The sequence below is a fragment of the Lagenorhynchus albirostris genome, chromosome 12 (genome assembly GCF_949774975.1).
Source record: "Lagenorhynchus albirostris chromosome 12, mLagAlb1.1, whole genome shotgun sequence".
Classification (NCBI taxonomy): domain Eukaryota; kingdom Metazoa; phylum Chordata; class Mammalia; order Artiodactyla; family Delphinidae; genus Lagenorhynchus; species Lagenorhynchus albirostris.
In genome coordinates, this window is record NC_083106.1 from 89,658,440 (window position 1) to 89,727,626 (window position 69,187).

Sequence of the window (69,187 nt, forward strand, 5' to 3'; positions counted from 1 at the left end):
AATGTCAGGGAGCGTCAAGGCAGGCATGAATGCCGCCCTCCAGATGGGAAAGCAGGGCTAGTTCCAGCAGGCCCCCGGCTTCATGGGCACACTCAGCGTACATCCCTGTGGTTTCTGACGAGTCCCAGGAGACACCGGTCACCCTGCATTTCCTTCCCCGAGTCAACTGATCGAAGGAGGGAGTCCCGCATCCAGCGAACTGTCTCAACCAAGGAAGGCCGTAGCTGCTCCTCTGGGCCTGGGGCGGCCTGCCGTGCCAAAGAAGGAACAGGACTTGAATTGCAGTAAGAACCCAAGCCGCCGTCCTCTAGGAGGCACGGTGCCTTCAGTCAGGGGGTCCTGGATGGAATGCGGAGACGAGGGTTACTCTGAGCGCAGCTCCGATTAGGGCAACGCGTAAGACCTCCGCGCCATGGGGGATGTGGCAGAACGGTGTTCGTGAACGTGTGCGAGTGCTGAGGAAACCAAGCTGCTCCAGAAGAGAGGGCAGTGCGTTTCCCTACGCTCGGCGTGCACAGAGGGGCTCTGAGGGGCTACGGGCCTGGATGGTGCGTAGCAGACCCAGGTGCGCCTGGGGTTACTCAGTGTTCCTGCCGGGAACAGGGCGCCCCGGCTAGCCTCCCAGGTGTCCAGAAAGCCGTGCTGCCGTTCAAGGTATGCAGCGCAGAGGCCACCGCCTCCTGGAAACTGCAGCACGCCTCCGCTTCTGCACGGCAAACCAGGGCCTTACTTCCAGGCGTGGCTTCATGCCGGGTGTGCCGGGAGCCACACAGCACGCTAAGGTGCTGACTTTCTCCTCGAGCAGGGTGACTTCAGGCACGAGGGCGGGCCTCGCAGTGTTGCAAGCACAGCGTTCTCTCATGGCAGCTCACACAAGGGCCATGACAGAGTCTTCCTGGGCACTTCGCACCCACCAGCCACGTTGTCCCGAAGGGCGTTCGAGGGCTCTGGAGATGTAGCGCTCCTCAAGGAACGCGCAGTGTGTGGTTGCCCAGCGCTCGGCACGCACGGGGGTCCTCCGAGGGAATCAACCAATGGACCTCGACGTTGCTCAGCCGGCCCACAGGTGTCTGGAGGCACTCAGGGACCTTGGCGGGAAAATGCTGCACGCCCGCGGGGCCTAGGAGTCCCCGGGCGTGTACTGCCTTGAGAGCAAAGCGACTAAGAACTCCCGGAAAGAGCTGCATGCCTCCCTTTCTGCGCGGCTACTCAGGGCCTAACCTGGAGGCCGGTTCTCACGTTGAGGTTCCCTTTGGCTCTAGAGCCTGCCGTGCGGACGGCCACCGCGGCCGCGGAAGCCCCTGGTTTAGAGAGAGCAAACTCATAATTTTCCCCGAAGCACTCTTCCAGGGCTCACTGGCCCGTCGGGAGCCGGGAATGTCAGGGAGCGTCAAGGCAGGCATGAATGCCGCCCTCCAGATGGGAAAGCAGGGCTAGTTCCAGCAGGCCCCCGGCTTCATGGGCACACTCAGCGTACATCCCTGTGGTTTCTGACGAGTCCCAGGAGACACCGGTCACCCTGCGTTTCCTTCCCCGAGTCAACTGATCGAAGGAGGGAGTCCCGCATCCAGCGAACTGTCTCAACCAAGGAAGGCCGTAGCTGCTCCTCTGGGCCTGGGGCGGCCTGCCGTGCCAAAGAAGGAACAGGACTTGAATTGCAGTAAGAACCCAAGCCGCCGTCCTCTAGGAGGCACGGTGCCTTCAGTCAGGGGGTCCTGGATGGAATGCGGAGACGAGGGTTACTCTGAGCGCAGCTCCGATTAGGGCAACGCGTAAGACCTCCGCGCCATGGGGGATGTGGCAGAACGGTGTTCGTGAACGTGTGCGAGTGCTGAGGAAACCAAGCTGCTCCAGAAGAGAGGGCAGTGCGTTTCCCTACGCTCGGCGTGCACAGAGGGGCTCTGAGGGGCTACGGGCCTGGATGGTGCGTAGCAGACCCAGGTGCGCCTGGGGTTACTCAGTGTTCCTGCCGGGAACAGGGCGCCCCGGCTAGCCTCCCAGGTGTCCAGAAAGCCGTGCTGCCGTTCAAGGTATGCAGCGCAGAGGCCACCGCCTCCTGGAAACTGCAGCACGCCTCCGCTTCTGCACGGCAAACCAGGGCCTTACTTCCAGGCGTGGCTTCATGCTGGGTGTGCCGGGAGCCACACAGCACGCTAAGGTGCTGACTTTCTCCTCGAGCAGGGTGACTTCAGGCACGAGGGCGGGCCTCGCAGTGTTGCAAGCACAGCGTTCTCTCATGGCAGCTCACACAAGGGCCATGACAGAGTCTTCCTGGGCACTTCGCACCCACCAGCCACGTTGTCCCGAAGGGCGTTCGAGGGCTCTGGAGATGTAGCGCTCCTCAAGGAACGCGCAGTGTGTGGTTGCCCAGCGCTCGGCACGCACGGGGGTCCTCCGAGGGAATCAACCAATGGACCTCGACGTTGCTCAGCCGGCCCACAGGTGTCTGGAGGCACTCAGGGACCTTGGCGGGAAAATGCTGCACGCCCGCGGGGCCTAGGAGTCCCCGGGCGTGTACTGCCTTGAGAGCAAAGCGACTAAGAACTCCCGGAAAGAGCTGCATGCCTCCCTTTCTGCGCGGCTACTCAGGGCCTAACCTGGAGGCCGGTTCTCACGTTGAGGTTCCCTTTGGCTCTAGAGCCTGCCGTGCGGACGGCCACCGCGGCCGCGGAAGCCCCTGGTTTAGAGAGAGCAAACTCATAATTTTCCCCGAAGCACTCTTCCAGGGCTCACTGGCCCGTCGGGAGCCGGGAATGTCAGGGAGCGTCAAGGCAGGCATGAATGCCGCCCTCCAGATGGGAAAGCAGGGCTAGTTCCAGCAGGCCCCCGGCTTCATGGGCACACTCAGCGTACATCCCTGTGGTTTCTGACGAGTCCCAGGAGACACCGGTCACCCTGCGTTTCCTTCCCCGAGTCAACTGATCGAAGGAGGGAGTCCCGCATCCAGCGAACTGTCTCAACCAAGGAAGGCCGTAGCTGCTCCTCTGGGCCTGGGGCGGCCTGCCGTGCCAAAGAAGGAACAGGACTTGAATTGCAGTAAGAACCCAAGCCGCCGTCCTCTAGGAGGCACGGTGCCTTCAGTCAGGGGGTCCTGGATGGAATGCGGAGACGAGGGTTACTCTGAGCGCAGCTCCGATTAGGGCAACGCGTAAGACCTCCGCGCCATGGGGGATGTGGCAGAACGGTGTTCGTGAACGTGTGCGAGTGCTGAGGAAACCAAGCTGCTCCAGAAGAGAGGGCAGTGCGTTTCCCTACGCTCGGCGTGCACAGAGGGGCTCTGAGGGGCTACGGGCCTGGATGGTGCGTAGCAGACCCAGGTGCGCCTGGGGTTACTCAGTGTTCCTGCCGGGAACAGGGCGCCCCGGCTAGCCTCCCAGGTGTCCAGAAAGCCGTGCTGCCGTTCAAGGTATGCAGCGCAGAGGCCACCGCCTCCTGGAAACTGCAGCACGCCTCCGCTTCTGCACGGCAAACCAGGGCCTTACTTCCAGGCGTGGCTTCATGCTGGGTGTGCCGGGAGCCACACAGCACGCTAAGGTGCTGACTTTCTCCTCGAGCAGGGTGACTTCAGGCACGAGGGCGGGCCTCGCAGTGTTGCAAGCACAGCGTTCTCTCATGGCAGCTCACACAAGGGCCATGACAGAGTCTTCCTGGGCACTTCGCACCCACCAGCCACGTTGTCCCGAAGGGCGTTCGAGGGCTCTGGAGATGTAGCGCTCCTCAAGGAACGCGCAGTGTGTGGTTGCCCAGCGCTCGGCACGCACGGGGGTCCTCCGAGGGAATCAACCAATGGACCTCGACGTTGCTCAGCCGGCCCACAGGTGTCTGGAGGCACTCAGGGACCTTGGCGGGAAAATGCTGCACGCCCGCGGGGCCTAGGAGTCCCCGGGCGTGTACTGCCTTGAGAGCAAAGCGACTAAGAACTCCCGGAAAGAGCTGCATGCCTCCCTTTCTGCGCGGCTACTCAGGGCCTAACCTGGAGGCCGGTTCTCACGTTGAGGTTCCCTTTGGCTCTAGAGCCTGCCGTGCGGACGGCCACCGCGGCCGCGGAAGCCCCTGGTTTAGAGAGAGCAAACTCATAATTTTCCCCGAAGCACTCTTCCAGGGCTCACTGGCCCGTCGGGAGCCGGGAATGTCAGGGAGCGTCAAGGCAGGCATGAATGCCGCCCTCCAGATGGGAAAGCAGGGCTAGTTCCAGCAGGCCCCCGGCTTCATGGGCACACTCAGCGTACATCCCTGTGGTTTCTGACGAGTCCCAGGAGACACCGGTCACCCTGCGTTTCCTTCCCCGAGTCAACTGATCGAAGGAGGGAGTCCCGCATCCAGCGAACTGTCTCAACCAAGGAAGGCCGTAGCTGCTCCTCTGGGCCTGGGGCGGCCTGCCGTGCCAAAGAAGGAACAGGACTTGAATTGCAGTAAGAACCCAAGCCGCCGTCCTCTAGGAGGCACGGTGCCTTCAGTCAGGGGGTCCTGGATGGAATGCGGAGACGAGGGTTACTCTGAGCGCAGCTCCGATTAGGGCAACGCGTAAGACCTCCGCGCCATGGGGGATGTGGCAGAACGGTGTTCGTGAACGTGTGCGAGTGCTGAGGAAACCAAGCTGCTCCAGAAGAGAGGGCAGTGCGTTTCCCTACGCTCGGCGTGCACAGAGGGGCTCTGAGGGGCTACGGGCCTGGATGGTGCGTAGCAGACCCAGGTGCGCCTGGGGTTACTCAGTGTTCCTGCCGGGAACAGGGCGCCCCGGCTAGCCTCCCAGGTGTCCAGAAAGCCGTGCTGCCGTTCAAGGTATGCAGCGCAGAGGCCACCGCCTCCTGGAAACTGCAGCACGCCTCCGCTTCTGCACGGCAAACCAGGGCCTTACTTCCAGGCGTGGCTTCATGCTGGGTGTGCCGGGAGCCACACAGCACGCTAAGGTGCTGACTTTCTCCTCGAGCAGGGTGACTTCAGGCACGAGGGCGGGCCTCGCAGTGTTGCAAGCACAGCGTTCTCTCATGGCAGCTCACACAAGGGCCATGACAGAGTCTTCCTGGGCACTTCGCACCCACCAGCCACGTTGTCCCGAAGGGCGTTCGAGGGCTCTGGAGATGTAGCGCTCCTCAAGGAACGCGCAGTGTGTGGTTGCCCAGCGCTCGGCACGCACGGGGGTCCTCCGAGGGAATCAACCAATGGACCTCGACGTTGCTCAGCCGGCCCACAGGTGTCTGGAGGCACTCAGGGACCTTGGCGGGAAAATGCTGCACGCCCGCGGGGCCTAGGAGTCCCCGGGCGTGTACTGCCTTGAGAGCAAAGCGACTAAGAACTCCCGGAAAGAGCTGCATGCCTCCCTTTCTGCGCGGCTACTCAGGGCCTAACCTGGAGGCCGGTTCTCACGTTGAGGTTCCCTTTGGCTCTAGAGCCTGCCGTGCGGACGGCCACCGCGGCCGCGGAAGCCCCTGGTTTAGAGAGAGCAAACTCATAATTTTCCCCGAAGCACTCTTCCAGGGCTCACTGGCCCGTCGGGAGCCGGAAATGTCAGGGAGCGTCAAGGCAGGCATGAATGCCGCCCTCCAGATGGGAAAGCAGGGCTAGTTCCAGCAGGCCCCCGGCTTCATGGGCACACTCAGCGTACATCCCTGTGGTTTCTGACGAGTCCCAGGAGACACCGGTCACCCTGCGTTTCCTTCCCCGAGTCAACTGATCGAAGGAGGGAGTCCCGCATCCAGCGAACTGTCTCAACCAAGGAAGGCCGTAGCTGCTCCTCTGGGCCTGGGGCGGCCTGCCGTGCCAAAGAAGGAACAGGACTTGAATTGCAGTAAGAACCCAAGCCGCCGTCCTCTAGGAGGCACGGTGCCTTCAGTCAGGGGGTCCTGGATGGAATGCGGAGACGAGGGTTACTCTGAGCGCAGCTCCGATTAGGGCAACGCGTAAGACCTCCGCGCCATGGGGGATGTGGCAGAACGGTGTTCGTGAACGTGTGCGAGTGCTGAGGAAACCAAGCTGCTCCAGAAGAGAGGGCAGTGCGTTTCCCTACGCTCGGCGTGCACAGAGGGGCTCTGAGGGGCTACGGGCCTGGATGGTGCGTAGCAGACCCAGGTGCGCCTGGGGTTACTCAGTGTTCCTGCCGGGAACAGGGCGCCCCGGCTAGCCTCCCAGGTGTCCAGAAAGCCGTGCTGCCGTTCAAGGTATGCAGCGCAGAGGCCACCGCCTCCTGGAAACTGCAGCACGCCTCCGCTTCTGCACGGCAAACCAGGGCCTTACTTCCAGGCGTGGCTTCATGCTGGGTGTGCCGGGAGCCACACAGCACGCTAAGGTGCTGACTTTCTCCTCGAGCAGGGTGACTTCAGGCACGAGGGCGGGCCTCGCAGTGTTGCAAGCACAGCGTTCTCTCATGGCAGCTCACACAAGGGCCATGACAGAGTCTTCCTGGGCACTTCGCACCCACCAGCCACGTTGTCCCGAAGGGCGTTCGAGGGCTCTGGAGATGTAGCGCTCCTCAAGGAACGCGCAGTGTGTGGTTGCCCAGCGCTCGGCACGCACGGGGGTCCTCCGAGGGAATCAACCAATGGACCTCGACGTTGCTCAGCCGGCCCACAGGTGTCTGGAGGCACTCAGGGACCTTGGCGGGAAAATGCTGCACGCCCGCGGGGCCTAGGAGTCCCCGGGCGTGTACTGCCTTGAGAGCAAAGCGACTAAGAACTCCCGGAAAGAGCTGCATGCCTCCCTTTCTGCGCGGCTACTCAGGGCCTAACCTGGAGGCCGGTTCTCACGTTGAGGTTCCCTTTGGCTCTAGAGCCTGCCGTGCGGACGGCCACCGCGGCCGCGGAAGCCCCTGGTTTAGAGAGAGCAAACTCATAATTTTCCCCGAAGCACTCTTCCAGGGCTCACTGGCCCGTCGGGAGCCGGGAATGTCAGGGAGCGTCAAGGCAGGCATGAATGCCGCCCTCCAGATGGGAAAGCAGGGCTAGTTCCAGCAGGCCCCCGGCTTCATGGGCACACTCAGCGTACATCCCTGTGGTTTCTGACGAGTCCCAGGAGACACCGGTCACCCTGCGTTTCCTTCCCCGAGTCAACTGATCGAAGGAGGGAGTCCCGCATCCAGCGAACTGTCTCAACCAAGGAAGGCCGTAGCTGCTCCTCTGGGCCTGGGGCGGCCTGCCGTGCCAAAGAAGGAACAGGACTTGAATTGCAGTAAGAACCCAAGCCGCCGTCCTCTAGGAGGCACGGTGCCTTCAGTCAGGGGGTCCTGGATGGAATGCGGAGACGAGGGTTACTCTGAGCGCAGCTCCGATTAGGGCAACGCGTAAGACCTCCGCGCCATGGGGGATGTGGCAGAACGGTGTTCGTGAACGTGTGCGAGTGCTGAGGAAACCAAGCTGCTCCAGAAGAGAGGGCAGTGCGTTTCCCTACGCTCGGCGTGCACAGAGGGGCTCTGAGGGGCTACGGGCCTGGATGGTGCGTAGCAGACCCAGGTGCGCCTGGGGTTACTCAGTGTTCCTGCCGGGAACAGGGCGCCCCGGCTAGCCTCCCAGGTGTCCAGAAAGCCGTGCTGCCGTTCAAGGTATGCAGCGCAGAGGCCACCGCCTCCTGGAAACTGCAGCACGCCTCCGCTTCTGCACGGCAAACCAGGGCCTTACTTCCAGGCGTGGCTTCATGCTGGGTGTGCCGGGAGCCACACAGCACGCTAAGGTGCTGACTTTCTCCTCGAGCAGGGTGACTTCAGGCACGAGGGCGGGCCTCGCAGTGTTGCAAGCACAGCGTTCTCTCATGGCAGCTCACACAAGGGCCATGACAGAGTCTTCCTGGGCACTTCGCACCCACCAGCCACGTTGTCCCGAAGGGCGTTCGAGGGCTCTGGAGATGTAGCGCTCCTCAAGGAACGCGCAGTGTGTGGTTGCCCAGCGCTCGGCACGCACGGGGGTCCTCCGAGGGAATCAACCAATGGACCTCGACGTTGCTCAGCCGGCCCACAGGTGTCTGGAGGCACTCAGGGACCTTGGCGGGAAAATGCTGCACGCCCGCGGGGCCTAGGAGTCCCCGGGCGTGTACTGCCTTGAGAGCAAAGCGACTAAGAACTCCCGGAAAGAGCTGCATGCCTCCCTTTCTGCGCGGCTACTCAGGGCCTAACCTGGAGGCCGGTTCTCACGTTGAGGTTCCCTTTGGCTCTAGAGCCTGCCGTGCGGACGGCCACCGCGGCCGCGGAAGCCCCTGGTTTAGAGAGAGCAAACTCATAATTTTCCCCGAAGCACTCTTCCAGGGCTCACTGGCCCGTCGGGAGCCGGGAATGTCAGGGAGCGTCAAGGCAGGCATGAATGCCGCCCTCCAGATGGGAAAGCAGGGCTAGTTCCAGCAGGCCCCCGGCTTCATGGGCACACTCAGCGTACATCCCTGTGGTTTCTGACGAGTCCCAGGAGACACCGGTCACCCTGCGTTTCCTTCCCCGAGTCAACTGATCGAAGGAGGGAGTCCCGCATCCAGCGAACTGTCTCAACCAAGGAAGGCCGTAGCTGCTCCTCTGGGCCTGGGGCGGCCTGCCGTGCCAAAGAAGGAACAGGACTTGAATTGCAGTAAGAACCCAAGCCGCCGTCCTCTAGGAGGCACGGTGCCTTCAGTCAGGGGGTCCTGGATGGAATGCGGAGACGAGGGTTACTCTGAGCGCAGCTCCGATTAGGGCAACGCGTAAGACCTCCGCGCCATGGGGGATGTGGCAGAACGGTGTTCGTGAACGTGTGCGAGTGCTGAGGAAACCAAGCTGCTCCAGAAGAGAGGGCAGTGCGTTTCCCTACGCTCGGCGTGCACAGAGGGGCTCTGAGGGGCTACGGGCCTGGATGGTGCGTAGCAGACCCAGGTGCGCCTGGGGTTACTCAGTGTTCCTGCCGGGAACAGGGCGCCCCGGCTAGCCTCCCAGGTGTCCAGAAAGCCGTGCTGCCGTTCAAGGTATGCAGCGCAGAGGCCACCGCCTCCTGGAAACTGCAGCACGCCTCCGCTTCTGCACGGCAAACCAGGGCCTTACTTCCAGGCGTGGCTTCATGCCGGGTGTGCCGGGAGCCACACAGCACGCTAAGGTGCTGACTTTCTCCTCGAGCAGGGTGACTTCAGGCACGAGGGCGGGCCTCGCAGTGTTGCAAGCACAGCGTTCTCTCATGGCAGCTCACACAAGGGCCATGACAGAGTCTTCCTGGGCACTTCGCACCCACCAGCCACGTTGTCCCGAAGGGCGTTCGAGGGCTCTGGAGATGTAGCGCTCCTCAAGGAACGCGCAGTGTGTGGTTGCCCAGCGCTCGGCACGCACGGGGGTCCTCCGAGGGAATCAACCAATGGACCTCGACGTTGCTCAGCCGGCCCACAGGTGTCTGGAGGCACTCAGGGACCTTGGCGGGAAAATGCTGCACGCCCGCGGGGCCTAGGAGTCCCCGGGCGTGTACTGCCTTGAGAGCAAAGCGACTAAGAACTCCCGGAAAGAGCTGCATGCCTCCCTTTCTGCGCGGCTACTCAGGGCCTAACCTGGAGGCCGGTTCTCACGTTGAGGTTCCCTTTGGCTCTAGAGCCTGCCGTGCGGACGGCCACCGCGGCCGCGGAAGCCCCTGGTTTAGAGAGAGCAAACTCATAATTTTCCCCGAAGCACTCTTCCAGGGCTCACTGGCCCGTCGGGAGCCGGGAATGTCAGGGAGCGTCAAGGCAGGCATGAATGCCGCCCTCCAGATGGGAAAGCAGGGCTAGTTCCAGCAGGCCCCCGGCTTCATGGGCACACTCAGCGTACATCCCTGTGGTTTCTGACGAGTCCCAGGAGACACCGGTCACCCTGCGTTTCCTTCCCCGAGTCAACTGATCGAAGGAGGGAGTCCCGCATCCAGCGAACTGTCTCAACCAAGGAAGGCCGTAGCTGCTCCTCTGGGCCTGGGGCGGCCTGCCGTGCCAAAGAAGGAACAGGACTTGAATTGCAGTAAGAACCCAAGCCGCCGTCCTCTAGGAGGCACGGTGCCTTCAGTCAGGGGGTCCTGGATGGAATGCGGAGACGAGGGTTACTCTGAGCGCAGCTCCGATTAGGGCAACGCGTAAGACCTCCGCGCCATGGGGGATGTGGCAGAACGGTGTTCGTGAACGTGTGCGAGTGCTGAGGAAACCAAGCTGCTCCAGAAGAGAGGGCAGTGCGTTTCCCTACGCTCGGCGTGCACAGAGGGGCTCTAAGGGGCTACGGGCCTGGATGGTGCGTAGCAGACCCAGGTGCGCCTGGGGTTACTCAGTGTTCCTGCCGGGAACAGGGCGCCCCGGCTAGCCTCCCAGGTGTCCAGAAAGCCGTGCTGCCGTTCAAGGTATGCAGCGCAGAGGCCACCGCCTCCTGGAAACTGCAGCACGCCTCCGCTTCTGCACGGCAAACCAGGGCCTTACTTCCAGGCGTGGCTTCATGCCGGGTGTGCCGGGAGCCACACAGCACGCTAAGGTGCTGACTTTCTCCTCGAGCAGGGTGACTTCAGGCACGAGGGCGGGCCTCGCAGTGTTGCAAGCACAGCGTTCTCTCATGGCAGCTCACACAAGGGCCATGACAGAGTCTTCCTGGGCACTTCGCACCCACCAGCCACGTTGTCCCGAAGGGCGTTCGAGGGCTCTGGAGATGTAGCGCTCCTCAAGGAACGCGCAGTGTGTGGTTGCCCAGCGCTCGGCACGCACGGGGGTCCTCCGAGGGAATCAACCAATGGACCTCGACGTTGCTCAGCCGGCCCACAGGTGTCTGGAGGCACTCAGGGACCTTGGCGGGAAAATGCTGCACGCCCGCGGGGCCTAGGAGTCCCCGGGCGTGTACTGCCTTGAGAGCAAAGCGACTAAGAACTCCCGGAAAGAGCTGCATGCCTCCCTTTCTGCGCGGCTACTCAGGGCCTAACCTGGAGGCCGGTTCTCACGTTGAGGTTCCCTTTGGCTCTAGAGCCTGCCGTGCGGACGGCCACCGCGGCCGCGGAAGCCCCTGGTTTAGAGAGAGCAAACTCATAATTTTCCCCGAAGCACTCTTCCAGGGCTCACTGGCCCGTCGGGAGCCGGGAATGTCAGGGAGCGTCAAGGCAGGCATGAATGCCGCCCTCCAGATGGGAAAGCAGGGCTAGTTCCAGCAGGCCCCCGGCTTCATGGGCACACTCAGCGTACATCCCTGTGGTTTCTGACGAGTCCCAGGAGACACCGGTCACCCTGCGTTTCCTTCCCCGAGTCAACTGATCGAAGGAGGGAGTCCCGCATCCAGCGAACTGTCTCAACCAAGGAAGGCCGTAGCTGCTCCTCTGGGCCTGGGGCGGCCTGCCGTGCCAAAGAAGGAACAGGACTTGAATTGCAGTAAGAACCCAAGCCGCCGTCCTCTAGGAGGCACGGTGCCTTCAGTCAGGGGGTCCTGGATGGAATGCGGAGACGAGGGTTACTCTGAGCGCAGCTCCGATTAGGGCAACGCGTAAGACCTCCGCGCCATGGGGGATGTGGCAGAACGGTGTTCGTGAACGTGTGCGAGTGCTGAGGAAACCAAGCTGCTCCAGAAGAGAGGGCAGTGCGTTTCCCTACGCTCGGCGTGCACAGAGGGGCTCTAAGGGGCTACGGGCCTGGATGGTGCGTAGCAGACCCAGGTGCGCCTGGGGTTACTCAGTGTTCCTGCCGGGAACAGGGCGCCCCGGCTAGCCTCCCAGGTGTCCAGAAAGCCATGCTGCCGTTCAAGGTATGCAGCGCAGAGGCCACCGCCTCCTGGAAACTGCAGCACGCCTCCGCTTCTGCACGGCAAACCAGGGCCTTACTTCCAGGCGTGGCTTCATGCTGGGTGTGCCGGGAGCCACACAGCACGCTAAGGTGCTGACTTTCTCCTCGAGCAGGGTGACTTCAGGCACGAGGGCGGGCCTCGCAGTGTTGCAAGCACAGCGTTCTCTCATGGCAGCTCACACAAGGGCCATGACAGAGTCTTCCTGGGCACTTCGCACCCACCAGCCACGTTGTCCCGAAGGGCGTTCGAGGGCTCTGGAGATGTAGCGCTCCTCAAGGAACGCGCAGTGTGTGGTTGCCCAGCGCTCGGCACGCACGGGGGTCCTCCGAGGGAATCAACCAATGGACCTCGACGTTGCTCAGCCGGCCCACAGGTGTCTGGAGGCACTCAGGGACCTTGGCGGGAAAATGCTGCACGCCCGCGGGGCCTAGGAGTCCCCGGGCGTGTACTGCCTTGAGAGCAAAGCGACTAAGAACTCCCGGAAAGAGCTGCATGCCTCCCTTTCTGCGCGGCTACTCAGGGCCTAACCTGGAGGCCGGTTCTCACGTTGAGGTTCCCTTTGGCTCTAGAGCCTGCCGTGCGGACGGCCACCGCGGCCGCGGAAGCCCCTGGTTTAGAGAGAGCAAACTCATAATTTTCCCCGAAGCACTCTTCCAGGGCTCACTGGCCCGTCGGGAGCCGGGAATGTCAGGGAGCGTCAAGGCAGGCATGAATGCCGCCCTCCAGATGGGAAAGCAGGGCTAGTTCCAGCAGGCCCCCGGCTTCATGGGCACACTCAGCGTACATCCCTGTGGTTTCTGACGAGTCCCAGGAGACACCGGTCACCCTGCGTTTCCTTCCCCGAGTCAACTGATCGAAGGAGGGAGTCCCGCATCCAGCGAACTGTCTCAACCAAGGAAGGCCGTAGCTGCTCCTCTGGGCCTGGGGCGGCCTGCCGTGCCAAAGAAGGAACAGGACTTGAATTGCAGTAAGAACCCAAGCCGCCGTCCTCTAGGAGGCACGGTGCCTTCAGTCAGGGGGTCCTGGATGGAATGCGGAGACGAGGGTTACTCTGAGCGCAGCTCCGATTAGGGCAACGCGTAAGACCTCCGCGCCATGGGGGATGTGGCAGAACGGTGTTCGTGAACGTGTGCGAGTGCTGAGGAAACCAAGCTGCTCCAGAAGAGAGGGCAGTGCGTTTCCCTACGCTCGGCGTGCACAGAGGGGCTCTAAGGGGCTACGGGCCTGGATGGTGCGTAGCAGACCCAGGTGCGCCTGGGGTTACTCAGTGTTCCTGCCGGGAACAGGGCGCCCCGGCTAGCCTCCCAGGTGTCCAGAAAGCCGTGCTGCCGTTCAAGGTATGCAGCGCAGAGGCCACCGCCTCCTGGAAACTGCAGCACGCCTCCGCTTCTGCACGGCAAACCAGGGCCTTACTTCCAGGCGTGGCTTCATGCCGGGTGTGCCGGGAGCCACACAGCACGCTAAGGTGCTGACTTTCTCCTCGAGCAGGGTGACTTCAGGCACGAGGGCGGGCCTCGCAGTGTTGCAAGCACAGCGTTCTCTCATGGCAGCTCACACAAGGGCCATGACAGAGTCTTCCTGGGCACTTCGCACCCACCAGCCACGTTGTCCCGAAGGGCGTTCGAGGGCTCTGGAGATGTAGCGCTCCTCAAGGAACGCGCAGTGTGTGGTTGCCCAGCGCTCGGCACGCACGGGGGTCCTCCGAGGGAATCAACCAATGGACCTCGACGTTGCTCAGCCGGCCCACAGGTGTCTGGAGGCACTCAGGGACCTTGGCGGGAAAATGCTGCACGCCCGCGGGGCCTAGGAGTCCCCGGGCGTGTACTGCCTTGAGAGCAAAGCGACTAAGAACTCCCGGAAAGAGCTGCATGCCTCCCTTTCTGCGCGGCTACTCAGGGCCTAACCTGGAGGCCGGTTCTCACGTTGAGGTTCCCTTTGGCTCTAGAGCCTGCCGTGCGGACGGCCACCGCGGCCGCGGAAGCCCCTGGTTTAGAGAGAGCAAACTCATAATTTTCCCCGAAGCACTCTTCCAGGGCTCACTGGCCCGTCGGGAGCCGGGAATGTCAGGGAGCGTCAAGGCAGGCATGAATGCCGCCCTCCAGATGGGAAAGCAGGGCTAGTTCCAGCAGGCCCCCGGCTTCATGGGCACACTCAGCGTACATCCCTGTGGTTTCTGACGAGTCCCAGGAGACACCGGTCACCCTGCGTTTCCTTCCCCGAGTCAACTGATCGAAGGAGGGAGTCCCGCATCCAGCGAACTGTCTCAACCAAGGAAGGCCGTAGCTGCTCCTCTGGGCCTGGGGCGGCCTGCCGTGCCAAAGAAGGAACAGGACTTGAATTGCAGTAAGAACCCAAGCCGCCGTCCTCTAGGAGGCACGGTGCCTTCAGTCAGGGGGTCCTGGATGGAATGCGGAGACGAGGGTTACTCTGAGCGCAGCTCCGATTAGGGCAACGCGTAAGACCTCCGCGCCATGGGGGATGTGGCAGAACGGTGTTCGTGAACGTGTGCGAGTGCTGAGGAAACCAAGCTGCTCCAGAAGAGAGGGCAGTGCGTTTCCCTACGCTCGGCGTGCACAGAGGGGCTCTAAGGGGCTACGGGCCTGGATGGTGCGTAGCAGACCCAGGTGCGCCTGGGGTTACTCAGTGTTCCTGCCGGGAACAGGGCGCCCCGGCTAGCCTCCCAGGTGTCCAGAAAGCCGTGCTGCCGTTCAAGGTATGCAGCGCAGAGGCCACCGCCTCCTGGAAACTGCAGCACGCCTCCGCTTCTGCACGGCAAACCAGGGCCTTACTTCCAGGCGTGGCTTCATGCCGGGTGTGCCGGGAGCCACACAGCACGCTAAGGTGCTGACTTTCTCCTCGAGCAGGGTGACTTCAGGCACGAGGGCGGGCCTCGCAGTGTTGCAAGCACAGCGTTCTCTCATGGCAGCTCACACAAGGGCCATGACAGAGTCTTCCTGGGCACTTCGCACCCACCAGCCACGTTGTCCCGAAGGGCGTTCGAGGGCTCTGGAGATGTAGCGCTCCTCAAGGAACGCGCAGTGTGTGGTTGCCCAGCGCTCGGCACGCACGGGGGTCCTCCGAGGGAATCAACCAATGGACCTCGACGTTGCTCAGCCGGCCCACAGGTGTCTGGAGGCACTCAGGGACCTTGGCGGGAAAATGCTGCACGCCCGCGGGGCCTAGGAGTCCCCGGGCGTGTACTGCCTTGAGAGCAAAGCGACTAAGAACTCCCGGAAAGAGCTGCATGCCTCCCTTTCTGCGCGGCTACTCAGGGCCTAACCTGGAGGCCGGTTCTCACGTTGAGGTTCCCTTTGGCTCTAGAGCCTGCCGTGCGGACGGCCACCGCGGCCGCGGAAGCCCCTGGTTTAGAGAGAGCAAACTCATAATTTTCCCCGAAGCACTCTTCCAGGGCTCACTGGCCCGTCGGGAGCCGGGAATGTCAGGGAGCGTCAAGGCAGGCATGAATGCCGCCCTCCAGATGGGAAAGCAGGGCTAGTTCCAGCAGGCCCCCGGCTTCATGGGCACACTCAGCGTACATCCCTGTGGTTTCTGACGAGTCCCAGGAGACACCGGTCACCCTGCGTTTCCTTCCCCGAGTCAACTGATCGAAGGAGGGAGTCCCGCATCCAGCGAACTGTCTCAACCAAGGAAGGCCGTAGCTGCTCCTCTGGGCCTGGGGCGGCCTGCCGTGCCAAAGAAGGAACAGGACTTGAATTGCAGTAAGAACCCAAGCCGCCGTCCTCTAGGAGGCACGGTGCCTTCAGTCAGGGGGTCCTGGATGGAATGCGGAGACGAGGGTTACTCTGAGCGCAGCTCCGATTAGGGCAACGCGTAAGACCTCCGCGCCATGGGGGATGTGGCAGAACGGTGTTCGTGAACGTGTGCGAGTGCTGAGGAAACCAAGCTGCTCCAGAAGAGAGGGCAGTGCGTTTCCCTACGCTCGGCGTGCACAGAGGGGCTCTAAGGGGCTACGGGCCTGGATGGTGCGTAGCAGACCCAGGTGCGCCTGGGGTTACTCAGTGTTCCTGCCGGGAACAGGGCGCCCCGGCTAGCCTCCCAGGTGTCCAGAAAGCCGTGCTGCCGTTCAAGGTATGCAGCGCAGAGGCCACCGCCTCCTGGAAACTGCAGCACGCCTCCGCTTCTGCACGGCAAACCAGGGCCTTACTTCCAGGCGTGGCTTCATGCTGGGTGTGCCGGGAGCCACACAGCACGCTAAGGTGCTGACTTTCTCCTCGAGCAGGGTGACTTCAGGCACGAGGGCGGGCCTCGCAGTGTTGCAAGCACAGCGTTCTCTCATGGCAGCTCACACAAGGGCCATGACAGAGTCTTCCTGGGCACTTCGCACCCACCAGCCACGTTGTCCCGAAGGGCGTTCGAGGGCTCTGGAGATGTAGCGCTCCTCAAGGAACGCGCAGTGTGTGGTTGCCCAGCGCTCGGCACGCACGGGGGTCCTCCGAGGGAATCAACCAATGGACCTCGACGTTGCTCAGCCGGCCCACAGGTGTCTGGAGGCACTCAGGGACCTTGGCGGGAAAATGCTGCACGCCCGCGGGGCCTAGGAGTCCCCGGGCGTGTACTGCCTTGAGAGCAAAGCGACTAAGAACTCCCGGAAAGAGCTGCATGCCTCCCTTTCTGCGCGGCTACTCAGGGCCTAACCTGGAGGCCGGTTCTCACGTTGAGGTTCCCTTTGGCTCTAGAGCCTGCCGTGCGGACGGCCACCGCGGCCGCGGAAGCCCCTGGTTTAGAGAGAGCAAACTCATAATTTTCCCCGAAGCACTCTTCCAGGGCTCACTGGCCCGTCGGGAGCCGGGAATGTCAGGGAGCGTCAAGGCAGGCATGAATGCCGCCCTCCAGATGGGAAAGCAGGGCTAGTTCCAGCAGGCCCCCGGCTTCATGGGCACACTCAGCGTACATCCCTGTGGTTTCTGACGAGTCCCAGGAGACACCGGTCACCCTGCGTTTCCTTCCCCGAGTCAACTGATCGAAGGAGGGAGTCCCGCATCCAGCGAACTGTCTCAACCAAGGAAGGCCGTAGCTGCTCCTCTGGGCCTGGGGCGGCCTGCCGTGCCAAAGAAGGAACAGGACTTGAATTGCAGTAAGAACCCAAGCCGCCGTCCTCTAGGAGGCACGGTGCCTTCAGTCAGGGGGTCCTGGATGGAATGCGGAGACGAGGGTTACTCTGAGCGCAGCTCCGATTAGGGCAACGCGTAAGACCTCCGCGCCATGGGGGATGTGGCAGAACGGTGTTCGTGAACGTGTGCGAGTGCTGAGGAAACCAAGCTGCTCCAGAAGAGAGGGCAGTGCGTTTCCCTACGCTCGGCGTGCACAGAGGGGCTCTAAGGGGCTACGGGCCTGGATGGTGCGTAGCAGACCCAGGTGCGCCTGGGGTTACTCAGTGTTCCTGCCGGGAACAGGGCGCCCCGGCTAGCCTCCCAGGTGTCCAGAAAGCCGTGCTGCCGTTCAAGGTATGCAGCGCAGAGGCCACCGCCTCCTGGAAACTGCAGCACGCCTCCGCTTCTGCACGGCAAACCAGGGCCTTACTTCCAGGCGTGGCTTCATGCCGGGTGTGCCGGGAGCCACACAGCACGCTAAGGTGCTGACTTTCTCCTCGAGCAGGGTGACTTCAGGCACGAGGGCGGGCCTCGCAGTGTTGCAAGCACAGCGTTCTCTCATGGCAGCTCACACAAGGGCCATGACAGAGTCTTCCTGGGCACTTCGCACCCACCAGCCACGTTGTCCCGAAGGGCGTTCGAGGGCTCTGGAGATGTAGCGCTCCTCAAGGAACGCGCAGTGTGTGGTTGCCCAGCGCTCGGCACGCACGGGGGTCCTCCGAGGGAATCAACCAATGGACCTCGACGTTGCTCAGCCGGCCCACAGGTGTCTGGAGGCACTCAGGGACCTTGGCGGGAAAATGCTGCACGCCCGCGGGGCCTAGGAGTCCCCGGGCGTGTACTGCCTTGAGAGCAAAGCGACTAAGAACTCCCGGAAAGAGCTGCATGCCTCCCTTTCTGCGCGGCTACTCAGGGCCTAACCTGGAGGCCGGTTCTCACGTTGAGGTTCCCTTTGGCTCTAGAGCCTGCCGTGCGGACGGCCACCGCGGCCGCGGAAGCCCCTGGTTTAGAGAGAGCAAACTCATAATTTTCCCCGAAGCACTCTTCCAGGGCTCACTGGCCCGTCGGGAGCCGGGAATGTCAGGGAGCGTCAAGGCAGGCATGAATGCCGCCCTCCAGATGGGAAAGCAGGGCTAGTTCCAGCAGGCCCCCGGCTTCATGGGCACACTCAGCGTACATCCCTGTGGTTTCTGACGAGTCCCAGGAGACACCGGTCACCCTGCGTTTCCTTCCCCGAGTCAACTGATCGAAGGAGGGAGTCCCGCATCCAGCGAACTGTCTCAACCAAGGAAGGCCGTAGCTGCTCCTCTGGGCCTGGGGCGGCCTGCCGTGCCAAAGAAGGAACAGGACTTGAATTGCAGTAAGAACCCAAGCCGCCGTCCTCTAGGAGGCACGGTGCCTTCAGTCAGGGGGTCCTGGATGGAATGCGGAGACGAGGGTTACTCTGAGCGCAGCTCCGATTAGGGCAACGCGTAAGACCTCCGCGCCATGGGGGATGTGGCAGAACGGTGTTCGTGAACGTGTGCGAGTGCTGAGGAAACCAAGCTGCTCCAGAAGAGAGGGCAGTGCGTTTCCCTACGCTCGGCGTGCACAGAGGGGCTCTAAGGGGCTACGGGCCTGGATGGTGCGTAGCAGACCCAGGTGCGCCTGGGGTTACTCAGTGTTCCTGCCGGGAACAGGGCGCCCCGGCTAGCCTCCCAGGTGTCCAGAAAGCCGTGCTGCCGTTCAAGGTATGCAGCGCAGAGGCCACCGCCTCCTGGAAACTGCAGCACGCCTCCGCTTCTGCACGGCAAACCAGGGCCTTACTTCCAGGCGTGGCTTCATGCCGGGTGTGCCGGGAGCCACACAGCACGCTAAGGTGCTGACTTTCTCCTCGAGCAGGGTGACTTCAGGCACGAGGGCGGGCCTCGCAGTGTTGCAAGCACAGCGTTCTCTCATGGCAGCTCACACAAGGGCCATGACAGAGTCTTCCTGGGCACTTCGCACCCACCAGCCACGTTGTCCCGAAGGGCGTTCGAGGGCTCTGGAGATGTAGCGCTCCTCAAGGAACGCGCAGTGTGTGGTTGCCCAGCGCTCGGCACGCACGGGGGTCCTCCGAGGGAATCAACCAATGGACCTCGACGTTGCTCAGCCGGCCCACAGGTGTCTGGAGGCACTCAGGGACCTTGGCGGGAAAATGCTGCACGCCCGCGGGGCCTAGGAGTCCCCGGGCGTGTACTGCCTTGAGAGCAAAGCGACTAAGAACTCCCGGAAAGAGCTGCATGCCTCCCTTTCTGCGCGGCTACTCAGGGCCTAACCTGGAGGCCGGTTCTCACGTTGAGGTTCCCTTTGGCTCTAGAGCCTGCCGTGCGGACGGCCACCGCGGCCGCGGAAGCCCCTGGTTTAGAGAGAGCAAACTCATAATTTTCCCCGAAGCACTCTTCCAGGGCTCACTGGCCCGTCGGGAGCCGGGAATGTCAGGGAGCGTCAAGGCAGGCATGAATGCCGCCCTCCAGATGGGAAAGCAGGGCTAGTTCCAGCAGGCCCCCGGCTTCATGGGCACACTCAGCGTACATCCCTGTGGTTTCTGACGAGTCCCAGGAGACACCGGTCACCCTGCGTTTCCTTCCCCGAGTCAACTGATCGAAGGAGGGAGTCCCGCATCCAGCGAACTGTCTCAACCAAGGAAGGCCGTAGCTGCTCCTCTGGGCCTGGGGCGGCCTGCCGTGCCAAAGAAGGAACAGGACTTGAATTGCAGTAAGAACCCAAGCCGCCGTCCTCTAGGAGGCACGGTGCCTTCAGTCAGGGGGTCCTGGATGGAATGCGGAGACGAGGGTTACTCTGAGCGCAGCTCCGATTAGGGCAACGCGTAAGACCTCCGCGCCATGGGGGATGTGGCAGAACGGTGTTCGTGAACGTGTGCGAGTGCTGAGGAAACCAAGCTGCTCCAGAAGAGAGGGCAGTGCGTTTCCCTACGCTCGGCGTGCACAGAGGGGCTCTAAGGGGCTACGGGCCTGGATGGTGCGTAGCAGACCCAGGTGCGCCTGGGGTTACTCAGTGTTCCTGCCGGGAACAGGGCGCCCCGGCTAGCCTCCCAGGTGTCCAGAAAGCCGTGCTGCCGTTCAAGGTATGCAGCGCAGAGGCCACCGCCTCCTGGAAACTGCAGCACGCCTCCGCTTCTGCACGGCAAACCAGGGCCTTACTTCCAGGCGTGGCTTCATGCTGGGTGTGCCGGGAGCCACACAGCACGCTAAGGTGCTGACTTTCTCCTCGAGCAGGGTGACTTCAGGCACGAGGGCGGGCCTCGCAGTGTTGCAAGCACAGCGTTCTCTCATGGCAGCTCACACAAGGGCCATGACAGAGTCTTCCTGGGCACTTCGCACCCACCAGCCACGTTGTCCCGAAGGGCGTTCGAGGGCTCTGGAGATGTAGCGCTCCTCAAGGAACGCGCAGTGTGTGGTTGCCCAGCGCTCGGCACGCACGGGGGTCCTCCGAGGGAATCAACCAATGGACCTCGACGTTGCTCAGCCGGCCCACAGGTGTCTGGAGGCACTCAGGGACCTTGGCGGGAAAATGCTGCACGCCCGCGGGGCCTAGGAGTCCCCGGGCGTGTACTGCCTTGAGAGCAAAGCGACTAAGAACTCCCGGAAAGAGCTGCATGCCTCCCTTTCTGCGCGGCTACTCAGGGCCTAACCTGGAGGCCGGTTCTCACGTTGAGGTTCCCTTTGGCTCTAGAGCCTGCCGTGCGGACGGCCACCGCGGCCGCGGAAGCCCCTGGTTTAGAGAGAGCAAACTCATAATTTTCCCCGAAGCACTCTTCCAGGGCTCACTGGCCCGTCGGGAGCCGGGAATGTCAGGGAGCGTCAAGGCAGGCATGAATGCCGCCCTCCAGATGGGAAAGCAGGGCTAGTTCCAGCAGGCCCCCGGCTTCATGGGCACACTCAGCGTACATCCCTGTGGTTTCTGACGAGTCCCAGGAGACACCGGTCACCCTGCGTTTCCTTCCCCGAGTCAACTGATCGAAGGAGGGAGTCCCGCATCCAGCGAACTGTCTCAACCAAGGAAGGCCGTAGCTGCTCCTCTGGGCCTGGGGCGGCCTGCCGTGCCAAAGAAGGAACAGGACTTGAATTGCAGTAAGAACCCAAGCCGCCGTCCTCTAGGAGGCACGGTGCCTTCAGTCAGGGGGTCCTGGATGGAATGCGGAGACGAGGGTTACTCTGAGCGCAGCTCCGATTAGGGCAACGCGTAAGACCTCCGCGCCATGGGGGATGTGGCAGAACGGTGTTCGTGAACGTGTGCGAGTGCTGAGGAAACCAAGCTGCTCCAGAAGAGAGGGCAGTGCGTTTCCCTACGCTCGGCGTGCACAGAGGGGCTCTAAGGGGCTACGGGCCTGGATGGTGCGTAGCAGACCCAGGTGCGCCTGGGGTTACTCAGTGTTCCTGCCGGGAACAGGGCGCCCCGGCTAGCCTCCCAGGTGTCCAGAAAGCCGTGCTGCCGTTCAAGGTATGCAGCGCAGAGGCCACCGCCTCCTGGAAACTGCAGCACGCCTCCGCTTCTGCACGGCAAACCAGGGCCTTACTTCCAGGCGTGGCTTCATGCCGGGTGTGCCGGGAGCCACACAGCACGCTAAGGTGCTGACTTTCTCCTCGAGCAGGGTGACTTCAGGCACGAGGGCGGGCCTCGCAGTGTTGCAAGCACAGCGTTCTCTCATGGCAGCTCACACAAGGGCCATGACAGAGTCTTCCTGGGCACTTCGCACCCACCAGCCACGTTGTCCCGAAGGGCGTTCGAGGGCTCTGGAGATGTAGCGCTCCTCAAGGAACGCGCAGTGTGTGGTTGCCCAGCGCTCGGCACGCACGGGGGTCCTCCGAGGGAATCAACCAATGGACCTCGACGTTGCTCAGCCGGCCCACAGGTGTCTGGAGGCACTCAGGGACCTTGGCGGGAAAATGCTGCACGCCCGCGGGGCCTAGGAGTCCCCGGGCGTGTACTGCCTTGAGAGCAAAGCGACTAAGAACTCCCGGAAAGAGCTGCATGCCTCCCTTTCTGCGCGGCTACTCAGGGCCTAACCTGGAGGCCGGTTCTCACGTTGAGGTTCCCTTTGGCTCTAGAGCCTGCCGTGCGGACGGCCACCGCGGCCGCGGAAGCCCCTGGTTTAGAGAGAGCAAACTCATAATTTTCCCCGAAGCACTCTTCCAGGGCTCACTGGCCCGTCGGGAGCCGGGAATGTCAGGGAGCGTCAAGGCAGGCATGAATGCCGCCCTCCAGATGGGAAAGCAGGGCTAGTTCCAGCAGGCCCCCGGCTTCATGGGCACACTCAGCGTACATCCCTGTGGTTTCTGACGAGTCCCAGGAGACACCGGTCACCCTGCGTTTCCTTCCCCGAGTCAACTGATCGAAGGAGGGAGTCCCGCATCCAGCGAACTGTCTCAACCAAGGAAGGCCGTAGCTGCTCCTCTGGGCCTGGGGCGGCCTGCCGTGCCAAAGAAGGAACAGGACTTGAATTGCAGTAAGAACCCAAGCCGCCGTCCTCTAGGAGGCACGGTGCCTTCAGTCAGGGGGTCCTGGATGGAATGCGGAGACGAGGGTTACTCTGAGCGCAGCTCCGATTAGGGCAACGCGTAAGACCTCCGCGCCATGGGGGATGTGGCAGAACGGTGTTCGTGAACGTGTGCGAGTGCTGAGGAAACCAAGCTGCTCCAGAAGAGAGGGCAGTGCGTTTCCCTACGCTCGGCGTGCACAGAGGGGCTCTAAGGGGCTACGGGCCTGGATGGTGCGTAGCAGACCCAGGTGCGCCTGGGGTTACTCAGTGTTCCTGCCGGGAACAGGGCGCCCCGGCTAGCCTCCCAGGTGTCCAGAAAGCCGTGCTGCCGTTCAAGGTATGCAGCGCAGAGGCCACCGCCTCCTGGAAACTGCAGCACGCCTCCGCTTCTGCACGGCAAACCAGGGCCTTACTTCCAGGCGTGGCTTCATGCTGGGTGTGCCGGGAGCCACACAGCACGCTAAGGTGCTGACTTTCTCCTCGAGCAGGGTGACTTCAGGCACGAGGGCGGGCCTCGCAGTGTTGCAAGCACAGCGTTCTCTCATGGCAGCTCACACAAGGGCCATGACAGAGTCTTCCTGGGCACTTCGCACCCACCAGCCACGTTGTCCCGAAGGGCGTTCGAGGGCTCTGGAGATGTAGCGCTCCTCAAGGAACGCGCAGTGTGTGGTTGCCCAGCGCTCGGCACGCACGGGGGTCCTCCGAGGGAATCAACCAATGGACCTCGACGTTGCTCAGCCGGCCCACAGGTGTCTGGAGGCACTCAGGGACCTTGGCGGGAAAATGCTGCACGCCCGCGGGGCCTAGGAGTCCCCGGGCGTGTACTGCCTTGAGAGCAAAGCGACTAAGAACTCCCGGAAAGAGCTGCATGCCTCCCTTTCTGCGCGGCTACTCAGGGCCTAACCTGGAGGCCGGTTCTCACGTTGAGGTTCCCTTTGGCTCTAGAGCCTGCCGTGCGGACGGCCACCGCGGCCGCGGAAGCCCCTGGTTTAGAGAGAGCAAACTCATAATTTTCCCCGAAGCACTCTTCCAGGGCTCACTGGCCCGTCGGGAGCCGGGAATGTCAGGGAGCGTCAAGGCAGGCATGAATGCCGCCCTCCAGATGGGAAAGCAGGGCTAGTTCCAGCAGGCCCCCGGCTTCATGGGCACACTCAGCGTACATCCCTGTGGTTTCTGACGAGTCCCAGGAGACACCGGTCACCCTGCGTTTCCTTCCCCGAGTCAACTGATCGAAGGAGGGAGTCCCGCATCCAGCGAACTGTCTCAACCAAGGAACGCCGTAGCTGCTCCTCTGGGCCTGGGGCGGCCTGCCGTGCCAAAGAAGGAACAGGACTTGAATTGCAGTAAGAACCCAAGCCGCCGTCCTCTAGGAGGCACGGTGCCTTCAGTCAGGGGGTCCTGGATGGAATGCGGAGACGAGGGTTACTCTGAGCGCAGCTCCGATTAGGGCAACGCGTAAGACCTCCGCGCCATGGGGGATGTGGCAGAACGGTGTTCGTGAACGTGTGCGAGTGCTGAGGAAACCAAGCTGCTCCAGAAGAGAGGGCAGTGCGTTTCCCTACGCTCGGCGTGCACAGAGGGGCTCTAAGGGGCTACGGGCCTGGATGGTGCGTAGCAGACCCAGGTGCGCCTGGGGTTACTCAGTGTTCCTGCCGGGAACAGGGCGCCCCGGCTAGCCTCCCAGGTGTCCAGAAAGCCGTGCTGCCGTTCAAGGTATGCAGCGCAGAGGCCACCGCCTCCTGGAAACTGCAGCACGCCTCCGCTTCTGCACGGCAAACCAGGGCCTTACTTCCAGGCGTGGCTTCATGCCGGGTGTGCCGGGAGCCACACAGCACGCTAAGGTGCTGACTTTCTCCTCGAGCAGGGTGACTTCAGGCACGAGGGCGGGCCTCGCAGTGTTGCAAGCACAGCGTTCTCTCATGGCAGCTCACACAAGGGCCATGACAGAGTCTTCCTGGGCACTTCGCACCCACCAGCCACGTTGTCCCGAAGGGCGTTCGAGGGCTCTGGAGATGTAGCGCTCCTCAAGGAACGCGCAGTGTGTGGTTGCCCAGCGCTCGGCACGCACGGGGGTCCTCCGAGGGAATCAACCAATGGACCTCGACGTTGCTCAGCCGGCCCACAGGTGTCTGGAGGCACTCAGGGACCTTGGCGGGAAAATGCTGCACGCCCGCGGGGCCTAGGAGTCCCCGGGCGTGTACTGCCTTGAGAGCAAAGCGACTAAGAACTCCCGGAAAGAGCTGCATGCCTCCCTTTCTGCGCGGCTACTCAGGGCCTAACCTGGAGGCCGGTTCTCACGTTGAGGTTCCCTTTGGCTCTAGAGCCTGCCGTGCGGACGGCCACCGCGGCCGCGGAAGCCCCTGGTTTAGAGAGAGCAAACTCATAATTTTCCCCGAAGCACTCTTCCAGGGCTCACTGGCCCGTCGGGAGCCGGGAATGTCAGGGAGCGTCAAGGCAGGCATGAATGCCGCCCTCCAGATGGGAAAGCAGGGCTAGTTCCAGCAGGCCCCCGGCTTCATGGGCACACTCAGCGTACATCCCTGTGGTTTCTGACGAGTCCCAGGAGACACCGGTCACCCTGCGTTTCCTTCCCCGAGTCAACTGATCGAAGGAGGGAGTCCCGCATCCAGCGAACTGTCTCAACCAAGGAAGGCCGTAGCTGCTCCTCTGGGCCTGGGGCGGCCTGCCGTGCCAAAGAAGGAACAGGACTTGAATTGCAGTAAGAACCCAAGCCGCCGTCCTCTAGGAGGCACGGTGCCTTCAGTCAGGGGGTCCTGGATGGAATGCGGAGACGAGGGTTACTCTGAGCGCAGCTCCGATTAGGGCAACGCGTAAGACCTCCGCGCCATGGGGGATGTGGCAGAACGGTGTTCGTGAACGTGTGCGAGTGCTGAGGAAACCAAGCTGCTCCAGAAGAGAGGGCAGTGCGTTTCCCTACGCTCGGCGTGCACAGAGGGGCTCTAAGGGGCTACGGGCCTGGATGGTGCGTAGCAGACCCAGGTGCGCCTGGGGTTACTCAGTGTTCCTGCCGGGAACAGGGCGCCCCGGCTAGCCTCCCAGGTGTCCAGAAAGCCGTGCTGCCGTTCAAGGTATGCAGCGCAGAGGCCACCGCCTCCTGGAAACTGCAGCACGCCTCCGCTTCTGCACGGCAAACCAGGGCCTTACTTCCAGGCGTGGCTTCATGCCGGGTGTGCCGGGAGCCACACAGCACGCTAAGGTGCTGACTTTCTCCTCGAGCAGGGTGACTTCAGGCACGAGGGCGGGCCTCGCAGTGTTGCAAGCACAGCGTTCTCTCATGGCAGCTCACACAAGGGCCATGACAGAGTCTTCCTGGGCACTTCGCACCCACCAGCCACGTTGTCCCGAAGGGCGTTCGAGGGCTCTGGAGATGTAGCGCTCCTCAAGGAACGCGCAGTGTGTGGTTGCCCAGCGCTCGGCACGCACGGGGGTCCTCCGAGGGAATCAACCAATGGACCTCGACGTTGCTCAGCCGGCCCACAGGTGTCTGGAGGCACTCAGGGACCTTGGCGGGAAAATGCTGCACGCCCGCGGGGCCTAGGAGTCCCCGGGCGTGTACTGCCTTGAGAGCAAAGCGACTAAGAACTCCCGGAAAGAGCTGCATGCCTCCCTTTCTGCGCGGCTACTCAGGGCCTAACCTGGAGGCCGGTTCTCACGTTGAGGTTCCCTTTGGCTCTAGAGCCTGCCGTGCGGACGGCCACCGCGGCCGCGGAAGCCCCTGGTTTAGAGAGAGCAAACTCATAATTTTCCCCGAAGCACTCTTCCAGGGCTCACTGGCCCGTCGGGAGCCGGGAATGTCAGGGAGCGTCAAGGCAGGCATGAATGCCGCCCTCCAGATGGGAAAGCAGGGCTAGTTCCAGCAGGCCCCCGGCTTCATGGGCACACTCAGCGTACATCCCTGTGGTTTCTGACGAGTCCCAGGAGACACCGGTCACCCTGCGTTTCCTTCCCCGAGTCAACTGATCGAAGGAGGGAGTCCCGCATCCAGCGAACTGTCTCAACCAAGGAAGGCCGTAGCTGCTCCTCTGGGCCTGGGGCGGCCTGCCGTGCCAAAGAAGGAACAGGACTTGAATTGCAGTAAGAACCCAAGCCGCCGTCCTCTAGGAGGCACGGTGCCTTCAGTCAGGGGGTCCTGGATGGAATGCGGAGACGAGGGTTACTCTGAGCGCAGCTCCGATTAGGGCAACGCGTAAGACCTCCGCGCCATGGGGGATGTGGCAGAACGGTGTTCGTGAACGTGTGCGAGTGCTGAGGAAACCAAGCTGCTCCAGAAGAGAGGGCAGTGCGTTTCCCTACGCTCGGCGTGCACAGAGGGGCTCTAAGGGGCTACGGGCCTGGATGGTGCGTAGCAGACCCAGGTGCGCCTGGGGTTACTCAGTGTTCCTGCCGGGAACAGGGCGCCCCGGCTAGCCTCCCAGGTGTCCAGAAAGCCGTGCTGCCGTTCAAGGTATGCAGCGCAGAGGCCACCGCCTCCTGGAAACTGCAGCACGCCTCCGCTTCTGCACGGCAAACCAGGGCCTTACTTCCAGGCGTGGCTTCATGCCGGGTGTGCCGGGAGCCACACAGCACGCTAAGGTGCTGACTTTCTCCTCGAGCAGGGTGACTTCAGGCACGAGGGCGGGCCTCGCAGTGTTGCAAGCACAGCGTTCTCTCATGGCAGCTCACACAAGGGCCATGACAGAGTCTTCCTGGGCACTTCGCACCCACCAGCCACGTTGTCCCGAAGGGCGTTCGAGGGCTCTGGAGATGTAGCGCTCCTCAAGGAACGCGCAGTGTGTGGTTGCCCAGCGCTCGGCACGCACGGGGGTCCTCCGAGGGAATCAACCAATGGACCTCGACGTTGCTCAGCCGGCCCACAGGTGTCTGGAGGCACTCAGGGACCTTGGCGGGAAAATGCTGCACGCCCGCGGGGCCTAGGAGTCCCCGGGCGTGTACTGCCTTGAGAGCAAAGCGACTAAGAACTCCCGGAAAGAGCTGCATGCCTCCCTTTCTGCGCGGCTACTCAGGGCCTAACCTGGAGGCCGGTTCTCACGTTGAGGTTCCCTTTGGCTCTAGAGCCTGCCGTGCGGACGGCCACCGCGGCCGCGGAAGCCCCTGGTTTAGAGAGAGCAAACTCATAATTTTCCCCGAAGCACTCTTCCAGGGCTCACTGGCCCGTCGGGAGCCGGGAATGTCAGGGAGCGTCAAGGCAGGCATGAATGCCGCCCTCCAGATGGGAAAGCAGGGCTAGTTCCAGCAGGCCCCCGGCTTCATGGGCACACTCAGCGTACATCCCTGTGGTTTCTGACGAGTCCCAGGAGACACCGGTCACCCTGCGTTTCCTTCCCCGAGTCAACTGATCGAAGGAGGGAGTCCCGCATCCAGCGAACTGTCTCAACCAAGGAAGGCCGTAGCTGCTCCTCTGGGCCTGGGGCGGCCTGCCGTGCCAAAGAAGGAACAGGACTTGAATTGCAGTAAGAACCCAAGCCGCCGTCCTCTAGGAGGCACGGTGCCTTCAGTCAGGGGGTCCTGGATGGAATGCGGAGACGAGGGTTACTCTGAGCGCAGCTCCGATTAGGGCAACGCGTAAGACCTCCGCGCCATGGGGGATGTGGCAGAACGGTGTTCGTGAACGTGTGCGAGTGCTGAGGAAACCAAGCTGCTCCAGAAGAGAGGGCAGTGCGTTTCCCTACGCTCGGCGTGCACAGAGGGGCTCTAAGGGGCTACGGGCCTGGATGGTGCGTAGCAGACCCAGGTGCGCCTGGGGTTACTCAGTGTTCCTGCCGGGAACAGGGCGCCCCGGCTAGCCTCCCAGGTGTCCAGAAAGCCGTGCTGCCGTTCAAGGTATGCAGCGCAGAGGCCACCGCCTCCTGGAAACTGCAGCACGCCTCCGCTTCTGCACGGCAAACCAGGGCCTTACTTCCAGGCGTGGCTTCATGCTGGGTGTGCCGGGAGCCACACAGCACGCTAAGGTGCTGACTTTCTCCTCGAGCAGGGTGACTTCAGGCACGAGGGCGGGCCTCGCAGTGTTGCAAGCACAGCGTTCTCTCATGGCAGCTCACACAAGGGCCATGACAGAGTCTTCCTGGGCACTTCGCACCCACCAGCCACGTTGTCCCGAAGGGCGTTCGAGGGCTCTGGAGATGTAGCGCTCCTCAAGGAACGCGCAGTGTGTGGTTGCCCAGCGCTCGGCACGCACGGGGGTCCTCCGAGGGAATCAACCAATGGACCTCGACGTTGCTCAGCCGGCCCACAGGTGTCTGGAGGCACTCAGGGACCTTGGCGGGAAAATGCTGCACGCCCGTGGGGCCTAGGAGTCCCCGGGCGTGTACTGCCTTGAGAGCAAAGCGACTAAGAACTCCCGGAAAGAGCTGCATGCCTCCCTTTCTGCGCGGCTACTCAGGGCCTAACCTGGAGGCCGGTTCTCACGTTGAGGTTCCCTTTGGCTCTAGAGCCTGCCGTGCGGACGGCCACCGCGGCCGCGGAAGCCCCTGGTTTAGAGAGAGCAAACTCATAATTTTCCCCGAAGCACTCTTCCAGGGCTCACTGGCCCGTCGGGAGCCGGGAATGTCAGGGAGCGTCAAGGCAGGCATGAATGCCGCCCTCCAGATGGGAAAGCAGGGCTAGTTCCAGCAGGCCCCCGGGTTCATGGGCACACTCAGCGTACATCCCTGTGGTTTCTGACGAGTCCCAGGAGACACCGGTCACCCTGCGTTTCCTTCCCCGAGTCAACTGATCGAAGGAGGGAGTCCCGCATCCAGCGAACTGTCTCAACCAAGGAAGGCCGTAGCTGCTCCTCTGGGCCTGGGGCGGCCTGCCGTGCCAAAGAAGGAACAGGACTTGAATTGCAGTAAGAACCCAAGCCGCCGTCCTCTAGGAGGCACGGTGCCTTCAGTCAGGGGGTCCTGGATGGAATGCGGAGACGAGGGTTACTCTGAGCGCAGCTCCGATTAGGGCAACGCGTAAGACCTCCGCGCCATGGGGGATGTGGCAGAACGGTGTTCGTGAACGTGTGCGAGTGCTGAGGAAACCAAGCTGCTCCAGAAGAGAGGGCAGTGCGTTTCCCTACGCTCGGCGTGCACAGAGGGGCTCTAAGGGGCTACGGGCCTGGATGGTGCGTAGCAGACCCAGGTGCGCCTGGGGTTACTCAGTGTTCCTGCCGGGAACAGGGCGCCCCGGCTAGCCTCCCAGGTGTCCAGAAAGCCGTGCTGCCGTTCAAGGTATGCAGCGCAGAGGCCACCGCCTCCTGGAAACTGCAGCACGCCTCCGCTTCTGCACGGCAAACCAGGGCCTTACTTCCAGGCGTGGCTTCATGCTGGGTGTGCCGGGAGCCACACAGCACGCTAAGGTGCTGACTTTCTCCTCGAGCAGGGTGACTTCAGGCACGAGGGCGGGCCTCGCAGTGTTGCAAGCACAGCGTTCTCTCATGGCAGCTCACACAAGGGCCATGACAGAGTCTTCCTGGGCACTTCGCACCCACCAGCCACGTTGTCCCGAAGGGCGTTCGAGGGCTCTGGAGATGTAGCGCTCCTCAAGGAACGCGCAGTGTGTGGTTGCCCAGCGCTCGGCACGCACGGGGGTCCTCCGAGGGAATCAACCAATGGACCTCGACGTTGCTCAGCCGGCCCACAGGTGTCTGGAGGCACTCAGGGACCTTGGCGGGAAAATGCTGCACGCCCGCGGGGCCTAGGAGTCCCCGGGCGTGTACTGCCTTGAGAGCAAAGCGACTAAGAACTCCCGGAAAGAGCTGCATGCCTCCCTTTCTGCGCGGCTACTCAGGGCCTAACCTGGAGGCCAGTTCTCACGTTGAGGTTCCCTTTGGCTCTAGAGCCTGCCGTGCGGACGGCCACCGCGGCCGCGGAAGCCCCTGGTTTAGAGAGAGCAAACTCATAATTTTCCCCGAAGCACTCTTCCAGGGCTCACTGGCCCGTCGGGAGCCGGGAATGTCAGGGAGCGTCAAGGCAGGCATGAATGCCGCCCTCCAGATGGGAAAGCAGGGCTAGTTCCAGCAGGCCCCCGGCTTCATGGGCACACTCAGCGTACATCCCTGTGGTTTCTGACGAGTCCCAGGAGACACCGGTCACCCTGCGTTTCCTTCCCCGAGTCAACTGATCGAAGGAGGGAGTCCCGCATCCAGCGAACTGTCTCAACCAAGGAAGGCCGTAGCTGCTCCTCTGGGCCTGGGGCGGCCTGCCGTGCCAAAGAAGGAACAGGACTTGAATTGCAGTAAGAACCCAAGCCGCCGTCCTCTAGGAGGCACGGTGCCTTCAGTCAGGGGGTCCTGGATGGAATGCGGAGACGAGGGTTACTCTGAGCGCAGCTCCGATTAGGGCAACGCGTAAGACCTCCGCGCCATGGGGGATGTGGCAGAACGGTGTTCGTGAACGTGTGCGAGTGCTGAGGAAACCAAGCTGCTCCAGAAGAGAGGGCAGTGCGTTTCCCTACGCTCGGCGTGCACAGAGGGGCTCTAAGGGGCTACGGGCCTGGATGGTGCGTAGCAGACCCAGGTGCGCCTGGGGTTACTCAGTGTTCCTGCCGGGAACAGGGCGCCCCGGCTAGCCTCCCAGGTGTCCAGAAAGCCGTGCTGCCGTTCAAGGTATGCAGCGCAGAGGCCACCGCCTCCTGGAAACTGCAGCACGCCTCCGCTTCTGCACGGCAAACCAGGGCCTTACTTCCAGGCGTGGCTTCATGCTGGGTGTGCCGGGAGCCACACAGCACGCTAAGGTGCTGACTTTCTCCTCGAGCAGGGTGACTTCAGGCACGAGGGCGGGCCTCGCAGTGTTGCAAGCACAGCGTTCTCTCATGGCAGCTCACACAAGGGCCATGACAGAGTCTTCCTGGGCACTTCGCACCCACCAGCCACGTTGTCCCGAAGGGCGTTCGAGGGCTCTGGAGATGTAGCGCTCCTCAAGGAACGCGCAGTGTGTGGTTGCCCAGCGCTCGGCACGCACGGGGGTCCTCCGAGGGAATCAACCAATGGACCTCGACGTTGCTCAGCCGGCCCACAGGTGTCTGGAGGCACTCAGGGACCTTGGCGGGAAAATGCTGCACGCCCGTGGGGCCTAGGAGTCCCCGGGCGTGTACTGCCTTGAGAGCAAAGCGACTAAGAACTCCCGGAAAGAGCTGCATGCCTCCCTTTCTGCGCGGCTACTCAGGGCCTAACCTGGAGGCCAGTTCTCACGTTGAGGTTCCCTTTGGCTCTAGAGCCTGCCGTGCGGACGGCCACCGCAGCCGCGGAAGCCCCTGGTTTAGAGAGAGCAAACTCATAATTTTCCCCGAAGCACTCTTCCAGGGCTCACTGGCCCGTCGGGAGCCGGGAATGTCAGGGAGCGTCAAGGCAGGCATGAATGCCGCCCTCCAGATGGGAAAGCAGGGCTAGTTCCAGCAGGCCCCCGGCTTCATGGGCACACTCAGCGTACATCCCTGTGGTTTCTGACGAGTCCCAGGAGACACCGGTCACCCTGCGTTTCCTTCCCCGAGTCAACTGATCGAAGGAGGGAGTCCCGCATCCAGCGAACTGTCTCAACCAAGGAAGGCCGTAGCTGCTCCTCTGGGCCTGGGGCGGCCTGCAGTGCCAAAGAAGGAACAGGACTTGAATTGCAGTAAGAACCCAAGCCGCCGTCCTCTAGGAGGCACGGTGCCTTCAGTCAGGGGGTCCTGGATGGAATGCGGAGACGAGGGTTACTCTGAGCGCAGCTCCGATTAGGGCAACGCGTAAGACCTCCGCGCCATGGGGGATGTGGCAGAACGGTGTTCGTGAACGTGTGCGAGTGCTGAGGAAACCAAGCTGCTCCAGAAGAGAGGGCAGTGCGTTTCCCTACGCTCGGCGTGCACAGAGGGGCTCTAAGGGGCTACGGGCCTGGATGGTGCGTAGCAGACCCAGGTGCGCCTGGGGTTACTCAGTGTTCCTGCCGGGAACAGGGCGCCCCGGCTAGCCTCCCAGGTGTCCAGAAAGCCGTGCTGCCGTTCAAGGTATGCAGCGCAGAGGCCACCGCCTCCTGGAAACTGCAGCACGCCTCCGCTTCTGCACGGCAAACCAGGGCCTTACTTCCAGGCGTGGCTTCATGCTGGGTGTGCCGGGAGCCACACAGCACGCTAAGGTGCTGACTTTCTCCTCGAGCAGGGTGACTTCAGGCACGAGGGCGGGCCTCGCAGTGTTGCAAGCACAGCGTTCTCTCATGGCAGCTCACACAAGGGCCATGACAGAGTCTTCCTGGGCACTTCGCACCCACCAGCCACGTTGTCCCGAAGGGCGTTCGAGGGCTCTGGAGATGTAGCGCTCCTCAAGGAACGCGCAGTGTGTGGTTGCCCAGCGCTCGGCACGCACGGGGGTCCTCCGAGGGAATCAACCAATGGACCTCGACGTTGCTCAGCCGGCCCACAGGTGTCTGGAGGCACTCAGGGACCTTGGCGGGAAAATGCTGCACGCCCGTGGGGCCTAGGAGTCCCCGGGCGTGTACTGCCTTGAGAGCAAAGCGACTAAGAACTCCCGGAAAGAGCTGCATGCCTCCCTTTCTGCGCGGCTACTCAGGGCCTAACCTGGAGGCCAGTTCTCACGTTGAGGTTCCCTTTGGCTCTAGAGCCTGCCGTGCGGACGGCCACCGCGGCCGCGGAAGCCCCTGGTTTAGAGAGAGCAAACTCATAATTTTCCCCGAAGCACTCTTCCAGGGCTCACTGGCCCGTCGGGAGCCGGGAATGTCAGGGAGCGTCAAGGCAGGCATGAATGCCGCCCTCCAGATGGGAAAGCAGGGCTAGTTCCAGCAGGCCCCCGGCTTCATGGGCACACTCAGCGTACATCCCTGTGGTTTCTGACGAGTCCCAGGAGACACCGGTCACCCTGCGTTTCCTTCCCGAGTCAACTGATCGAAGGAGGGAGTCCCGCATCCAGCGAACTGTCTCAACCAAGGAAGGCCGTAGCTGCTCCTCTGGGCCTGGGGCGGCCTGCAGTGCCAAAGAAGGAACAGGACTTGAATTGCAGTAAGAACCCAAGCCGCCGTCCTCTAGGAGGCACGGTGCCTTCAGTCAGGGGGTCCTGGATGGAATGCGGAGACGAGGGTTACTCTGAGCGCAGCTCCGATTAGGGCAACGCGTAAGACCTCCGCGCCATGGGGGATGTGGCAGAACGGTGTTCGTGAACGTGTGCGAGTGCTGAGGAAACCAAGCTGCTCCAGAAGAGAGGGCAGTGCGTTTCCCTACGCTCGGCGTGCACAGAGGGGCTCTAAGGGGCTACGGGCCTGGATGGTGCGTAGCAGACCCAGGTGCGCCTGGGGTTACTCAGTGTTCCTGCCAGGAACAGGGCGCCCCGGCTAGCCTCCTAGGTGTCCAGAAAGCCGTGCTGCCGTTCAAGGTATGCAGCACAGAGGCCACCGCCTCCTGGAAACTGCAGCACGCCTCCGCTTCTGCACGGCAAACCAGGGCCTTACTTCCAGGCGTGGCTTCATGCTGGGTGTGCCGGGAGCCACACAGCACGCTAAGGTGCTGACTTTCTCCTCGAGCAGGGTGACTTCAGGCACGAGGGCGGGCCTCGCAGTGTTGCAAGCACAGCGTTCTCTCATGGCAGCTCACACAAGGGCCATGACAGAGTCTTCCTGGGCACTTCGCACCCACCAGCCACGTTGTCCCGAAGGGCGTTCGAGGGCTCTGGAGATGTAGCGCTCCTCAAGGAACGCGCAGTGTGTGGTTGCCCAGCGCTCGGCACGCACGGGGGTCCTCCGAGGGAATCAACCAATGGACCTCGATGTTGCTCAGCCGGCCCACAGGTGTCTGGAGGCACTCAGGGACCTTGGCGGGAAAATGCTGCACGCCCGCGGGGCCTAGGAGTCCCCGGGCGTGTACTGCCTTGAGAGCAAAGCGACTAAGAACTCCCGGAAAGAGCTGCATGCCTCCCTTTCTGCGCGGCTACTCAGGGCCTAACCTGGAGGCCAGTTCTCACGTTGAGGTTCCCTTTGGCTCTAGAGCCTGCCGTGCGGACGGCCACCGCGGCCGCGGAAGCCCCTGGTTTAGAGAGAGCAAACTCATAATTTTCCCCGAAGCACTCTTCCAGGGCTCACTGGCCCGTCGGGAGCCGGGAATGTCAGGGAGCGTCAAGGCAGGCATGAATGCCGCCCTCCAGATGGGAAAGCAGGGCTAGTTCCAGCAGGCCCCCGGCTTCATGGGCACACTCAGCGTACATCCCTGTGGTTTCTGACGAGTCCCAGGAGACACCGGTCACCCTGCGTTTCCTTCCCCGAGTCAACTGATCGAAGGAGGGAGTCCCGCATCCAGCGAACTGTCTCAACCAAGGAACGCCGTAGCTGCTCCTCTGGGCCTGGGGCGGCCTGCCGTGCCAAAGAAGGAACAGGACTTGAATTGCAGTAAGAACCCAAGCCGCCGTCCTCTAGGAGGCACGGTGCCTTCAGTCAGGGGGTCCTGGATGGAATGCGGAGACGAGGGTTACTCTGAGCGCAGCTCCGATTAGGGCAACGCGTAAGACCTCCGCGCCATGGGGGATGTGGCAGAACGGTGTTCGTGAACGTGTGCGAGTGCTGAGGAAACCAAGCTGCTCCAGAAGAGAGGGCAGTGCGTTTCCCTACGCTCGGCGTGCACAGAGGGGCTCTAAGGGGCTACGGGCCTGGATGGTGCGTAGCAGACCCAGGTGCGCCTGGGGTTACTCAGTGTTCCTGCCGGGAACAGGGCGCCCCGGCTAGCCTCCCAGGTGTCCAGAAAGCCGTGCTGCCGTTCAAGGTATGCAGCGCAGAGGCCACCGCCTCCTGGAAACTGCAGCACGCCTCCGCTTCTGCACGGCAAACCAGGGCCTTACTTCCAGGCGTGGCTTCATGCTGGGTGTGCCGGGAGCCACACAGCACGCTAAGGTGCTGACTTTCTCCTCGAGCAGGGTGACTTCAGGCACGAGGGCGGGCCTCGCAGTGTTGCAAGCACAGCGTTCTCTCATGGCAGCTCACACAAGGGCCATGACAGAGTCTTCCTGGGCACTTCGCACCCACCAGCCACGTTGTCCCGAAGGGCGTTCGAGGGCTCTGGAGATGTAGCGCTCCTCAAGGAACGCGCAGTGTGTGGTTGCCCAGCGCTCGGCACGCACGGGGGTCCTCCGAGGGAATCAACCAATGGACCTCGACGTTGCTCAGCCGGCCCACAGGTGTCTGGAGGCACTCAGGGACCTTGGCGGGAAAATGCTGCACGCCCGTGGGGCCTAGGAGTCCCCGGGCGTGTACTGCCTTGAGAGCAAAGCGACTAAGAACTCCCGGAAAGAGCTGCATGCCTCCCTTTCTGCGCGGCTACTCAGGGCCTAACCTGGAGGCCGGTTCTCACGTTGAGGTTCCCTTTGGCTCTAGAGCCTGCCGTGCGGACGGCCACCGCGGCCGCGGAAGCCCCTGGTTTAGAGAGAGCAAACTCATAATTTTCCCCGAAGCACTCTTCCAGGGCTCACTGGCCCGTCGGGAGCCGGGAATGTCAGGGAGCGTCAAGGCAGGCATGAATGCCGCCCTCCAGATGGGAAAGCAGGGCTAGTTCCAGCAGGCCCCCGGCTTCATGGGCACACTCAGCGTACATCCCTGTGGTTTCTGACGAGTCCCAGGAGACACCGGTCACCCTGCGTTTCCTTCCCCGAGTCAACTGATCGAAGGAGGGAGTCCCGCATCCAGCGAACTGTCTCAACCAAGGAAGGCCGTAGCTGCTCCTCTGGGCCTGGGGCGGCCTGCAGTGCCAAAGAAGGAACAGGACTTGAATTGCAGTAAGAACCCAAGCCGCCGTCCTCTAGGAGGCACGGTGCCTTCAGTCAGGGGGTCCTGGATGGAATGCGGAGACGAGGGTTACTCTGAGCGCAGCTCCGATTAGGGCAACGCGTAAGACCTCCGCGCCATGGGGGATGTGGCAGAACGGTGTTCGTGAACGTGTGCGAGTGCTGAGGAAACCAAGCTGCTCCAGAAGAGAGGGCAGTGCGTTTCCCTACGCTCGGCGTGCACAGAGGGGCTCTAAGGGGCTACGGGCCTGGATGGTGCGTAGCAGACCCAGGTGCGCCTGGGGTTACTCAGTGTTCCTGCCGGGAACAGGGCGCCCCGGCTAGCCTCCCAGGTGTCCAGAAAGCCGTGCTGCCGTTCAAGGTATGCAGCGCAGAGGCCACCGCCTCCTGGAAACTGCAGCACGCCTCCGCTTCTGCACGGCAAACCAGGGCCTTACTTCCAGGCGTGGCTTCATGCTGGGTGTGCCGGGAGCCACACAGCACGCTAAGGTGCTGACTTTCTCCTCGAGCAGGGTGACTTCAGGCACGAGGGCGGGCCTCGCAGTGTTGCAAGCACAGCGTTCTCTCATGGCAGCTCACACAAGGGCCATGACAGAGTCTTCCTGGGCACTTCGCACCCACCAGCCACGTTGTCCCGAAGGGCGTTCGAGGGCTCTGGAGATGTAGCGCTCCTCAAGGAACGCGCAGTGTGTGGTTGCCCAGCGCTCGGCACGCACGGGGGTCCTCCGAGGGAATCAACCAATGGACCTCGACGTTGCTCAGCCGGCCCACAGGTGTCTGGAGGCACTCAGGGACCTTGGCGGGAAAATGCTGCACGCCCGCGGGGCCTAGGAGTCCCCGGGCGTGTACTGCCTTGAGAGCAAAGCGACTAAGAACTCCCGGAAAGAGCTGCATGCCTCCCTTTCTGCGCGGCTACTCAGGGCCTAACCTGGAGGCCGGTTCTCACGTTGAGGTTCCCTTTGGCTCTAGAGCCTGCCGTGCGGACGGCCACCGCGGCCGCGGAAGCCCCTGGTTTAGAGAGAGCAAACTCATAATTTTCCCCGAAGCACTCTTCCAGGGCTCACTGGCCCGTCGGGAGCCGGGAATGTCAGGGAGCGTCAAGGCAGGCATGAATGCCGCCCTCCAGATGGGAAAGCAGGGCTAGTTCCAGCAGGCCCCCGGCTTCATGGGCACACTCAGCGTACATCCCTGTGGTTTCTGACGAGTCCCAGGAGACACCGGTCACCCTGCGTTTCCTTCCCCGAGTCAACTGATCGAAGGAGGGAGTCCCGCATCCAGCGAACTGTCTCAACCAAGGAAGGCCGTAGCTGCTCCTCTGGGCCTGGGGCGGCCTGCCGTGCCAAAGAAGGAACAGGACTTGAATTGCAGTAAGAACCCAAGCCGCCGTCCTCTAGGAGGCACGGTGCCTTCAGTCAGGGGGTCCTGGATGGAATGCGGAGACGAGGGTTACTCTGAGCGCAGCTCCGATTAGGGCAACGCGTAAGACCTCCGCGCCATGGGGGATGTGGCAGAACGGTGTTCGTGAACGTGTGCGAGTGCTGAGGAAACCAAGCTGCTCCAGAAGAGAGGGCAGTGCGTTTCCCTACGCTCGGCGTGCACAGAGGGGCTCTAAGGGGCTACGGGCCTGGATGGTGCGTAGCAGACCCAGGTGCGCCTGGGGTTACTCAGTGTTCCTGCCAGGAACAGGGCGCCCCGGCTAGCCTCCTAGGTGTCCAGAAAGCCGTGCTGCCGTTCAAGGTATGCAGCACAGAGGCCACCGCCTCCTGGAAACTGCAGCACGCCTCCGCTTCTGCACGGCAAACCAGGGCCTTACTTCCAGGCGTGGCTTCATGCTGGGTGTGCCGGGAGCCACACAGCACGCTAAGGTGCTGACTTTCTCCTCGAGCAGGGTGACTTCAGGCACGAGGGCGGGCCTCGCAGTGTTGCAAGCACAGCGTTCTCTCATGGCAGCTCACACAAGGGCCATGACAGAGTCTTCCTGGGCACTTCGCACCCACCAGCCACGTTGTCCCGAAGGGCGTTCGAGGGCTCTGGAGATGTAGCGCTCCTCAAGGAACGCGCAGTGTGTGGTTGCCCAGCGCTCGGCACGCACGGGGGTCCTCCGAGGGAATCAACCAATGGACCTCGACGTTGCTCAGCCGGCCCACAGGTGTCTGGAGGCACTCAGGGACCTTGGCGGGAAAATGCTGCACGCCCGCGGGGCCTAGGAGTCCCCGGGCGTGTACTGCCTTGAGAGCAAAGCGACTAAGAACTCCCGGAAAGAGCTGCATGCCTCCCTTTCTGCGCGGCTACTCAGGGCCTAACCTGGAGGCCAGTTCTCACGTTGAGGTTCCCTTTGGCTCTAGAGCCTGCCGTGCGGACGGCCACCGCGGCCGCGGAAGCCCCTGGTTTAGAGAGAGCAAACTCATAATTTTCCCCGAAGCACTCTTCCAGGGCTCACTGGCCCGTCGGGAGCCGGGAATGTCAGGGAGCGTCAAGGCAGGCATGAATGCCGCCCTCCAGATGGGAAAGCAGGGCTAGTTCCAGCAGGCCCCCGGCTTCATGGGCACACTCAGCGTACATCCCTGTGGTTTCTGACGAGTCCCAGGAGACACCGGTCACCCTGCGTTTCCTTCCCCGAGTCAACTGATCGAAGGAGGGAGTCCCGCATCCAGCGAACTGTCTCAACCAAGGAACGCCGTAGCTGCTCCTCTGGGCCTGGGGCGGCCTGCCGTGCCAAAGAAGGAACAGGACTTGAATTGCAGTAAGAACCCAAGCCGCCGTCCTCTAGGAGGCACGGTGCCTTCAGTCAGGGGGTCCTGGATGGAATGCGGAGACGAGGGTTACTCTGAGCGCAGCTCCGATTAGGGCAACGCGTAAGACCTCCGCGCCATGGGGGATGTGGCAGAACGGTGTTCGTGAACGTGTGCGAGTGCTGAGGAAACCAAGCTGCTCCAGAAGAGAGGGCAGTGCGTTTCCCTACGCTCGGCGTGCACAGAGGGGCTCTAAGGGGCTACGGGCCTGGATGGTGCGTAGCAGACCCAGGTGCGCCTGGGGTTACTCAGTGTTCCTGCCGGGAACAGGGCGCCCCGGCTAGCCTCCCAGGTGTCCAGAAAGCCGTGCTGCCGTTCAAGGTATGCAGCGCAGAGGCCACCGCCTCCTGGAAACTGCAGCACGCCTCCGCTTCTGCACGGCAAACCAGGGCCTTACTTCCAGGCGTGGCTTCATGCTGGGTGTGCCGGGAGCCACACAGCACGCTAAGGTGCTGACTTTCTCCTCGAGCAGGGTGACTTCAGGCACGAGGGCGGGCCTCGCAGTGTTGCAAGCACAGCGTTCTCTCATGGCAGCTCACACAAGGGCCATGACAGAGTCTTCCTGGGCACTTCGCACCCACCAGCCACGTTGTCCCGAAGGGCGTTCGAGGGCTCTGGAGATGTAGCGCTCCTCAAGGAACGCGCAGTGTGTGGTTGCCCAGCGCTCGGCACGCACGGGGGTCCTCCGAGGGAATCAACCAATGGACCTTGACGTTGCTCAGCCGGCCCACAGGTGTCTGGAGGCACTCAGGGACCTTGGCGGGAAAATGCTGCACGCCCGCGGGGCCTAGGAGTCCCCGGGCGTGTACTGCCTTGAGAGCAAAGCGACTAAGAACTCCCGGAAAGAGCTGCATGCCTCCCTTTCTGCGCGGCTACTCAGGGCCTAACCTGGAGGCCGGTTCTCACGTTGAGGTTCCCTTTGGCTCTAGAGCCTGCCGTGCGGACGGCCACCGCGGCCGCGGAAGCCCCTGGTTTAGAGAGAGCAAACTCATAATTTTCCCCGAAGCACTCTTCCAGGGCTCACTGGCCCGTCGGGAGCCGGGAATGTCAGGGAGCGTCAAGGCAGGCATGAATGCCGCCCTCCAGATGGGAAAGCAGGGCTAGTTCCAGCAGGCCCCCGGCTTCATGGGCACACTCAGCGTACATCCCTGTGGTTTCTGACGAGTCCCAGGAGACACCGGTCACCCTGCGTTTCCTTCCCCGAGTCAACTGATCGAAGGAGGGAGTCCCGCATCCAGCGAACTGTCTCAACCAAGGAAGGCCGTAGCTGCTCCTCTGGGCCTGGGGCGGCCTGCCGTGCCAAAGAAGGAACAGGACTTGAATTGCAGTAAGAACCCAAGCCGCCGTCCTCTAGGAGGCACAGTGCCTTCAGTCAGGGGGTCCTGGATGGAATGCGGAGACGAGGGTTACTCTGAGCGCAGCTCCGATTAGGGCAACGCGTAAGACCTCCGCGCCATGGGGGATGTGGCAGAACGGTGTTCGTGAACGTGTGCGAGTGCTGAGGAAACCAAGCTGCTCCAGAAGAGAGGGCAGTGCGTTTCCCTACGCTCGGCGTGCACAGAGGGGCTCTAAGGGGCTACGGGCCTGGATGGTGCGTAGCAGACCCAGGTGCGCCTGGGGTTACTCAGTGTTCCTGCCGGGAACAGGGCGCCCCGGCTAGCCTCCCACGTGTCCAGAAAGCCGTGCTGCCGTTCAAGGTATGCAGCGCAGAGGCCACCGCCTCCTGGAAACTGCAGCACGCCTCCGCTTCTGCACGGCAAACCAGGGCCTTACTTCCAGGCGTGGCTTCATGCTGGGTGTGCCGGGAGCCACACAGCACGCTAAGGTGCTGACTTTCTCCTCGAGCAGGGTGACTTCAGGCACGAGGGCGGGCCTCGCAGTGTTGCAAGCACAGCGTTCTCTCATGGCAGCTCACACAAGGGCCATGACAGAGTCTTCCTGGGCACTTCGCACCCACCAGCCACGTTGTCCCGAAGGGCGTTCGAGGGCTCTGGAGATGTAGCGCTCCTCAAGGAACGCGCAGTGTGTGGTTGCCCAGCGCTCGGCACGCACGGGGGTCCTCCGAGGGAATCAACCAATGGACCTCGACGTTGCTCAGCCGGCCCACAGGTGTCTGGAGGCACTCAGGGACCTTGGCGGGAAAATGCTGCACGCCCGCGGGGCCTAGGAGTCCCCGGGCGTGTACTGCCTTGAGAGCAAAGCGACTAAGAACTCCCGGAAAGAGCTGCATGCCTCCCTTTCTGCGCGGCTACTCAGGGCCTAACCTGGAGGCCGGTTCTCACGTTGAGGTTCCCTTTGGCTCTAGAGCCTGCCGTGCGGACGGCCACCGCGGCCGCGGAAGCCCCTGGTTTAGAGAGAGCAAACTCATAATTTTCCCCGAAGCACTCTTCCAGGGCTCACTGGCCCGTCGGGAGCCGGGAATGTCAGGGAGCGTCAAGGCAGGCATGAATGCCGCCCTCCAGATGGGAAAGCAGGGCTAGTTCCAGCAGGCCCCCGGGTTCATGGGCACACTCAGCGTACATCCCTGTGGTTTCTGACGAGTCCCAGGAGACACCGGTCACCCTGCGTTTCCTTCCCCGAGTCAACTGATCGAAGGAGGGAGTCCCGCATCCAGCGAACTGTCTCAACCAAGGAAGGCCGTAGCTGCTCCTCTGGGCCTGGGGCGGCCTGCCGTGCCAAAGAAGGAACAGGACTTGAATTGCAGTAAGAACCCAAGCCGCCGTCCTCTAGGAGGCACGGTGCCTTCAGTCAGGGGGTCCTGGATGGAATGCGGAGACGAGGGTTACTCTGAGCGCAGCTCCGATTAGGGCAACGCGTAAGACCTCCGCGCCATGGGGGATGTGGCAGAACGGTGTTCGTGAACGTGTGCGAGTGCTGAGGAAACCAAGCTGCTCCAGAAGAGAGGGCAGTGCGTTTCCCTACGCTCGGCGTGCACAGAGGGGCTCTAAGGGGCTACGGGCCTGGATGGTGCGTAGCAGACCCAGGTGCGCCTGGGGTTACTCAGTGTTCCTGCCGGGAACAGGGCGCCCCGGCTAGCCTCCCAGGTGTCCAGAAAGCCGTGCTGCCGTTCAAGGTATGCAGCGCAGAGGCCACCGCCTCCTGGAAACTGCAGCACGCCTCCGCTTCTGCACGGCAAACCAGGGCCTTACTTCCAGGCGTGGCTTCATGCTGGGTGTGCCGGGAGCCACACAGCACGCTAAGGTGCTGACTTTCTCCTCGAGCAGGGTGACTTCAGGCACGAGGGCGGGCCTCGCAGTGTTGCAAGCACAGCGTTCTCTCATGGCAGCTCACACAAGGGCCATGACAGAGTCTTCCTGGGCACTTCGCACCCACCAGCCACGTTGTCCCGAAGGGCGTTCGAGGGCTCTGGAGATGTAGCGCTCCTCAAGGAACGCGCAGTGTGTGGTTGCCCAGCGCTCGGCACGCACGGGGGTCCTCCGAGGGAATCAACCAATGGACCTCGACGTTGCTCAGCCGGCCCACAGGTGTCTGGAGGCACTCAGGGACCTTGGCGGGAAAATGCTGCACGCCCGCGGGGCCTAGGAGTCCCCGGGCGTGTACTGCCTTGAGAGCAAAGCGACTAAGAACTCCCGGAAAGAGCTGCATGCCTCCCTTTCTGCGCGGCTACACAGGGCCTAACCTGGAGGCCGGTTCTCACGTTGAGGTTCCCTTTGGCTCTAGAGCCTGCCGTGCGGACGGCCACCGCGGCCGCGGAAGCCCCTGGTTTAGAGAGAGCAAACTCATAATTTTCCCCGAAGCACTCTTCCAGGGCTCACTGGCCCGTCGGGAGCCGGGAATGTCAGGGAGCGTCAAGGCAGGCATGAATGCCGCCCTCCAGATGGGAAAGCAGGGCTAGTTCCAGCAGGCCCCCGGCTTCATGGGCACACTCAGCGTACATCCCTGTGGTTTCTGACGAGTCCCAGGAGACACCGGTCACCCTGCGTTTCCTTCCCCGAGTCAACTGATCGAAGGAGGGAGTCCCGCATCCAGCGAACTGTCTCAACCAAGGAAGGCCGTAGCTGCTCCTCTGGGCCTGGGGCGGCCTGCCGTGCCAAAGAAGGAACAGGACTTGAATTGCAGTAAGAACCCAAGCCGCCGTCCTCTAGGAGGCACGGTGCCTTCAGTCAGGGGGTCCTGGATGGAATGCGGAGACGAGGGTTACTCTGAGCGCAGCTCCGATTAGGGCAACGCGTAAGACCTCCGCGCCATGGGGGATGTGGCAGAACGGTGTTCGTGAACGTGTGCGAGTGCTGAGGAAACCAAGCTGCTCCAGAAGAGAGGGCAGTGCGTTTCCCTACGCTCGGCGTGCACAGAGGGGCTCTAAGGGGCTACGGGCCTGGATGGTGCGTAGCAGACCCAGGTGCGCCTGGGGTTACTCAGTGTTCCTGCCGGGAACAGGGCGCCCCGGCTAGCCTCCCAGGTGTCCAGAAAGCCGTGCTGCCGTTCAAGGTATGCAGCGCAGAGGCCACCGCCTCCTGGAAACTGCAGCACGCCTCCGCTTCTGCACGGCAAACCAGGGCCTTACTTCCAGGCGTGGCTTCATGCCGGGTGTGCCGGGAGCCACACAGCACGCTAAGGTGCTGACTTTCTCCTCGAGCAGGGTGACTTCAGGCACGAGGGCGGGCCTCGCAGTGTTGCAAGCACAGCGTTCTCTCATGGCAGCTCACACAAGGGCCATGACAGAGTCTTCCTGGGCACTTCGCACCCACCAGCCACGTTGTCCCGAAGGGCGTTCGAGGGCTCTGGAGATGTAGCGCTCCTCAAGGAACGCGCAGTGTGTGGTTGCCCAGCGCTCGGCACGCACGGGGGTCCTCCGAGGGAATCAACCAATGGACCTCGACGTTGCTCAGCCGGCCCACAGGTGTCTGGAGGCACTCAGGGACCTTGGCGGGAAAATGCTGCACGCCCGCGGGGCCTAGGAGTCCCCGGGCGTGTACTGCCTTGAGAGCAAAGCGACTAAGAACTCCCGGAAAGAGCTGCATGCCTCCCTTTCTGCGCGGCTACTCAGGGCCTAACCTGGAGGCCGGTTCTCACGTTGAGGTTCCCTTTGGCTCTAGAGCCTGCCGTGCGGACGGCCACCGCGGCCGCGGAAGCCCCTGGTTTAGAGAGAGCAAACTCATAATTTTCCCCGAAGCACTCTTCCAGGGCTCACTGGCCCGTCGGGAGCCGGGAATGTCAGGGAGCGTCAAGGCAGGCATGAATGCCGCCCTCCAGATGGGAAAGCAGGGCTAGTTCCAGCAGGCCCCCGGCTTCATGGGCACACTCAGCGTACATCCCTGTGGTTTCTGACGAGTCCCAGGAGACACCGGTCACCCTGCGTTTCCTTCCCCGAGTCAACTGATCGAAGGAGGGAGTCCCGCATCCAGCGAACTGTCTCAACCAAGGAAGGCCGTAGCTGCTCCTCTGGGCCTGGGGCGGCCTGCCGTGCCAAAGAAGGAACAGGACTTGAATTGCAGTAAGAACCCAAGCCGCCGTCCTCTAGGAGGCACGGTGCCTTCAGTCAGGGGGTCCTGGATGGAATGCGGAGACGAGGGTTACTCTGAGCGCAGCTCCGATTAGGGCAACGCGTAAGACCTCCGCGCCATGGGGGATGTGGCAGAACGGTGTTCGTGAACGTGTGCGAGTGCTGAGGAAACCAAGCTGCTCCAGAAGAGAGGGCAGTGCGTTTCCCTACGCTCGGCGTGCACAGAGGGGCTCTAAGGGGCTACGGGCCTGGATGGTGCGTAGCAGACCCAGGTGCGCCTGGGGTTACTCAGTGTTCCTGCCGGGAACAGGGCGCCCCGGCTAGCCTCCCAGGTGTCCAGAAAGCCGTGCTGCCGTTCAAGGTATGCAGCGCAGAGGCCACCGCCTCCTGGAAACTGCAGCACGCCTCCGCTTCTGCACGGCAAACCAGGGCCTTACTTCCAGGCGTGGCTTCATGCTGGGTGTGCCGGGAGCCACACAGCACGCTAAGGTGCTGACTTTCTCCTCGAGCAGGGTGACTTCAGGCACGAGGGCGGGCCTCGCAGTGTTGCAAGCACAGCGTTCTCTCATGGCAGCTCACACAAGGGCCATGACAGAGTCTTCCTGGGCACTTCGCACCCACCAGCCACGTTGTCCCGAAGGGCGTTCGAGGGCTCTGGAGATGTAGCGCTCCTCAAGGAACGCGCAGTGTGTGGTTGCCCAGCGCTCGGCACGCACGGGGGTCCTCCGAGGGAATCAACCAATGGACCTCGACGTTGCTCAGCCGGCCCACAGGTGTCTGGAGGCACTCAGGGACCTTGGCGGGAAAATGCTGCACGCCCGCGGGGCCTAGGAGTCCCCGGGCGTGTACTGCCTTGAGAGCAAAGCGACTAAGAACTCCCGGAAAGAGCTGCATGCCTCCCTTTCTGCGCGGCTACTCAGGGCCTAACCTGGAGGCCGGTTCTCACGTTGAGGTTCCCTTTGGCTCTAGAGCCTGCCGTGCGGACGGCCACCGCGGCCGCGGAAGCCCCTGGTTTAGAGAGAGCAAACTCATAATTTTCCCCGAAGCACTCTTCCAGGGCTCACTGGCCCGTCGGGAGCCGGGAATGTCAGGGAGCGTCAAGGCAGGCATGAATGCCGCCCTCCAGATGGGAAAGCAGGGCTAGTTCCAGCAGGCCCCCGGCTTCATGGGCACACTCAGCGTACATCCCTGTGGTTTCTGACGAGTCCCAGGAGACACCGGTCACCCTGCGTTTCCTTCCCCGAGTCAACTGATCGAAGGAGGGAGTCCCGCATCCAGCGAACTGTCTCAACCAAGGAAGGCCGTAGCTGCTCCTCTGGGCCTGGGGCGGCCTGCCGTGCCAAAGAAGGAACAGGACTTGAATTGCAGTAAGAACCCAAGCCGCCGTCCTCTAGGAGGCACGGTGCCTTCAGTCAGGGGGTCCTGGATGGAATGCGGAGACGAGGGTTACTCTGAGCGCAGCTCCGATTAGGGCAACGCGTAAGACCTCCGCGCCATGGGGGATGTGGCAGAACGGTGTTCGTGAACGTGTGCGAGTGCTGAGGAAACCAAGCTGCTCCAGAAGAGAGGGCAGTGCGTTTCCCTACGCTCGGCGTGCACAGAGGGGCTCTAAGGGGCTACGGGCCTGGATGGTGCGTAGCAGACCCAGGTGCGCCTGGGGTTACTCAGTGTTCCTGCCGGGAACAGGGCGCCCCGGCTAGCCTCCCAGGTGTCCAGAAAGCCGTGCTGCCGTTCAAGGTATGCAGCGCAGAGGCCACCGCCTCCTGGAAACTGCAGCACGCCTCCGCTTCTGCACGGCAAACCAGGGCCTTACTTCCAGGCGTGGCTTCATGCCGGGTGTGCCGGGAGCCACACAGCACGCTAAGGTGCTGACTTTCTCCTCGAGCAGGGTGACTTCAGGCACGAGGGCGGGCCTCGCAGTGTTGCAAGCACAGCGTTCTCTCATGGCAGCTCACACAAGGGCCATGACAGAGTCTTCCTGGGCACTTCGCACCCACCAGCCACGTTGTCCCGAAGGGCGTTCGAGGGCTCTGGAGATGTAGCGCTCCTCAAGGAACGCGCAGTGTGTGGTTGCCCAGCGCTCGGCACGCACGGGGGTCCTCCGAGGGAATCAACCAATGGACCTCGACGTTGCTCAGCCGGCCCACAGGTGTCTGGAGGCACTCAGGGACCTTGGCGGGAAAATGCTGCACGCCCGTGGGGCCTAGGAGTCCCCGGGCGTGTACTGCCTTGAGAGCAAAGCGACTAAGAACTCCCGGAAAGAGCTGCATGCCTCCCTTTCTGCGCGGCTACTCAGGGCCTAACCTGGAGGCCGGTTCTCACGTTGAGGTTCCCTTTGGCTCTAGAGCCTGCCGTGCGGACGGCCACCGCGGCCGCGGAAGCCCCTGGTTTAGAGAGAGCAAACTCATAATTTTCCCCGAAGCACTCTTCCAGGGCTCACTGGCCCGTCGGGAGCCGGGAATGTCAGGGAGCGTCAAGGCAGGCATGAATGCCGCCCTCCAGATGGGAAAGCAGGGCTAGTTCCAGCAGGCCCCCGGCTTCATGGGCACACTCAGCGTACATCCCTGTGGTTTCTGACGAGTCCCAGGAGACACCGGTCACCCTGCGTTTCCTTCCCCGAGTCAACTGATCGAAGGAGGGAGTCCCGCATCCAGCGAACTGTCTCAACCAAGGAAGGCCGTAGCTGCTCCTCTGGGCCTGGGGCGGCCTGCCGTGCCAAAGAAGGAACAGGACTTGAATTGCAGTAAGAACCCAAGCCGCCGTCCTCTAGGAGGCACGGTGCCTTCAGTCAGGGGGTCCTGGATGGAATGCGGAGACGAGGGTTACTCTGAGCGCAGCTCCGATTAGGGCAACGCGTAAGACCTCCGCGCCATGGGGGATGTGGCAGAACGGTGTTCGTGAACGTGTGCGAGTGCTGAGGAAACCAAGCTGCTCCAGAAGAGAGGGCAGTGCGTTTCCCTACGCTCGGCGTGCACAGAGGGGCTCTAAGGGGCTACGGGCCTGGATGGTGCGTAGCAGACCCAGGTGCGCCTGGGGTTACTCAGTGTTCCTGCCGGGAACAGGGCGCCCCGGCTAGCCTCCCAGGTGTCCAGAAAGCCGTGCTGCCGTTCAAGGTATGCAGCGCAGAGGCCACCGCCTCCTGGAAACTGCAGCACGCCTCCGCTTCTGCACGGCAAACCAGGGCCTTACTTCCAGGCGTGGCTTCATGCCGGGTGTGCCGGGAGCCACACAGCACGCTAAGGTGCTGACTTTCTCCTCGAGCAGGGTGACTTCAGGCACGAGGGCGGGCCTCGCAGTGTTGCAAGCACAGCGTTCTCTCATGGCAGCTCACACAAGGGCCATGACAGAGTCTTCCTGGGCACTTCGCACCCACCAGCCACGTTGTCCCGAAGGGCGTTCGAGGGCTCTGGAGATGTAGCGCTCCTCAAGGAACGCGCAGTGTGTGGTTGCCCAGCGCTCGGCACGCACGGGGGTCCTCCGAGGGAATCAACCAATGGACCTCGACGTTGCTCAGCCGGCCCACAGGTGTCTGGAGGCACTCAGGGACCTTGGCGGGAAAATGCTGCACGCCCGCGGGGCCTAGGAGTCCCCGGGCGTGTACTGCCTTGAGAGCAAAGCGACTAAGAACTCCCGGAAAGAGCTGCATGCCTCCCTTTCTGCGCAGCTACTCAGGGCCTAACCTGGAGGCCGGTTCTCACGTTGAGGTTCCCTTTGGCTCTAGAGCCTGCCGTGCGGACGGCCACCGCGGCCGCGGAAGCCCCTGGTTTAGAGAGAGCAAACTCATAATTTTCCCCGAAGCACTCTTCCAGGGCTCACTGGCCCGTCGGGAGCCGGGAATGTCAGGGAGCGTCAAGGCAGGCATGAATGCCGCCCTCCAGATGGGAAAGCAGGGCTAGTTCCAGCAGGCCCCCGGCTTCATGGGCACACTCAGCGTACATCCCTGTGGTTTCTGACGAGTCCCAGGAGACACCGGTCACCCTGCGTTTCCTTCCCCGAGTCAACTGATCGAAGGAGGGAGTCCCGCATCCAGCGAACTGTCTCAACCAAGGAAGGCCGTAGCTGCTCCTCTGGGCCTGGGGCGGCCTGCCGTGCCAAAGAAGGAACAGGACTTGAATTGCAGTAAGAACCCAAGCCGCCGTCCTCTAGGAGGCACGGTGCCTTCAGTCAGGGGGTCCTGGATGGAATGCGGAGACGAGGGTTACTCTGAGCGCAGCTCCGATTAGGGCAACGCGTAAGACCTCCGCGCCATGGGGGATGTGGCAGAACGGTGTTCGTGAACGTGTGCGAGTGCTGAGGAAACCAAGCTGCTCCAGAAGAGAGGGCAGTGCGTTTCCCTACGCTCGGCGTGCACAGAGGGGCTCTAAGGGGCTACGGGCCTGGATGGTGCGTAGCAGACCCAGGTGCGCCTGGGGTTACTCAGTGTTCCTGCCGGGAACAGGGCACCCCGGCTAGCCTCCCAGGTGTCCAGAAAGCCGTGCTGCCGTTCAAGGTATGCAGCGCAGAGGCCACCGCCTCCTGGAAACTGCAGCACGCCTCCGCTTCTGCACGGCAAACCAGGGCCTTACTTCCAGGCGTGGCTTCATGCTGGGTGTGCCGGGAGCCACACAGCACGCTAAGGTGCTGACTTTCTCCTCGAGCAGGGTGACTTCAGGCACGAGGGCGGGCCTCGCAGTGTTGCAAGCACAGCGTTCTCTCATGGCAGCTCACACAAGGGCCATGACAGAGTCTTCCTGGGCACTTCGCACCCACCAGCCACGTTGTCCCGAAGGGCGTTCGAGGGCTCTGGAGATGTAGCGCTCCTCAAGGAACGCGCAGTGTGTGGTTGCCCAGCGCTCGGCACGCACGGGGGTCCTCCGAGGGAATCAACCAATGGACCTCGACGTTGCTCAGCCGGCCCACAGGTGTCTGGAGGCACTCAGGGACCTTGGCGGGAAAATGCTGCACGCCCGCGGGGCCTAGGAGTCCCCGGGCGTGTACTGCCTTGAGAGCAAAGCGACTAAGAACTCCCGGAAAGAGCTGCATGCCTCCCTTTCTGCGCGGCTACTCAGGGCCTAACCTGGAGGCCGGTTCTCACGTTGAGGTTCCCTTTGGCTCTAGAGCCTGCCGTGCGGACGGCCACCGCGGCCGCGGAAGCCCCTGGTTTAGAGAGAGCAAACTCATAATTTTCCCCGAAGCACTCTTCCAGGGCTCACTGGCCCGTCGGGAGCCGGGAATGTCAGGGAGCGTCAAGGCAGGCATGAATGCCGCCCTCCAGATGGGAAAGAAGGGCTAGTTCCAGCAGGCCCCCGGCTTCATGGGCACACTCAGCGTACATCCCTGTGGTTTCTGACGAGTCCCAGGAGACACCGGTCACCCTGCGTTTCCTTCCCCGAGTCAACTGATCGAAGGAGGGAGTCCCGCATCCAGCGAACTGTCTCAACCAAGGAAGGCCGTAGCTGCTCCTCTGGGCCTGGGGCGGCCTGCCGTGCCAAAGAAGGAACAGGACTTGAATTGCAGTAAGAACCCAAGCCGCCGTCCTCTAGGAGGCACGGTGCCTTCAGTCAGGGGGTCCTGGATGGAATGCGGAGACGAGGGTTACTCTGAGCGCAGCTCCGATTAGGGCAACGCGTAAGACCTCCGCGCCATGGGGGATGTGGCAGAACGGTGTTCGTGAACGTGTGCGAGTGCTGAGGAAACCAAGCTGCTCCAGAAGAGAGGGCAGTGCGTTTCCCTACGCTCGGCGTGCACAGAGGGGCTCTAAGGGGCTACGGGCCTGGATGGTGCGTAGCAGACCCAGGTGCGCCTGGGGTTACTCAGTGTTCCTGCCGGGAACAGGGCGCCCCGGCTAGCCTCCCAGGTGTCCAGAAAGCCGTGCTGCCGTTCAAGGTATGCAGCGCAGAGGCCACCGCCTCCTGGAAACTGCAGCACGCCTCCGCTTCTGCACGGCAAACCAGGGCCTTACTTCCAGGCGTGGCTTCATGCCGGGTGTGCCGGGAGCCACACAGCACGCTAAGGTGCTGACTTTCTCCTCGAGCAGGGTGACTTCAGGCACGAGGGCGGGCCTCGCAGTGTTGCAAGCACAGCGTTCTCTCATGGCAGCTCACACAAGGGCCATGACAGAGTCTTCCTGGGCACTTCGCACCCACCAGCCACGTTGTCCCGAAGGGCGTTCGAGGGCTCTGGAGATGTAGCGCTCCTCAAGGAACGCGCAGTGTGTGGTTGCCCAGCGCTCGGCACGCACGGGGGTCCTCCGAGGGAATCAACCAATGGACCTCGACGTTGCTCAGCCGGCCCACAGGTGTCTGGAGGCACTCAGGGACCTTGGCGGGAAAATGCTGCACGCCCGCGGGGCCTAGGAGTCCCCGGGCGTGTACTGCCTTGAGAGCAAAGCGACTAAGAACTCCCGGAAAGAGCTGCATGCCTCCCTTTCTGCGCGGCTACTCAGGGCCTAACCTGGAGGCCGGTTCTCACGTTGAGGTTCCCTTTGGCTCTAGAGCCTGCCGTGCGGACGGCCACCGCGGCCGCGGAAGCCCCTGGTTTAGAGAGAGCAAACTCATAATTTTCCCCGAAGCACTCTTCCAGGGCTCACTGGCCCGTCGGGAGCCGGGAATGTCAGGGAGCGTCAAGGCAGGCATGAATGCCGCCCTCCAGATGGGAAAGCAGGGCTAGTTCCAGCAGGCCCCCGGCTTCATGGGCACACTCAGCGTACATCCCTGTGGTTTCTGACGAGTCCCAGGAGACACCGGTCACCCTGCGTTTCCTTCCCCGAGTCAACTGATCGAAGGAGGGAGTCCCGCATCCAGCGAACTGTCTCAACCAAGGAAGGCCGTAGCTGCTCCTCTGGGCCTGGGGCGGCCTGCCGTGCCAAAGAAGGAACAGGACTTGAATTGCAGTAAGAACCCAAGCCGCCGTCCTCTAGGAGGCACGGTGCCTTCAGTCAGGGGGTCCTGGATGGAATGCGGAGACGAGGGTTACTCTGAGCGCAGCTCCGATTAGGGCAACGCGTAAGACCTCCGCGCCATGGGGGATGTGGCAGAACGGTGTTCGTGAACGTGTGCGAGTGCTGAGGAAACCAAGCTGCTCCAGAAGAGAGGGCAGTGCGTTTCCCTACGCTCGGCGTGCACAGAGGGGCTCTAAGGGGCTACGGGCCTGGATGGTGCGTAGCAGACCCAGGTGCGCCTGGGGTTACTCAGTGTTCCTGCCGGGAACAGGGCGCCCCGGCTAGCCTCCCAGGTGTCCAGAAAGCCGTGCTGCCGTTCAAGGTATGCAGCGCAGAGGCCACCGCCTCCTGGAAACTGCAGCACGCCTCCGCTTCTGCACGGCAAACCAGGGCCTTACTTCCAGGCGTGGCTTCATGCCGGGTGTGCCGGGAGCCACACAGCACGCTAAGGTGCTGACTTTCTCCTCGAGCAGGGTGACTTCAGGCACGAGGGCGGGCCTCGCAGTGTTGCAAGCACAGCGTTCTCTCATGGCAGCTCACACAAGGGCCATGACAGAGTCTTCCTGGGCACTTCGCACCCACCAGCCACGTTGTCCCGAAGGGCGTTCGAGGGCTCTGGAGATGTAGCGCTCCTCAAGGAACGCGCAGTGTGTGGTTGCCCAGCGCTCGGCACGCACGGGGGTCCTCCGAGGGAATCAACCAATGGACCTCGACGTTGCTCAGCCGGCCCACAGGTGTCTGGAGGCACTCAGGGACCTTGGCGGGAAAATGCTGCACGCCCGCGGGGCCTAGGAGTCCCCGGGCGTGTACTGCCTTGAGAGCAAAGCGACTAAGAACTCCCGGAAAGAGCTGCATGCCTCCCTTTCTGCGCGGCTACTCAGGGCCTAACCTGGAGGCCGGTTCTCACGTTGAGGTTCCCTTTGGCTCTAGAGCCTGCCGTGCGGACGGCCACCGCGGCCGCGGAAGCCCCTGGTTTAGAGAGAGCAAACTCATAATTTTCCCCGAAGCACTCTTCCAGGGCTCACTGGCCCGTCGGGAGCCGGGAATGTCAGGGAGCGTCAAGGCAGGCATGAATGCCGCCCTCCAGATGGGAAAGCAGGGCTAGTTCCAGCAGGCCCCCGGCTTCATGGGCACACTCAGCGTACATCCCTGTGGTTTCTGACGAGTCCCAGGAGACACCGGTCACCCTGCGTTTCCTTCCCCGAGTCAACTGATCGAAGGAGGGAGTCCCGCATCCAGCGAACTGTCTCAACCAAGGAAGGCCGTAGCTGCTCCTCTGGGCCTGGGGCGGCCTGCCGTGCCAAAGAAGGAACAGGACTTGAATTGCAGTAAGAACCCAAGCCGCCGTCCTCTAGGAGGCACGGTGCCTTCAGTCAGGGGGTCCTGGATGGAATGCGGAGACGAGGGTTACTCTGAGCGCAGCTCCGATTAGGGCAACGCGTAAGACCTCCGCGCCATGGGGGATGTGGCAGAACGGTGTTCGTGAACGTGTGCGAGTGCTGAGGAAACCAAGCTGCTCCAGAAGAGAGGGCAGTGCGTTTCCCTACGCTCGGCGTGCACAGAGGGGCTCTAAGGGGCTACGGGCCTGGATGGTGCGTAGCAGACCCAGGTGCGCCTGGGGTTACTCAGTGTTCCTGCCGGGAACAGGGCGCCCCGGCTAGCCTCCCAGGTGTCCAGAAAGCCGTGCTGCCGTTCAAGGTATGCAGCGCAGAGGCCACCGCCTCCTGGAAACTGCAGCACGCCTCCGCTTCTGCACGGCAAACCAGGGCCTTACTTCCAGGCGTGGCTTCATGCTGGGTGTGCCGGGAGCCACACAGCACGCTAAGGTGCTGACTTTCTCCTCGAGCAGGGTGACTTCAGGCACGAGGGCGGGCCTCGCAGTGTTGCAAGCACAGCGTTCTCTCATGGCAGCTCACACAAGGGCCATGACAGAGTCTTCCTGGGCACTTCGCACCCACCAGCCACGTTGTCCCGAAGGGCGTTCGAGGGCTCTGGAGATGTAGCGCTCCTCAAGGAACGCGCAGTGTGTGGTTGCCCAGCGCTCGGCACGCACGGGGGTCCTCCGAGGGAATCAACCAATGGACCTCGACGTTGCTCAGCCGGCCACAGGTGTCTGGAGGCACTCAGGGACCTTGGCGGGAAAATGCTGCACGCCCGCGGGGCCTAGGAGTCCCCGGGCGTGTACTGCCTTGAGAGCAAAGCGACTAAGAACTCCCGGAAAGAGCTGCATGCCTCCCTTTCTGCGCGGCTACTCAGGGCCTAACCTGGAGGCCGGTTCTCACGTTGAGGTTCCCTTTGGCTCTAGAGCCTGCCGTGCGGACGGCCACCGCGGCCGCGGAAGCCCCTGGTTTAGAGAGAGCAAACTCATAATTTTCCCCGAAGCACTCTTCCAGGGCTCACTGGCCCGTCGGGAGCCGGGAATGTCAGGGAGCGTCAAGGCAGGCATGAATGCCGCCCTCCAGATGGGAAAGCAGGGCTAGTTCCAGCAGGCCCCCGGCTTCATGGGCACACTCAGCGTACATCCCTGTGGTTTCTGACGAGTCCCAGGAGACACCGGTCACCCTGCGTTTCCTTCCCCGAGTCAACTGATCGAAGGAGGGAGTCCCGCATCCAGCGAACTGTCTCAACCAAGGAAGGCCGTAGCTGCTCCTCTGGGCCTGGGGCGGCCTGCCGTGCCAAAGAAGGAACAGGACTTGAATTGCAGTAAGAACCCAAGCCGCCGTCCTCTAGGAGGCACGGTGCCTTCAGTCAGGGGGTCCTGGATGGAATGCGGAGACGAGGGTTACTCTGAGCGCAGCTCCGATTAGGGCAACGCGTAAGACCTCCGCGCCATGGGGGATGTGGCAGAACGGTGTTCGTGAACGTGTGCGAGTGCTGAGGAAACCAAGCTGCTCCAGAAGAGAGGGCAGTGCGTTTCCCTACGCTCGGCGTGCACAGAGGGGCTCTAAGGGGCTACGGGCCTGGATGGTGCGTAGCAGACCCAGGTGCGCCTGGGGTTACTCAGTGTTCCTGCCGGGAACAGGGCGCCCCGGCTAGCCTCCCAGGTGTCCAGAAAGCCGTGCTGCCGTTCAAGGTATGCAGCGCAGAGGCCACCGCCTCCTGGAAACTGCAGCACGCCTCCGCTTCTGCACGGCAAACCAGGGCCTTACTTCCAGGCGTGGCTTCATGCCGGGTGTGCCGGGAGCCACACAGCACGCTAAGGTGCTGACTTTCTCCTCGAGCAGGGTGACTTCAGGCACGAGGGCGGGCCTCGCAGTGTTGCAAGCACAGCGTTCTCTCATGGCAGCTCACACAAGGGCCATGACAGAGTCTTCCTGGGCACTTCGCACCCACCAGCCACGTTGTCCCGAAGGGCGTTCGAGGGCTCTGGAGATGTAGCGCTCCTCAAGGAACGCGCAGTGTGTGGTTGCCCAGCGCTCGGCACGCACGGGGGTCCTCCGAGGGAATCAACCAATGGACCTCGACGTTGCTCAGCCGGCCCCACAGGTGTCTGGAGGCACTCAGGGACCTTGGCGGGAAAATGCTGCACGCCCGCGGGGCCTAGGAGTCCCCGGGCGTGTACTGCCTTGAGAGCAAAGCGACTAAGAACTCCCGGAAAGAGCTGCATGCCTCCCTTTCTGCGCGGCTACTCAGGGCCTAACCTGGAGGCCGGTTCTCACGTTGAGGTTCCCTTTGGCTCTAGAGCCTGCCGTGCGGACGGCCACCGCGGCCGCGGAAGCCCCTGGTTTAGAGAGAGCAAACTCATAATTTTCCCCGAAGCACTCTTCCAGGGCTCACTGGCCCGTCGGGAGCCGGGAATGTCAGGGAGCGTCAAGGCAGGCATGAATGCCGCCCTCCAGATGGGAAAGCAGGGCTAGTTCCAGCAGGCCCCCGGCTTCATGGGCACACTCAGCGTACATCCCTGTGGTTTCTGACGAGTCCCAGGAGACACCGGTCACCCTGCGTTTCCTTCCCCGAGTCAACTGATCGAAGGAGGGAGTCCCGCATCCAGCGAACTGTCTCAACCAAGGAAGGCCGTAGCTGCTCCTCTGGGCCTGGGGCGGCCTGCCGTGCCAAAGAAGGAACAGGACTTGAATTGCAGTAAGAACCCAAGCCGCCGTCCTCTAGGAGGCACGGTGCCTTCAGTCAGGGGGTCCTGGATGGAATGCGGAGACGAGGGTTACTCTGAGCGCAGCTCCGATTAGGGCAACGCGTAAGACCTCCGCGCCATGGGGGATGTGGCAGAACGGTGTTCGTGAACGTGTGCGAGTGCTGAGGAAACCAAGCTGCTCCAGAAGAGAGGGCAGTGCGTTTCCCTACGCTCGGCGTGCACAGAGGGGCTCTGAGGGGCTACGGGCCTGGATGGTGCGTAGCAGACCCAGGTGCGCCTGGGGTTACTCAGTGTTCCTGCCGGGAACAGGGCGCCCCGGCTAGCCTCCCAGGTGTCCAGAAAGCCGTGCTGCCGTTCAAGGTATGCAGCGCAGAGGCCACCGCCTCCTGGAAACTGCAGCACGCCTCCGCTTCTGCACGGCAAACCAGGGCCTTACTTCCAGGCGTGGCTTCATGCCGGGTGTGCCGGGAGCCACACAGCACGCTAAGGTGCTGACTTTCTCCTCGAGCAGGGTGACTTCAGGCACGAGGGCGGGCCTCGCAGTGTTGCAAGCACAGCGTTCTCTCATGGCAGCTCACACAAGGGCCATGACAGAGTCTTCCTGGGCACTTCGCACCCACCAGCCACGTTGTCCCGAAGGGCGTTCGAGGGCTCTGGAGATGTAGCGCTCCTCAAGGAACGCGCAGTGTGTGGTTGCCCAGCGCTCGGCACGCACGGGGGTCCTCCGAGGGAATCAACCAATGGACCTCGACGTTGCTCAGCCGGCCCACAGGTGTCTGGAGGCACTCAGGGACCTTGGCGGGAAAATGCTGCACGCCCGCGGGGCCTAGGAGTCCCCGGGCGTGTACTGCCTTGAGAGCAAAGCGACTAAGAACTCCCGGAAAGAGCTGCATGCCTCCCTTTCTGCGCGGCTACTCAGGGCCTAACCTGGAGGCCGGTTCTCACGTTGAGGTTCCCTTTGGCTCTAGAGCCTGCCGTGCGGACGGCCACCGCGGCCGCGGAAGCCCCTGGTTTAGAGAGAGCAAACTCATAATTTTCCCCGAAGCACTCTTCCAGGGCTCACTGGCCCGTCGGGAGCCGGGAATGTCAGGGAGCGTCAAGGCAGGCATGAATGCCGCCCTCCAGATGGGAAAGCAGGGCTAGTTCCAGCAGGCCCCCGGCTTCATGGGCACACTCAGCGTACATCCCTGTGGTTTCTGACGAGTCCCAGGAGACACCGGTCACCCTGCGTTTCCTTCCCCGAGTCAACTGATCGAAGGAGGGAGTCCCGCATCCAGCGAACTGTCTCAACCAAGGAAGGCCGTAGCTGCTCCTCTGGGCCTGGGGCGGCCTGCCGTGCCAAAGAAGGAACAGGACTTGAATTGCAGTAAGAACCCAAGCCGCCGTCCTCTAGGAGGCACGGTGCCTTCAGTCAGGGGGTCCTGGATGGAATGCGGAGACGAGGGTTACTCTGAGCGCAGCTCCGATTAGGGCAACGCGTAAGACCTCCGCGCCATGGGGGATGTGGCAGAACGGTGTTCGTGAACGTGTGCGAGTGCTGAGGAAACCAAGCTGCTCCAGAAGAGAGGGCAGTGCGTTTCCCTACGCTCGGCGTGCACAGAGGGGCTCTAAGGGGCTACGGGCCTGGATGGTGCGTAGCAGACCCAGGTGCGCCTGGGGTTACTCAGTGTTCCTGCCGGGAACAGGGCGCCCCGGCTAGCCTCCCAGGTGTCCAGAAAGCCGTGCTGCCGTTCAAGGTATGCAGCGCAGAGGCCACCGCCGCCTGGAAACTGCAGCACGCCTCCGCTTCTGCACGGCAAACCAGGGCCTTACTTCCAGGCGTGGCTTCATGCTGGGTGTGCCGGGAGCCACACAGCACGCTAAGGTGCTGACTTTCTCCTCGAGCAGGGTGACTTCAGGCACGAGGGCGGGCCTCGCAGTGTTGCAAGCACAGCGTTCTCTCATGGCAGCTCACACAAGGGCCATGACAGAGTCTTCCTGGGCACTTCGCACCCACCAGCCACGTTGTCCCGAAGGGCGTTCGAGGGCTCTGGAGATGTAGCGCTCCTCAAGGAACGCGCAGTGTGTGGTTGCCCAGCGCTCGGCACGCACGGGGGTCCTCCGAGGGAATCAACCAATGGACCTCGACGTTGCTCAGCCGGCCCACAGGTGTCTGGAGGCACTCAGGGACCTTGGCGGGAAAATGCTGCACGCCCGCGGGGCCTAGGAGTCCCCGGGCGTGTACTGCCTTGAGAGCAAAGCGACTAAGAACTCCCGGAAAGAGCTGCATGCCTCCCTTTCTGCGCGGCTACTCAGGGCCTAACCTGGAGGCCGGTTCTCACGTTGAGGTTCCCTTTGGCTCTAGAGCCTGCCGTGCGGACGGCCACCGCGGCCGCGGAAGCCCCTGGTTTAGAGAGAGCAAACTCATAATTTTCCCCGAAGCACTCTTCCAGGGCTCACTGGCCCGTCGGGAGCCGGGAATGTCAGGGAGCGTCAAGGCAGGCATGAATGCCGCCCTCCAGATGGGAAAGCAGGGCTAGTTCCAGCAGGCCCCCGGCTTCATGGGCACACTCAGCGTACATCCCTGTGGTTTCTGACGAGTCCCAGGAGACACCGGTCACCCTGCGTTTCCTTCCCCGAGTCAACTGATCGAAGGAGGGAGTCCCGCATCCAGCGAACTGTCTCAACCAAGGAAGGCCGTAGCTGCTCCTCTGGGCCTGGGGCGGCCTGCCGTGCCAAAGAAGGAACAGGACTTGAATTGCAGTAAGAACCCAAGCCGCCGTCCTCTAGGAGGCACGGTGCCTTCAGTCAGGGGGTCCTGGATGGAATGCGGAGACGAGGGTTACTCTGAGCGCAGCTCCGATTAGGGCAACGCGTAAGACCTCCGCGCCATGGGGGATGTGGCAGAACGGTGTTCGTGAACGTGTGCGAGTGCTGAGGAAACCAAGCTGCTCCAGAAGAGAGGGCAGTGCGTTTCCCTACGCTCGGCGTGCACAGAGGGGCTCTGAGGGGCTACGGGCCTGGATGGTGCGTAGCAGACCCAGGTGCGCCTGGGGTTACTCAGTGTTCCTGCCGGGAACAGGGCGCCCCGGCTAGCCTCCCAGGTGTCCAGAAAGCCGTGCTGCCGTTCAAGGTATGCAGCGCAGAGGCCACCGCCTCCTGGAAACTGCAGCACGCCTCCGCTTCTGCACGGCAAACCAGGGCCTTACTTCCAGGCGTGGCTTCATGCCGGGTGTGCCGGGAGCCACACAGCACGCTAAGGTGCTGACTTTCTCCTCGAGCAGGGTGACTTCAGGCACGAGGGCGGGCCTCGCAGTGTTGCAAGCACAGCGTTCTCTCATGGCAGCTCACACAAGGGCCATGACAGAGTCTTCCTGGGCACTTCGCACCCACCAGCCACGTTGTCCCGAAGGGCGTTCGAGGGCTCTGGAGATGTAGCGCTCCTCAAGGAACGCGCAGTGTGTGGTTGCCCAGCGCTCGGCACGCACGGGGGTCCTCCGAGGGAATCAACCAATGGACCTCGACGTTGCTCAGCCGGCCCACAGGTGTCTGGAGGCACTCAGGGACCTTGGCGGGAAAATGCTGCACGCCCGCGGGGCCTAGGAGTCCCCGGGCGTGTACTGCCTTGAGAGCAAAGCGACTAAGAACTCCCGGAAAGAGCTGCATGCCTCCCTTTCTGCGCGGCTACTCAGGGCCTAACCTGGAGGCCGGTTCTCACGTTGAGGTTCCCTTTGGCTCTAGAGCCTGCCGTGCGGACGGCCACCGCGGCCGCGGAAGCCCCTGGTTTAGAGAGAGCAAACTCATAATTTTCCCCGAAGCACTCTTCCAGGGCTCACTGGCCCGTCGGGAGCCGGGAATGTCAGGGAGCGTCAAGGCAGGCATGAATGCCGCCCTCCAGATGGGAAAGCAGGGCTAGTTCCAGCAGGCCCCCGGCTTCATGGGCACACTCAGCGTACATCCCTGTGGTTTCTGACGAGTCCCAGGAGACACCGGTCACCCTGCGTTTCCTTCCCCGAGTCAACTGATCGAAGGAGGGAGTCCCGCATCCAGCGAACTGTCTCAACCAAGGAAGGCCGTAGCTGCTCCTCTGGGCCTGGGGCGGCCTGCCGTGCCAAAGAAGGAACAGGACTTGAATTGCAGTAAGAACCCAAGCCGCCGTCCTCTAGGAGGCACGGTGCCTTCAGTCAGGGGGTCCTGGATGGAATGCGGAGACGAGGGTTACTCTGAGCGCAGCTCCGATTAGGGCAACGCGTAAGACCTCCGCGCCATGGGGGATGTGGCAGAACGGTGTTCGTGAACGTGTGCGAGTGCTGAGGAAACCAAGCTGCTCCAGAAGAGAGGGCAGTGCGTTTCCCTACGCTCGGCGTGCACAGAGGGGCTCTAAGGGGCTACGGGCCTGGATGGTGCGTAGCAGACCCAGGTGCGCCTGGGGTTACTCAGTGTTCCTGCCGGGAACAGGGCGCCCCGGCTAGCCTCCCAGGTGTCCAGAAAGCCGTGCTGCCGTTCAAGGTATGCAGCGCAGAGGCCACCGCCTCCTGGAAACTGCAGCACGCCTCCGCTTCTGCACGGCAAACCAGGGCCTTACTTCCAGGCGTGGCTTCATGCCGGGTGTGCCGGGAGCCACACAGCACGCTAAGGTGCTGACTTTCTCCTCGAGCAGGGTGACTTCAGGCACGAGGGCGGGCCTCGCAGTGTTGCAAGCACAGCGTTCTCTCATGGCAGCTCACACAAGGGCCATGACAGAGTCTTCCTGGGCACTTCGCACCCACCAGCCACGTTGTCCCGAAGGGCGTTCGAGGGCTCTGGAGATGTAGCGCTCCTCAAGGAACGCGCAGTGTGTGGTTGCCCAGCGCTCGGCACGCACGGGGGTCCTCCGAGGGAATCAACCAATGGACCTCGACGTTGCTCAGCCGGCCCACAGGTGTCTGGAGGCACTCAGGGACCTTGGCGGGAAAATGCTGCACGCCCGCGGGGCCTAGGAGTCCCCGGGCGTGTACTGCCTTGAGAGCAAAGCGACTAAGAACTCCCGGAAAGAGCTGCATGCCTCCCTTTCTGCGCGGCTACTCAGGGCCTAACCTGGAGGCCGGTTCTCACGTTGAGGTTCCCTTTGGCTCTAGAGCCTGCCGTGCGGACGGCCACCGCGGCCGCGGAAGCCCCTGGTTTAGAGAGAGCAAACTCATAATTTTCCCCGAAGCACTCTTCCAGGGCTCACTGGCCCGTCGGGAGCCGGGAATGTCAGGGAGCGTCAAGGCAGGCATGAATGCCGCCCTCCAGATGGGAAAGCAGGGCTAGTTCCAGCAGGCCCCCGGCTTCATGGGCACACTCAGCGTACATCCCTGTGGTTTCTGACGAGTCCCAGGAGACACCGGTCACCCTGCGTTTCCTTCCCCGAGTCAACTGATCGAAGGAGGGAGTCCCGCATCCAGCGAACTGTCTCAACCAAGGAAGGCCGTAGCTGCTCCTCTGGGCCTGGGGCGGCCTGCCGTGCCAAAGAAGGAACAGGACTTGAATTGCAGTAAGAACCCAAGCCGCCGTCCTCTAGGAGGCACGGTGCCTTCAGTCAGGGGGTCCTGGATGGAATGCGGAGACGAGGGTTACTCTGAGCGCAGCTCCGATTAGGGCAACGCGTAAGACCTCCGCGCCATGGGGGATGTGGCAGAACGGTGTTCGTGAACGTGTGCGAGTGCTGAGGAAACCAAGCTGCTCCAGAAGAGAGGGCAGTGCGTTTCCCTACGCTCGGCGTGCACAGAGGGGCTCTAAGGGGCTACGGGCCTGGATGGTGCGTAGCAGACCCAGGTGCGCCTGGGGTTACTCAGTGTTCCTGCCGGGAACAGGGCGCCCCGGCTAGCCTCCCAGGTGTCCAGAAAGCCGTGCTGCCGTTCAAGGTATGCAGCGCAGAGGCCACCGCCTCCTGGAAACTGCAGCACGCCTCCGCTTCTGCACGGCAAACCAGGGCCTTACTTCCAGGCGTGGCTTCATGCTGGGTGTGCCGGGAGCCACACAGCACGCTAAGGTGCTGACTTTCTCCTCGAGCAGGGTGACTTCAGGCACGAGGGCGGGCCTCGCAGTGTTGCAAGCACAGCGTTCTCTCATGGCAGCTCACACAAGGGCCATGACAGAGTCTTCCTGGGCACTTCGCACCCACCAGCCACGTTGTCCCGAAGGGCGTTCGAGGGCTCTGGAGATGTAGCGCTCCTCAAGGAACGCGCAGTGTGTGGTTGCCCAGCGCTCGGCACGCACGGGGGTCCTCCGAGGGAATCAACCAATGGACCTCGACGTTGCTCAGCCGGCCCACAGGTGTCTGGAGGCACTCAGGGACCTTGGCGGGAAAATGCTGCATGCCCGCGGGGCCTAGGAGTCCCCGGGCGTGTACTGCCTTGAGAGCAAAGCGACTAAGAACTCCCGGAAAGAGCTGCATGCCTCCCTTTCTGCGCGGCTACTCAGGGCCTAACCTGGAGGCCGGTTCTCACGTTGAGGTTCCCTTTGGCTCTAGAGCCTGCCGTGCGGACGGCCACCGCGGCCGCGGAAGCCCCTGGTTTAGAGAGAGCAAACTCATAATTTTCCCCGAAGCACTCTTCCAGGGCTCACTGGCCCGTCGGGAGCCGGGAATGTCAGGGAGCGTCAAGGCAGGCATGAATGCCGCCCTCCAGATGGGAAAGCAGGGCTAGTTCCAGCAGGCCCCCGGCTTCATGGGCACACTCAGCGTACATCCCTGTGGTTTCTGACGAGTCCCAGGAGACACCGGTCACCCTGCGTTTCCTTCCCCGAGTCAACTGATCGAAGGAGGGAGTCCCGCATCCAGCGAACTGTCTCAACCAAGGAACGCCGTAGCTGCTCCTCTGGGCCTGGGGCGGCCTGCCGTGCCAAAGAAGGAACAGGACTTGAATTGCAGTAAGAACCCAAGCCGCCGTCCTCTAGGAGGCACGGTGCCTTCAGTCAGGGGGTCCTGGATGGAATGCGGAGACGAGGGTTACTCTGAGCGCAGCTCCGATTAGGGCAACGCGTAAGACCTCCGCGCCATGGGGGATGTGGCAGAACGGTGTTCGTGAACGTGTGCGAGTGCTGAGGAAACCAAGCTGCTCCAGAAGAGAGGGCAGTGCGTTTCCCTACGCTCGGCGTGCACAGAGGGGCTCTGAGGGGCTACGGGCCTGGATGGTGCGTAGCAGACCCAGGTGCGCCTGGGGTTACTCAGTGTTCCTGCCGGGAACAGGGCGCCCCGGCTAGCCTCCCAGGTGTCCAGAAAGCCGTGCTGCCGTTCAAGGTATGCAGCGCAGAGGCCACCGCCTCCTGGAAACTGCAGCACGCCTCCGCTTCTGCACGGCAAACCAGGGCCTTACTTCCAGGCGTGGCTTCATGCTGGGTGTGCCGGGAGCCACACAGCACGCTAAGGTGCTGACTTTCTCCTCGAGCAGGGTGACTTCAGGCACGAGGGCGGGCCTCGCAGTGTTGCAAGCACAGCGTTCTCTCATGGCAGCTCACACAAGGGCCATGACAGAGTCTTCCTGGGCACTTCGCACCCACCAGCCACGTTGTCCCGAAGGGCGTTCGAGGGCTCTGGAGATGTAGCGCTCCTCAAGGAACGCGCAGTGTGTGGTTGCCCAGCGCTCGGCACGCACGGGGGTCCTCCGAGGGAATCAACCAATGGACCTCGACGTTGCTCAGCCGGCCCACAGGTGTCTGGAGGCACTCAGGGACCTTGGCGGGAAAATGCTGCACGCCCGCGGGGCCTAGGAGTCCCCGGGCGTGTACTGCCTTGAGAGCAAAGCGACTAAGAACTCCCGGAAAGAGCTGCATGCCTCCCTTTCTGCGCGGCTACTCAGGGCCTAACCTGGAGGCCGGTTCTCACGTTGAGGTTCCCTTTGGCTCTAGAGCCTGCCGTGCGGACGGCCACCGCGGCCGCGGAAGCCCCTGGTTTAGAGAGAGCAAACTCATAATTTTCCCCGAAGCACTCTTCCAGGGCTCACTGGCCCGTCGGGAGCCGGGAATGTCAGGGAGCGTCAAGGCAGGCATGAATGCCGCCCTCCAGATGGGAAAGCAGGGCTAGTTCCAGCAGGCCCCCGGCTTCATGGGCACACTCAGCGTACATCCCTGTGGTTTCTGACGAGTCCCAGGAGACACCGGTCACCCTGCGTTTCCTTCCCCGAGTCAACTGATCGAAGGAGGGAGTCCCGCATCCAGCGAACTGTCTCAACCAAGGAAGGCCGTAGCTGCTCCTCTGGGCCTGGGGCGGCCTGCCGTGCCAAAGAAGGAACAGGACTTGAATTGCAGTAAGAACCCAAGCCGCCGTCCTCTAGGAGGCACGGTGCCTTCAGTCAGGGGGTCCTGGATGGAATGCGGAGACGAGGGTTACTCTGAGCGCAGCTCCGATTAGGGCAACGCGTAAGACCTCCGCGCCATGGGGGATGTGGCAGAACGGTGTTCGTGAACGTGTGCGAGTGCTGAGGAAACCAAGCTGCTCCAGAAGAGAGGGCAGTGCGTTTCCCTACGCTCGGCGTGCACAGAGGGGCTCTAAGGGGCTACGGGCCTGGATGGTGCGTAGCAGACCCAGGTGCGCCTGGGGTTACTCAGTGTTCCTGCCGGGAACAGGGCGCCCCGGCTAGCCTCCCAGGTGTCCAGAAAGCCGTGCTGCCGTTCAAGGTATGCAGCGCAGAGGCCACCGCCTCCTGGAAACTGCAGCACGCCTCCGCTTCTGCACGGCAAACCAGGGCCTTACTTCCAGGCGTGGCTTCATGCTGGGTGTGCCGGGAGCCACACAGCACGCTAAGGTGCTGACTTTCTCCTCGAGCAGGGTGACTTCAGGCACGAGGGCGGGCCTCGCAGTGTTGCAAGCACAGCGTTCTCTCATGGCAGCTCACACAAGGGCCATGACAGAGTCTTCCTGGGCACTTCGCACCCACCAGCCACGTTGTCCCGAAGGGCGTTCGAGGGCTCTGGAGATGTAGCGCTCCTCAAGGAACGCGCAGTGTGTGGTTGCCCAGCGCTCGGCACGCACGGGGGTCCTCCGAGGGAATCAACCAATGGACCTCGACGTTGCTCAGCCGGCCCACAGGTGTCTGGAGGCACTCAGGGACCTTGGCGGGAAAATGCTGCACGCCCGCGGGGCCTAGGAGTCCCCGGGCGTGTACTGCCTTGAGAGCAAAGCGACTAAGAACTCCCGGAAAGAGCTGCATGCCTCCCTTTCTGCGCGGCTACTCAGGGCCTAACCTGGAGGCCGGTTCTCACGTTGAGGTTCCCTTTGGCTCTAGAGCCTGCCGTGCGGACGGCCACCGCGGCCGCGGAAGCCCCTGGTTTAGAGAGAGCAAACTCATAATTTTCCCCGAAGCACTCTTCCAGGGCTCACTGGCCCGTCGGGAGCCGGGAATGTCAGGGAGCGTCAAGGCAGGCATGAATGCCGCCCTCCAGATGGGAAAGCAGGGCTAGTTCCAGCAGGCCCCCGGCTTCATGGGCACACTCAGCGTACATCCCTGTGGTTTCTGACGAGTCCCAGGAGACACCGGTCACCCTGCGTTTCCTTCCCCGAGTCAACTGATCGAAGGAGGGAGTCCCGCATCCAGCGAACTGTCTCAACCAAGGAAGGCCGTAGCTGCTCCTCTGGGCCTGGGGCGGCCTGCCGTGCCAAAGAAGGAACAGGACTTGAATTGCAGTAAGAACCCAAGCCGCCGTCCTCTAGGAGGCACGGTGCCTTCAGTCAGGGGGTCCTGGATGGAATGCGGAGACGAGGGTTACTCTGAGCGCAGCTCCGATTAGGGCAACGCGTAAGACCTCCGCGCCATGGGGGATGTGGCAGAACGGTGTTCGTGAACGTGTGCGAGTGCTGAGGAAACCAAGCTGCTCCAGAAGAGAGGGCAGTGCGTTTCCCTACGCTCGGCGTGCACAGAGGGGCTCTGAGGGGCTACGGGCCTGGATGGTGCGTAGCAGACCCAGGTGCGCCTGGGGTTACTCAGTGTTCCTGCCGGGAACAGGGCGCCCCGGCTAGCCTCCCAGGTGTCCAGAAAGCCGTGCTGCCGTTCAAGGTATGCAGCGCAGAGGCCACCGCCTCCTGGAAACTGCAGCACGCCTCCGCTTCTGCACGGCAAACCAGGGCCTTACTTCCAGGCGTGGCTTCATGCTGGGTGTGCCGGGAGCCACACAGCACGCTAAGGTGCTGACTTTCTCCTCGAGCAGGGTGACTTCAGGCACGAGGGCGGGCCTCGCAGTGTTGCAAGCACAGCGTTCTCTCATGGCAGCTCACACAAGGGCCATGACAGAGTCTTCCTGGGCACTTTGCACCCACCAGCCACGTTGTCCCGAAGGGCGTTCGAGGGCTCTGGAGATGTAGCGCTCCTCAAGGAACGCGCAGTGTGTGGTTGCCCAGCGCTCGGCACGCACGGGGGTCCTCCGAGGGAATCAACCAATGGACCTCGACGTTGCTCAGCCGGCCCACAGGTGTCTGGAGGCACTCAGGGACCTTGGCGGGAAAATGCTGCACGCCCGCGGGGCCTAGGAGTCCCCGGGCGTGTACTGCCTTGAGAGCAAAGCGACTAAGAACTCCCGGAAAGAGCTGCATGCCTCCCTTTCTGCGCGGCTACTCAGGGCCTAACCTGGAGGCCGGTTCTCACGTTGAGGTTCCCTTTGGCTCTAGAGCCTGCCGTGCGGACGGCCACCGCGGCCGCGGAAGCCCCTGGTTTAGAGAGAGCAAACTCATAATTTTCCCCGAAGCACTCTTCCAGGGCTCACTGGCCCGTCGGGAGCCGGGAATGTCAGGGAGCGTCAAGGCAGGCATGAATGCCGCCCTCCAGATGGGAAAGCAGGGCTAGTTCCAGCAGGCCCCCGGCTTCATGGGCACACTCAGCGTACATCCCTGTGGTTTCTGACGAGTCCCAGGAGACACCGGTCACCCTGCGTTTCCTTCCCCGAGTCAACTGATCGAAGGAGGGAGTCCCGCATCCAGCGAACTGTCTCAACCAAGGAAGGCCGTAGCTGCTCCTCTGGGCCTGGGGCGGCCTGCCGTGCCAAAGAAGGAACAGGACTTGAATTGCAGTAAGAACCCAAGCCGCCGTCCTCTAGGAGGCACGGTGCCTTCAGTCAGGGGGTCCTGGATGGAATGCGGAGACGAGGGTTACTCTGAGCGCAGCTCCGATTAGGGCAACGCGTAAGACCTCCGCGCCATGGGGGATGTGGCAGAACGGTGTTCGTGAACGTGTGCGAGTGCTGAGGAAACCAAGCTGCTCCAGAAGAGAGGGCAGTGCGTTTCCCTACGCTCGGCGTGCACAGAGGGGCTCTAAGGGGCTACGGGCCTGGATGGTGCGTAGCAGACCCAGGTGCGCCTGGGGTTACTCAGTGTTCCTGCCGGGAACAGGGCGCCCCGGCTAGCCTCCCAGGTGTCCAGAAAGCCGTGCTGCCGTTCAAGGTATGCAGCGCAGAGGCCACCGCCTCCTGGAAACTGCAGCACGCCTCCGCTTCTGCACGGCAAACCAGGGCCTTACTTCCAGGCGTGGCTTCATGCTGGGTGTGCCGGGAGCCACACAGCACGCTAAGGTGCTGACTTTCTCCTCGAGCAGGGTGACTTCAGGCACGAGGGCGGGCCTCGCAGTGTTGCAAGCACAGCGTTCTCTCATGGCAGCTCACACAAGGGCCATGACAGAGTCTTCCTGGGCACTTTGCACCCACCAGCCACGTTGTCCCGAAGGGCGTTCGAGGGCTCTGGAGATGTAGCGCTCCTCAAGGAACGCGCAGTGTGTGGTTGCCCAGCGCTCGGCACGCACGGGGGTCCTCCGAGGGAATCAACCAATGGACCTCGACGTTGCTCAGCCGGCCCACAGGTGTCTGGAGGCACTCAGGGACCTTGGCGGGAAAATGCTGCACGCCCGCGGGGCCTAGGAGTCCCCGGGCGTGTACTGCCTTGAGAGCAAAGCGACTAAGAACTCCCGGAAAGAGCTGCATGCCTCCCTTTCTGCGCGGCTACTCAGGGCCTAACCTGGAGGCCGGTTCTCACGTTGAGGTTCCCTTTGGCTCTAGAGCCTGCCGTGCGGACGGCCACCGCGGCCGCGGAAGCCCCTGGTTTAGAGAGAGCAAACTCATAATTTTCCCCGAAGCACTCTTCCAGGGCTCACTGGCCCGTCGGGAGCCGGGAATGTCAGGGAGCGTCAAGGCAGGCATGAATGCCGCCCTCCAGATGGGAAAGCAGGGCTAGTTCCAGCAGGCCCCCGGCTTCATGGGCACACTCAGCGTACATCCCTGTGGTTTCTGACGAGTCCCAGGAGACACCGGTCACCCTGCGTTTCCTTCCCCGAGTCAACTGATCGAAGGAGGGAGTCCCGCATCCAGCGAACTGTCTCAACCAAGGAAGGCCGTAGCTGCTCCTCTGGGCCTGGGGCGGCCTGCCGTGCCAAAGAAGGAACAGGACTTGAATTGCAGTAAGAACCCAAGCCGCCGTCCTCTAGGAGGCACGGTGCCTTCAGTCAGGGGGTCCTGGATGGAATGCGGAGACGAGGGTTACTCTGAGCGCAGCTCCGATTAGGGCAACGCGTAAGACCTCCGCGCCATGGGGGATGTGGCAGAACGGTGTTCGTGAACGTGTGCGAGTGCTGAGGAAACCAAGCTGCTCCAGAAGAGAGGGCAGTGCGTTTCCCTACGCTCGGCGTGCACAGAGGGGCTCTGAGGGGCTACGGGCCTGGATGGTGCGTAGCAGACCCAGGTGCGCCTGGGGTTACTCAGTGTTCCTGCCGGGAACAGGGCGCCCCGGCTAGCCTCCCAGGTGTCCAGAAAGCCGTGCTGCCGTTCAAGGTATGCAGCGCAGAGGCCACCGCCTCCTGGAAACTGCAGCACGCCTCCGCTTCTGCACGGCAAACCAGGGCCTTACTTCCAGGCGTGGCTTCATGCTGGGTGTGCCGGGAGCCACACAGCACGCTAAGGTGCTGACTTTCTCCTCGAGCAGGGTGACTTCAGGCACGAGGGCGGGCCTCGCAGTGTTGCAAGCACAGCGTTCTCTCATGGCAGCTCACACAAGGGCCATGACAGAGTCTTCCTGGGCACTTCGCACCCACCAGCCACGTTGTCCCGAAGGGCGTTCGAGGGCTCTGGAGATGTAGCGCTCCTCAAGGAACGCGCAGTGTGTGGTTGCCCAGCGCTCGGCACGCACGGGGGTCCTCCGAGGGAATCAACCAATGGACCTCGACGTTGCTCAGCCGGCCCACAGGTGTCTGGAGGCACTCAGGGACCTTGGCGGGAAAATGCTGCACGCCCGCGGGGCCTAGGAGTCCCCGGGCGTGTACTGCCTTGAGAGCAAAGCGACTAAGAACTCCCGGAAAGAGCTGCATGCCTCCCTTTCTGCGCGGCTACTCAGGGCCTAACCTGGAGGCCGGTTCTCACGTTGAGGTTCCCTTTGGCTCTAGAGCCTGCCGTGCGGACGGCCACCGCGGCCGCGGAAGCCCCTGGTTTAGAGAGAGCAAACTCATAATTTTCCCCGAAGCACTCTTCCAGGGCTCACTGGCCCGTCGGGAGCCGGGAATGTCAGGGAGCGTCAAGGCAGGCATGAATGCCGCCCTCCAGATGGGAAAGCAGGGCTAGTTCCAGCAGGCCCCCGGCTTCATGGGCACACTCAGCGTACATCCCTGTGGTTTCTGACGAGTCCCAGGAGACACCGGTCACCCTGCGTTTCCTTCCCCGAGTCAACTGATCGAAGGAGGGAGTCCCGCATCCAGCGAACTGTCTCAACCAAGGAAGGCCGTAGCTGCTCCTCTGGGCCTGGGGCGGCCTGCCGTGCCAAAGAAGGAACAGGACTTGAATTGCAGTAAGAACCCAAGCCGCCGTCCTCTAGGAGGCACGGTGCCTTCAGTCAGGGGGTCCTGGATGGAATGCGGAGACGAGGGTTACTCTGAGCGCAGCTCCGATTAG